This window comes from Gymnodraco acuticeps, unplaced genomic scaffold, assembly GCF_902827175.1.
Source record: "Gymnodraco acuticeps unplaced genomic scaffold, fGymAcu1.1, whole genome shotgun sequence".
Lineage (NCBI taxonomy): Eukaryota > Metazoa > Chordata > Actinopteri > Perciformes > Bathydraconidae > Gymnodraco > Gymnodraco acuticeps.
Window position 1 is genome coordinate 118,192 of NW_022991990.1, and position 70,653 is coordinate 188,844.

Here is a 70,653-nt window from a genome sequence, read left to right on the forward strand (position 1 = left end):
AGACACTTACGTCAAGAAACTTAACGCTTATGGCAAATGGCTATAGTTAGATTTGGTGGGAACAACCTTTCAGGTAGTTTTCTACCAAGAATGCTAATTTCCCCTAGAAAAAAGTTTTGGATATATTTAAGTGGAGTTGTATGAGGTACTTATTACCTAGAGTGGACCGTGGTCTGAATTGTAGTCTGGTGGCAAAAGCATAGATGGATATACTGAGAAATATCAGGTTATAATGGAAAAGCTGTACATCTGCATTAGTTATATGTATACGATGCCTACATATTGCTAAAGATTATGCACAATTATGGAACTAATTTGATTGATAAATTGATAGTTGATGTAAAAAATGTACAACCATCAATAGTGTAAACTAGAAGGGAACAAAAAATATTGCGTGTATCCGCCATGTCAACTCCTTGATTTTTGATAAACTTGTTCCACCAATTTACATGAAAATTAGGCCCGTAGTTTTTCCATAATCTTGCTGACAGACAAACAATCCAACAAATAATCCAGATGTTTCCACTGGAGAATGGAGAGTTGTAAAAAAAAGTGCCTGCAGTCTTTATAACTAAACAACAAAATAGGTAGTTTGTTCACTGTCTCAATTTTTGTATTTTCTGAAGGCAGCTAAAACTAATACGCTATGATCAAGAAAGTCTGGTGGTCATAGTTAAAACACCAAAATGTAGCTGTTGGTAGCAGATTGGATGTGAAATGTAGTCTCCAACATCAAAGCCATGCCCTCTATGCCCCCTACCATCTTCCCTGACCTCCTTCTTCAGAGGTTTTGTGGCACCGTAACAACATCAAGCTGCCTTCCAGGGCCCCAGATCCCGAGGGGCCTGGTTGGAAATCAAACCCCGGTTACTGTCGCCTTTGCTTCTGAGGGGGATGAGTCATTACTCGTACGACCACAAGACGCTGCTTGTCACGAAACATAAGCAATGGTCGTTTCAAGTGTTTGATCAAATGATTAATGTTATTGTTTTTACTGGTGAGGACAGCCTGAAATGCCATCAAAAGAAGACACACAAGAGCAACATTAGTTTTTCTAACCCCATTAGAACCAATTAGACAAGCCCACGCTGAGTGATAGCTCTTTGGGTGGAGACAGATGCCACGGACAGATGAACGAACTTTAAACACACCAGTGTTTTACAGATGGGGGGGATCCCAGTCCCAGCAGAGTCTTTTATACCCGATGTAAGACACGGTGGTGTCAAAGAGCCCCTTGTGATCCCCCTCAGGACCAGTAGGAGGTATTTTAATAGCTGTCTGACCCGTGGCGGCTCTTGCCTCCTGCCATCTCCCTCACAGTGAAACTATTGTGCTGAGTTAGAAACACAGAGAGCAGAGGAGAGACTAAAAAGACGTCAGAGTTGTTTTTCTGCTGTTGGCTGCGTGTCACTCATCTTGGCGAGTTATCAGCTTCCCTGAGGCTGAGATAAGCATCTTCAGTGAAATCCCAAACACTGCAAAGTTGACTCTGGTTTTACGCTTTCTTTACCACTGATTTTCAAAAACACATAGTTAACTTGAGCTTCAACTTTGGTGAACTCTAACGTGCATATTTGGGCCATTGACAACGCCATCGTGACAGCTGTTGAACATTAGGAATCTAGCATAGCTTTATAGCTGTTTTGCACCATTAACTTTTACTTAAACCTCTTCTGCCAAATGTAAACCATGTAACAAAAGAGGAATGAGTTGGTGACAGCAAAGAGAGAGAAGTTGGTGAAACATATACATCTTTGAAATACGAGTAAAGAGAGAGAAGTTGGTGAAGCATATACATCTTTGAAATACGAGAAGTCATTGTCCCATTAGCAACCAAGCTAACACGCTTCCCAAGCTAGCTAGCTCATACAGTATATTTTGATTTCCTTTGTTCAACTCTTTATTGTTATACAATCATGAGAAGAGGGGGAGTTGAGTCAAAAGTACTAGAGTGACGCATGGGCTGCATAATTATTTCCGAACCAGACCTGAGACCAAGAGTAACCGAACCCAACACTGTAAATGTTAGCTGAAGCATTTTGTATTTCCCTGTCACACCACTGTTGCTATCTCGGTTACAATCAAGCCCCAAACCTGAACAAGAAGTACTCCAACACTGAAAAAGGATGTCCATTTCCTGCTGTGAAGCGGATTTTGGTCCAAAGAACATACAGTATTTTACATTTGGCCGAAAAATCACAGACCCAGCCAAAACTTAACTTAATATTTTGTACAGTCTTAATGCACTTTCTGTCATAACATCATAACCAAAATTCCAGACAAGTAGGCCAAATATGACCCAAACATCATTTGTAAATATCAGGGTAGGCCTATCCACTTTTCATGCAGTAGCCTACAGTCAGACTAAATAGAAAAATGCTAGGTGAGTTGTCGTTAGCTCACAGTCTAAGTTCACCAACCAGCCATGCAGGTAGTCCCTATATAAACAAGCCTTTAACACTGCCAATTATTGCAAGGACACATGGAAACAAGTAACTTATTAACCTATTATATTGTGTGGAACATCACAGCAGGTTATATAGAGATTGTTGACACACACACACACACACACACACACACACACACACACACACACACACACCCACACACACACACACACACACACACACACACACACACACACACACACACACACACACACACACACACACACACACGCACACACACTTTACCTTATATTCTTGAACTTTGCAGCTTTAAAACTTCCCAAATTAACTTTTTGTTTGACCACAGGCTTCTTTAGTGGATATATCTTGCAGTTTAGGTTTCATAGTGCTCTGTCCTTGCTGCAAAAAAACAACAACCCGTAAGCACTTCATCTACAAAACTGCATGTCTCTCGTTGGCTGTTTGCTCCGAGGCGTCACCATCTGTCCTCCAGCAGCACAGCTCCAGTCCTCCCCTCTTTCCCCCCATTGTAGAAACAGCTGTGGACCGTGAACCGTGGAGTGCGGGTCTGACACGGATTACCTGGATACCGGCTCTAAATCTGGGTGGGCATCAAGCTGAAAGGCAGCTCTTCTTTTCCCACAGTTTCTCTTTTTAATGGATTCATTTCCTACAACTTCCACCATGGCGAGCAGGCTTCTTCACACTCTGCATGTGTTACTCATTTTGGAGTCGAGCTGGGGTAAAATCGCGTCTGAGGATTTTGTGGACGCCGTGCGTAAAGGTGATGATGTTCCACTGGCTGAAGAGCAGCGCGTCTTTGCGCACGAAGGCACCAAACGGGACATGGTCTCCATCAACATGTTCAAAGTGTACGAGAAGTACAGCAAAGAGCCGCTGAGCCAGAGGGAGGCAAACACCGTGAGGAGTTTTAAAGCTGTCCCGAGTGAGTGAGCACAGAGTGTATTAATGCCATGAACTATGTTAATAATGAAATGTGTACCACGTGTCGTACTTTTTATGTTAGAAGGGAATATAACTTATAAACTGTCAAAACTGATTTACATTCTCAGTCTCTGCTAAATTACACCAAATCTGGTGTTTTCAAGTTTATGGTATTATTTAACACTAAATAATAAAAGATAAATGTGTTAAAACATCTAATTGAACTTTTAAAAATGTATGTTGATTGGAGAATGTTTTAGTTTCATGAAAAATGACTTTAGACCCGATGGAGGTTGGATTATAATACATTACATTTTCTAGAAAACCAACAAACTGTTTATTTCCTGGAGCAATTTAAAAATAGTAAAAGTTAAATCAAGCATAAAAGCATATTCTTATATACAAAATAATGTTTAATGTATTATATAACAGTATTATGCTACTTACAGTATCATTGAATGAAATTCAACATTTCAAGGAGGGCCTATTTCATTTGTGTTTCCTCACTTTTATTTGACTTATTTTTGTTGCACATTTCATGACAGAATACAGTCTCAAAGTGCAAAAAAAGGCATAAAGTTCACATTCAACTTGAATAATTCAATGTTATGCACAAAGGAATATCTTGGGAAAGCATCTGATCCTAATGATTTCATCAGTGCATCATCCTAAACGCAGGTGTTTAGCCAATCACACAGCAGCCCTCGCTCCCATTTGGGCTTAAACATCTTCACCTCTGTTGTGATTTAGTGATCTGGGGGACTCTGAGCCTGGAGCTCTGTTAGTTCTCCGGTAGCTGCAACAGCCTAGGTGTTAGACAAGAGCCTATTATCACACCCAGACACCGGCTGCACAGCGAAAAGCCTCAGAGGAGCTCTTTCTGCTATAATCATTTCCATATGGCTGCGACAGACCTACTGGACCGATCCAATGTTTGTCTTTCAGGCTGCGGTGGAAGTGTGCGAGACGAGGGTGAACTTCAAGAGTATAGCCGTCGAAGGATGAGGCTTTTATGGTCATGCGTGAGGCAGGCACTTAAGCGTGCCGTGCTTAATACTTTCCATGCTGCATGCTTATGTCAGTCAGATGTGTTGAGCGACATTCTGCAGAAGACGTATTGGATGTTGTTATTCGTGTCAGTCAAACAATGCAGATGATAGGCGAGGGGGAAGGTTTAAAGCTGAAACTTGATCGCTTTAATCGTCATTTTTGTTAGTTTCAGGCGGAGATACTTCATCGGGGATTTAGCATTTTTTGACAAAACATCTGTTAGGTTGAAAAAGTGTTAAAGTTACCTTGGTTACTGATTGGCTAATGGTTACACAAGCCAAAACATCACAAAGTGTCCAAAATCTGATCAGCTCATTTTCAGAGGTTTTTATAGAAATGGATCAAAAAGAGAGAGAATCTTTGTTCCTGAAACTTTCAGAGTCTCTTTCCACAGAGGGGACACATGTTGATGTAGAAGAGACATGAAGAAGAGGGGACACATGTTGATGTAGAAGAGACATGAAGAAGAGGGGACACATGTTGATGTAGAAGAGACATGGAGAAGAGGGGACACATGTTGATGTAGAAGAGACATGAAGAAGAGGGGACACATGTTGATGTAGAAGAGACATGAAGAAGAGGGGACACATGTTGATGTAGAAGAGACATGAAGAAGAGGGGACACATGTTGATGTAGAAGAGACATGGAGAAGAGGGGACACATGTTGATGTAGAAGAGACATGAAGAAGAGGGGACACATGTTGATGTAGAAGAGACATGAAGAAGAGGGGACACATGTTGATGTAGAAGAGACATGAAGAAGAGAGGACACATGTTGATGTAGAAGAGACATGAAGAAGAGGGGACACATGTTGATGTAGAAGAGACATGGAGAAGAGGGGACACATGTTGATGTAGAAGAGACATGAAGAAGAGGGGACACATGTTGATGAAGAAGAGACATGGAGAAGAGGGGACACATGTTGATGTAGAAGAGACATGAAGAAGAGGGGACACATGTTGATGTAGAAGAGACATGAAGAAGAGAGGACACATGTTGATGTAGAAGAGACATGAAGAAGAGGGGACACATGTTGATGTAGAAGAGACATGAAGAAGAGGGGACACATGTTGATGTAGAAGAGACATGAAGAAGAGGGGACACATGTTGATGTAGAAGAGACATGAAGAAGAGGGGACACATGTTGATGTAGAAGAGACATGAAGAAGAGTGGACACATGTTGATGTAGAAGAGACACGAAGAAGAGGGGACACATGTTGATGTAGAAGAGACACGAAGAAGAGGGGACACATGTTGATGTAGAAGAGACATGAAGAAGAGGGGACACATGTTGATGTAGAAGAGACATGAAGAAGAGGGGACACATGTTGATGTAGAAGAGACATGGAGAAGAGGGGACACATGTTTATGTAGAAGAGACATGAAGAAGAGGGGACACATGTTGATGTAGAAGAGACATGAAGAAGAGGGGACACATGTTGATGTAGAAGAGACATGAAGAAGAGGGGACACATGTTGATGTAGAAGAGACATGAAGAAGAGGGGACACATGTTGATGTAGAAGAGACATGAAGAAGAGGGGACACATGTTGATGTAGAAGAGACATGAGGAAGAGGGGACACATGTTGATGTAGAAGAGACATGAAGAATAGGGGACACATGTTGATGTAGAAGAGACATGAAGAAGATGGGACACATGTTGATGTAGAAGAGACATGAAGAAGAGGGGACACATGTTGATGTAGAAGAGACATGAAGAAGAGGGGACACATGTTGATGTAGAAGACACATGGAGAAGAGGGGACACATGTTGATGTAGAAGAGACATGAAGAAGAGGGGACACATGTTGATGTAGAAGAGACATGAAGAAGAGGGGACACATGTTGATGTAGAAGAGACATGAAGAAGAGGGGACACATGTTGATGTAGAAGACACATGGAGAAGAGGGGACACATGTTGATGTAGAAGAGACATGAAGAAGAGGGGACACATGTTGATGTAGAAGAGACATGAAGAAGAGGGGACACATGTTGATGTAGAAGACACATGGAGAAGAGGGGACACATGTTGATGTAGAAGAGACATGGAGAAGAGGGGACACATGTTGATGTAGAAGAGACATGGAGAAGAGGGGACACATGTTGATGTAGAAGAGACATGAAGAAGAGTGGACACATGTTGATGTAGAAGAGACATGAAGAAGAGGGGACACATGTTGATGTAGAAGAGACATGAAGAAGAGGGGGGGACATGTTGATGTAGAAGAGACATGAAGAAGAGGGGACACATGTTGATGTAGAAGAGACATGAAGAAGAGGGGACACATGTTGATGTAGAAGAGACATGAAGAAGAGGGGACACATGTTGATGTAGAAGAGACATGAAGAAGAGGGGACACATGTTGATGTAGAAGAGACATGAAGAAGAGGGGACACATGTTGATGTAGAAGAGACATGAAGAAGAGGGGACATATGTTGATGTAGAAGAGACATAAAGAAGAGGGGACACATGTTGATGTAGAAGAGACATGAAGAAGAGGGGACACATGTTGATGTAGAAGAGACATGAAGAAGAGGGGACACATGTTGATGTAGAAGAGACATGAAGAAGAGGGGACACATGTTGATGTAGAAGAGACATGAAGAATAGGGGACACATGTTGATGTAGAAGAGACATGAAGAAGAGGGGACACATGTTGATGTAGAAGAGACATGAAGAAGAGGGGACACATGTTGATGTAGAAGAGACATGAAGAAGAGGGGACACATGTTGATGTAGAAGAGACATGAAGAAGAGGGGACACATGTTGATGTAGAAGAGACATGAAGAAGAGGGGACACATGTTGATGTAGAAGAGACATGAAGAAGAGGGGACATATGTTGATGTAGAAGAGACATGAAGAAGAGGGGACATATGTTGATGTAGAAGAGACATGAAGAAGAGGGGACATATGTTGATGTAGAAGAGACATGAAGAAGAGGGGACACATGTTGATGTAGAAGAGACATGAAGAAGAGGGGACACATGTTGATGGAGAAGAGACATGAAGAAGAGAGGACACATGTTGATGTAGAAGAGACATGAAGAAGAGGGGACATATGTTGATGTAGAAGAGACATGAAGAAGAGGGGACACATGTTGATGTAGAAGAGACATGAAGAAGAGAGGGACACATGTTGATGTAGAAGAGACATGAAGAAGAGGGGACACATGTTGATGTAGAAGAGACATGAAGAAGATAGGACACATGTTGATGTAGAAGAGACATGAAGAAGAGGGGACACATGTTGATGTAGAAGAGACATGAAGAAGAGGGGACACATGTTGATGTAGAAGAGACATGAAGAAGAGGGGACACATGTTGATGTAGAAGAGACATGAAGAAGAGGGGACACATGTTGATGTAGAAGAGACATGAAGAATAGGGGACACATGTTGATGTAGAAGAGACATGAAGAAGAGGGGACACATGTTGATGTAGAAGAGACATGAAGAAGAGGGGACACATGTTGATGTAGAAGAGACATGGAGAAGAGGGGACACATGTTGATGTAGAAGAGACATGAAGAAGAGGGGACCCATGTTGATGTAGAAGAGACATGAAGAAGAGGGGACACATGTTGATGTAGAAGAGACATGAGGAAGAGGGGACACATGTTGATGTAGAAGAGACATGAAGAAGAGGGGACACATGTTGATGGAGAAGAAACATGAAGAAGAGGGGACACATGTTGATGTAGAAGAGACATGAAGAAGAGGGGACACATGTTGATGGAGAAGAGACATGAAGAAGAGGGGACACATGTTGATGTAGAAGAGATATGGAGAAGAGGGGACACATGTTGATGTAGAAGAGACATGAAGAAGAGGGGACACATGTTGATGTAGAAGAGACATGAGGAAGAGGGGACACATGTTGATGTAGAAGAGACATGAAGAAGAGGGGACACATGTTGATGTAGAAGAGACATGAAGAAGAGGGGACACATGTTGATGTAGAAGAGACATGAAGAAGAGGGGACACATGTTGATGTAGAAGAGACATGAAGAAGAGGGGACACATGTTGATGTAGAAGAGACATGAAGAAGAGGGGACACATGTTGATTATTTTAACCTAAAATACCCTTTTCTTTTTCCAGGAGTCGTGCATGGCAAAGACGTGTTCCAGTTCAACCTGTCCTCCATCCAAGAATCAGAGCTCGTTCTCCGCGCCTCTTTCCACTTCCTTCACAAGCGTCCACGCCAACACCAGCGACAGTGGCATCTCCGAAAGCCTCGCCATCCGTCCTCCGGCCCCCAACACTCCCCCTCACCGAATATCCTCTTCCGCGGATCATCCCCAAACTCAGCTTCTTCCACACCGCTGGGAAACATAACTCTGGCTGCTTTCAAGAAGGGCTCTTGGCAATCGGGGGATGTAACAACGGTGCTGAAACACGCCAAGGATGTGAAAGAGCTTGTGGTTACGGTGGAGTTAGACGCGGAGTTTGGGGCACCTCCGAGGCAACAGAAAAGCCCTCAAAGCCAAGAGCGCCTCTCTTCGGCCAACATGCCGTATATTTTGATATACGCTGATGATAGAGCGATAGATGAGCCTAACAGTGTGGCCTTGTCACTCCAACGATACGGTCCTTTCCCCGTAGCGGAGGATGCATCTTCCTCAGCTTCTTCAGCCTCCAGGATTCGGCGAGACCTTCATCACCAGCTCCAAACCAACAACCTCCCCAAGGTGCAGTACAACACCTTGAAGAACCACGAACTTTGGCAGAACACGTATTTCCCGGCGAAAGCCAAAGCGGCAGTGAAACCAGGGAGGAAGCAGGGTCAGGAGAGCAGCGAGGGCCTGGGAAAGCCTCAGGTGCTGAGCTTCGATGAGAGGACGATGAAAAAGGCCCGAAGGAGGCAGTGGAGCGAGCCCAGGGTTTGCTCCAGACGATACCTCAGGGTGGATTTCGCCGACATCGGATGGAGCGAGTGGGTTCTGGCGCCGAAGTCGTTTGATGCGTACTACTGCGCCGGGGCCTGTGGATTCCCCATCTCTAAAGTGAGCCACAGAAGCTTTGTTACTACAATACATTTAGAACGATTTGCCTTTTTATCAAGCTGTCCCTAATTCATAAACACAAGAGAGGAAAGGTTGTTGGTCTGACTTGAAAGAAATGTATCAACAGAATTTCTGTAGAAAACATAAATAGCAATTGATTTCATGCATCCGTTGGCATATCAGAATCAGAATCAGGTTTATTACCAGGTGGGTTGACACGTACAAGGAATTTGACTTGATGTCATGGTGCATACATAAAAGTAAAACAAAAATGTAAAAACACAGATAGAGAACTATTTTATGAACACTATAATAATAATAAGGAAAAATGTAGTAAAATAAAATAAAGCAGTATTTACATTGAAATATGTATGGATGTTTGCCTTTACTATTACATGTTTAAGAGTTACTTCCTCTAGCATTAATCCCTCCTTCTCCCACTCATTTCCTCAGGTGGTGCGTCCTTCCAACCACGCCACCATCCAGAGCATCGTGCGAGCGGTGGGGATCGTCCCCGGTGTTCCCGAGCCATGCTGCGTTCCCGACAAGATGAGTCCCCTCAGCGTCCTCTTCCTGGACACCAGCAGGAATATGGTGCTGAAGGTTTACCCCGGCATGTCTGTGGATACCTGCGCCTGCCGGTGAAAACCAATGGAAACTCTGCATTAAAGAGGACAGCAGTGAGGATAAACTGATACGACTTGGAGGACTCAGGATTTCTGGAGTCTCTGTTCGAGAACTCTTTTGTGAATTTTGTCCTAGTCTGTCAAGATTCGACTTTGAACCAAGTTTTTCCTGCTTATCTAATTATTTCTAAAGACTTGTTTCCCTCAACGAGGGCCACCTTTATTTCTTCTTCTCCCTTCATCCAAAAGCAGTTGAATAAGTGCACTTAGTAAAAACTTTAATACTTCTTCTCCACGTCCCAAACACATGAGTTGTCACTTAAAGGTGGGGTAGGTAATTTTGGAGAAACCAGCTCGAGTGCGCTAGAATTTGAAAATACACAGCCGGAAGAAATCTGCCACTTCCTTACAGAGCCCCGCCTCCAACACACACGAACGCGCACATGACCAATGAGGGCACGAGATAAGTTTGTGCCCAGATGGAAGGCTGACAGGCAGGTAGGCCATCCAGTTACTTTAGCCGGGCCGGCTCAGAGGATTGGTCGTGCTTTTTACAGCGCCACGGCTTCCACTGATGATATTTTTTAATGGATTTTTTGTCAAAGCACTTCAGATATTCATTGCTATCGGGATGTTAAGAGCATTCCATGGAATATAACAACAAGTGTATCTCGAGCCGGTTTCTCAAACTTACCTACCCCACCTTTAAACATTACTTTTTTAAAACAGTTTTTATTTTTTTTTAAGCATCTCTCATCTCTATGTCCTTAATAAGTCAGGTTTTAATGTAAATGCATGTGTTTGTGATGTATGAAACATACAACTGGATAAATGAGACTTGGATTGTACTGCAGGATTTGTGTGAATGTTTGTAAAAGGAGTTAAATCCCATCTACGGCAATTCATCAAGTCTTTTGGAAAGGATTATTTCCCTCATAAATTCAAGGTAACATAGGAGTGACACATGAATATACAATGGTCTTTTATGGGTAACATTTTTCATTTCTTCCACACACTTTCACTTTTATGAAGTGATCTTGACTGTTTTAATATCATTCAAGATAAGACTCCATTATCTCTGGCCTACACCTGGACTCTGCTGTCTTTTTGGAAATGTTTCCAAGTTGAGTAAGCTCTCGTTTGTTGTTTCAAAAGTTCCTGAAACCTTTTCTCATCAGTTCCTCTGCTGCTTGGCCCTGTCTGGATTTGGACTCCCTGATGAACTGCTCACTGACTCAGGACGGACACACGGACTGATTTACACCTACATTATTCAACCCTCATCATGTAAATACTGTAGTTACTAATGCAAACTAAATTGTACCTATTCTATTGTTGCCGTTGAACCTCCCATATATTAGAAATAACTATTTGTGCATGATAGGTAATAACATCTTCTTTAAACTATATTTTAATAGCCATTTGTTTATATCTTGTATATATTTATGACACCTACTGACACCTGTGCTCCAAGCATTGGAAGGTCACTTGCTTCTGTTTCAGCTGAGGGTAAAAACAGCGCTCTGCTGCCCCCTGCTGTGCATTTTGGGAACGTCGAAGAGACTTAAACATTTTAAAGGAACACGTTTCCTGTTGTTATTCAGCATTTGACTTTAAACACATGAATACTGTTATTCAAAGATGACTTGTACAGTTTGTAATAATGGTAGATTTCCATGGTAATTAAAAAGGGATACATGTATCTGTCCTTATAACTGTATTATATGGCTTAAAGTGTATTTGAATAGTGATGTGTGCTCACAGACTAATGTATGGCTCGTAAGGAAATAAATTGAATTGTACATATTGTTAAAGACATTTGCAAACTTTTATTAAAAGTGTTTAAAGCTTAGGCTTTGTGCACATTATATACCTTACAGTAACTCAATGTGTCAATAGTATAAACCCTGCTGTTTAAAGAGGAACCGCCCGCCCACAAGAGCTCTATTGGGTACGTTCTGATTTCTGAGAGGACTACTTTTATTTTGAAAGTCATCTTGGAAAATATATCTTAGTTTATTACATATTATTATAGTGTTGTGCAACTTATAATTGAAACAAGACGTGTGTAATGGTGTCCAATCAAAAGTCAAAGTCAGCTTTATTGTCAAAATTACTACATGTGTTATACATCCAGAAATCTCGAGATACCGTTTCCCGCAGTCCCACAGTGTGACATATACATAAAACAAAACAAAAAAGGCTAGACTCAGTGCTTCTCAAAGTGTGGTCCGCGGACCACTGGTGGTCCGTGAGTGCCCCCTAGTGGTCCGTGAGTATATTGGTAACATTTCACATTTTAAATAAATAAGTTTTCCGCACTCTCGCGGGAATATCTCTGCAATGGAGTGAGCTTAAGTTTAACTTTCGATTGCATAATATAGCCCAGCGCAACACCTTCGTCACACATGTTGCCAACTGTTTGTACAATTTCCAGGTGATTTGTAATCTGTTCTAGAAAAACGATGTGTTTTTGGATATTTGTGGAGTTAGGTGGTCCGCGAGTGTTTTTTTATTGGTTAAGTGGAACTTGGTATGAAAAAGTTTGAGAAACACTGGCCTAGATAATCGGGGTATACAATTTAAAATGTTAATAATATATTTAAAAGGTTCAAAGTACAGTTTCAGTACAGTAGCAGCGGAGATGGGCAGAAAAGTGACTGGTTGCTGGATGAGGGAAGGTTGTGTGTGTGTGTGGGGGGGGGGGGTTAAAGTCCAGGACCATTTGGGGCAGGGGGGAAAGGTGGAAGGCAGGGTGGAGAGTTCAGGGGATCAGATTTACCCTTTTAAATTTGACTTATTTTTGTTACACATTAAATAAAATAATAATATTATTAACATCAACCATCAAAGACCAACGTTCATTGGCCAAACTAAAGTTTTTACTGCATGTTTTCCAATTCATTTTGACCTATAGTGACCAGTTTTCTCAACAGCCCTTCCTCAGTGCAGTTTTTTTCCTCCCGCATGCAGAGATTATTAACTGTATCCGTGCCAGTAGACTTTTCATCACTGATTGACTCCATAGAGAGGAATGCTTCAACATTTGAAAAGGCCACATTGAAAGCATTTTTATGAAACACGGCATGAGTGACTGCATGACTAAAAGACAGACATTCCCAGATATGCCGGACTCTGGCCAACGTCCCCGGAAACATTGGCTTGTGGTTTTGGGCTCAGACCCCCCACAGAGACCCATCATCATCTTGGACATACAGGAAGTAGTGATGAAAACCACCATGTCCATCATGTCTTTGTTTCATGTGCCAGTGGTGAGAAAAAAAACTCTGTTCTCATGCCTATCATATTTTATAAATCCTCGCGTATATACAGTATATCAGTTCAAACATTTTCCATGTGTTCTTCCAGATGTCTGGTTATTCTCTGCCTGGAAGAATTAAGGGGCAAACTGCACAAAACACCTTAAGTTTCTCCTTAAATATGACACCTAATTAGTTGGAAACACCTATTTTTACAACATTTTAGTCCACCATCTATTTTATATGAATACTTCCATTTAAATTCTGCTCTTTTAAATGTACTTTCTTTAATAGCTGCCATGCTATGTGACCCTGTGACTCCAAATCCATGCAGCATTGTATTGCTACTCTGGAGAAGTATAGGAAATACCTCTTTTTATTGGACTTTTTCTACTTTATATTAAAGGTCCCATGTCATGGCCATTTCTACTGATCATAATTCCATTGTTGAGGTCTACTAGAATAGATTTAAATTGTGCAATTTTCCAAAATCACATTGGTTTCTCATACAGCATCTCTGTATAGTATGTGTATTCACTCTCTGTCCTAAACGGCTTGTTGGAGCTCCTGCCCCCCCCCTCGCTGTGAGCCCAGTGTGCTCTGATTGGTCGGGACGTTGCGAGGCTCGTTGTGAGGCTCGTTGCTGCGAGGAGCGGACAGGTTTCCGGGTTGGCGATACAGCGAGAACAAGCTAAACTCATCCTGAGCACACACAAACACTCACAGGCGAAGTAAAAACAATAAGTGTGGCTTGATATTGAGAAAGAAAAAGGTTTATAACGCTGTGAGAATGGGTCTGCGGAGAGCATTTCTCCGCCATCCCAACTCGTCTATTACCAGCGTTCAGGGAGCTCTATGCAAGTCAATTAGCGCATTCACACCGCAGTACTTTTCCCACAAAGGTTCATGAGAACTTAGTTCATGAGAACTCTTTTGTCGCGTTCACACCAAAAAGAGCCGGTACTAAAATTAGTTAATGAGAACCTTTTTACCCCCTATTCAGTCCCTGCTAGAGAGCAGGGACTTTCGTGGGAGAAAAAGGTTCCTATGTCTGATTGGCTGGGCGGATTGCAAACCACGCCCCGTAAAACTCCCAAAAAGTTTTGTGAAGCCGCCATTTTATTATCCTCGCATTAGCATTATTAACATTAGCATTAGCCCAGTGCAGAAACGCAGAGAGACTAACTTATGGTAACACAAAATAAAACATGGGAGCGGTGGAGATGAGGAGGTGTCGGCGTTCTGGCGATTTACTCGGAAGGCTTCAGTAGAAGCTGCTGGGACTCCCAGCAGCTTCTACTGAAGCCAGTCCCCAACTCCGGGGACTTCCGGCCGGGGACTTTGGGCGGCAGTATACGCCGTGAAGTGGTTTGCGGCCTGCCAGTAAACCCAAAGCAGAAGAAGAAGAAGTGACGTCAGCGGCTTCATTTGCCTAATCCACCCCCAGGGATTTATTCCGGTGTGAACGCGATCTGTACTTAGTTCATGAGAACTAAAGAGTTCTCATGAACTAAGTTCTCATGAACCTTTGTGGGAAAAGTACTGCGGTGTGAATGCGCCCAATGGGACTCCCTGTTAGTTAGCCAAGGGATCCTGGTGTGTGAGGTGCTCCCCGGATTGGTCCATTTGGGCCAATCCGGTCATTTGTTGTTGATCTGGGTGTTCACACGTCACAGAACCCAGGAAGCAAACAATGGAGAATGAGAAATGTCCAACGAGGCGTTCTGGGGCAGCATAGACAGGTATTTTCTGTGTTAGAGTTGTACTCGCTACAGGGTGTACTTTGAGGGTTTGTGACTGCAGACCGTTTACATGCAGACAAACCTTCATACACACAAGGGGACGGGTAAGAACCAGAAAAGCATGACATGGGCCCTTTAATATTTGTATGATAATTCAGTTGTTGTTTTTTCTGTGATCGTCACTTCTGATCTCATTATGGTATCATGACCTCTTATGTACAGGAGTATGATACAACACGAACTCTTAAGACATATTTTACAATGATGGCGGTAAAGAATGTTTTGTTTCTGTTGGCCTCAACACTTTCACCCTCAAGCTGGGAAAAGGCATTTTGTGGAAGCGTCTGCTTTTCAGTAACCTCACAGTTTCCAGTGCCTCCCTCATTATCGCTGTTGAGTGTTTACAGTGTCTTCATTAGCAGCCAGCCCTCTAATGATAACAACGCTTTAAAGAAGGCATCACTGGTGGTGATAAGCCTGGCCAAGCTACTATTTTGGTTGACACGAGTCCCCGTGTTTACTCTGGGAGCATGGGAGCGGACGTCAGGACTGTGGTCCTTGCATTGGGGATCTCCATTTTCAAACCTTGCCGTCGCGAAGTCTCTTTTCAGGCTGGGAAGAAGGTAAAGTTTCTGCCAGTGGAGTGTGTTACAGAGGATCTAATTTCAAAATGCAGAGGTTCAGGTCATTCCTGTTCCAGGTGTGTGTGTGTCTGGTGGTTTATATCAGCTCTTGCATCTGTAAACCTCTCAATAACGACATTCAGAGTGAGGAAGCTGAGGGACTCTACGCTCTGATGTCAGAGGAGGACCTTCTGGAGGAGGAAGACTCCAGGATGGAGAACCTCCTGGGAACCATGAAGGAGGGATTTCTGAGGAAACTCAACCTGTCGGACGTTCCTCAGGAGAACAGCAAGATCTACCCTCCTCAGTTCATGATGGAGCTCTACAACAAGTACGCCTCGGACAGCTCGGCAAACCCTCAGTCTGATGTCATACGAAGCTTCACTGTGCAAGGTACGCCAATATATCTGGATATGAAAGAAGTATGATGTGCAATAATCCTTACATTTTAGGAGGGAGACGCTACCTTCAAAATAAATAACTCCCATTGTGGTTTTCTACCCATTTAATCCATGTAGTGCCAGAGTTGATAGGAATATTTTAAATGTCCTACTTGCCAAACGTTTCATTTTGGTTGTTATCCATATTTGACATTCTAAAGGTTTCTTTCTCTCATTACAGCTACAGAGAAACAGGCTGGAAATCTGTATAAGCATTTTCTTGGCAAGTTAAATGAGTTTTGGGGGGGGATTAACTTTAAATAAAAAGCTTTAATCCAATGGTGGTCAACCTTTGACCCCTTGTGAACGTGTAATCTCTGTGTTCAAAACATTTTTGATTTGCAGAATTGTGCCTCTGTAGGTTATCCCTTGTGTGGGCCCCAATGGCTACATTTGGAACCATTGCCCTAAAGTTACCCAGACAATTTCCATTATTTAGTTGCAACACAGTTATTTATAGTGATGATAACCCATGTGCTGCTGCCAAAAAATGACCAAATACAAATATATTAAATAGTAATTCACACCTGCTTTATTAAGATGTACTGACATTTGAATTCTTTAAACTTTTTTGTTAGAAGATATTGCCTATAAATATGTAGGATTTAGTCTGTGACTAAATTCAAATTTTACTCAACAAATTGAAGTTCTTGGTCCATTGTTACAAGTCATACAACACCCAAATATAAATTAAAAAAGGCAGTGATACCAATGTTTCCACAGAGGTGCCTGGTATCGTACAGCACTGGAACACGGATTTGAAAGCAGCTAATGACAGAGTTATGAGAAACATTCAATCGACAGATGAATCAGATTTCTCAAGAGAGCATGGAACGTGTTGACTCGTGCGTTACAGTACATTTCACTTGCACTGCACCACCTTGGTTTTCTAAGCAGTATACGCAAACAGTCATTATATGCAACCTGGAGCTTCCGGAGGCTCGCCTTCTTATACTTGACCCACAAGGGGGCAGTATAGAGACGAGTGCAATACACTCTAAAGAGGTTCACCTTAACCTTATCTGAACACCAAGTGCATTTTCTAGCCAACATGTTGGCTTGTATATATAAGACACGCCGCTGTCTATACATGTCATCATCAACAGCCATTTCATCTGTGATGATATTATGTACACGTGTGTACAACAGTTGTGTAATGGAAAATTAACAAACCCCTCTGACTTCTTTGTTTTTTCTCAAACAGATATCCCTTTCTCTGTGACGAACGGCACAAAGTCAAAGCACAGGCTGCAGTTTAACGTCAGCATCCCCAAGCATGAAAATATCACTTCTGCCGAACTGCAGCTGTTCTTCTACCCGGACTCCAGTTCAAAGGTCAACTCCCCAAATTTCAAAGCCACCGTCAAAGTCTATGAAGTGGATTACAACGATTTCACCTCCACCACCCAACTGCTGGCGGGCAAAGAGGTGACGGGTTTGGAGAGCACGTGGGAGACGTTTGATGTGACCACAGCCATTCAGAGATGGATCAAATGTGGCCACCATGCAATTGTTTTTGATGTAGTGGTGGACAGGAAGGACTGTGGAGCCTCCTCTAACGATGGAGAAGAAGGAGAAGGATGTCTGAATATGAGCGTGTCTGTTGGAGATAACACTTCAGCAGCTTTGATCGTCTTCTCAGATGATCTTGGTAGCAGGAGAAGGGAAACAAAGAAGGAATTAAAAGAGATGATTCTCCACGAAGAAGAATCCATCTTGCACTCGGGCGCCGATTGGTACAATGGAAATGAGCTTCCCAACGAAATCCCGGAGGCTCAGCACCCACGGAGAAGGAAAAGAAAGGCAGAGAGGGAACACTGCCAGCGGACCTCTCTCAAGGTCAACTTTAGAGACATCGGATGGGACAGTTGGATCGTGGCACCTCCAGAATACGACGCCTTCGAATGTCGGGGCCTGTGTTACCAACCGCTGACGGGTGAAATGAAGCCATCAAAACACGCCCTCATCCAGGCGCTGATGAACATAAGGAACCCGAAGATAGCCAACATGGCGTGCTGCGTCCCCATCAAACTGGACCCCATCACGGTCATGTATCAAGAGAACGGACGCCTCACTATAAGATATCTGTACGAAGAGATGAAGGTGGCAGAGTGTGGCTGCAGGTAGTCAGGAGGGGTTGGTTTACTCTGTTGGTAGTACAGGAGATACTAATGGTTTCAAGACTGCATTTCATTGAAGTCAGTCTGATGGAGAATTGGGAGAAATGTACCCCAGATATAAGAAGAAGAAGTAAGAACAAATGTGTGCATCTTATTTCTTAATAAATAGGTAGATAGTAGATTAAAAATATCCAACTATTCCTCAACCCACATTTCAGTACAAGTTACATGAGTTACATTTTATAACATGACTGACCGCTAATAGTTGTTAAGATATTTCATATTTCAACACTGTACAAAGTGGTGGACAGATTTACTGACATGCCTAAATGCTAGCTTTGTTTTGTTTCAAGCATTTAACATGATTTAACACCACCAGGCAGAACAATGGAATCTATATTGTGTATTATTTAATAATGGTTATATGTACATAAATGATTAATCGTACACTGTCTTTGATTAATGTGTTTTAATAAAACTAATTAAATGTATTTTTATGCAGTGAGAAATCTAAAAGAGAACAAAAATAATATGAAAAAAGAAAGCAAACATCCGATTTTTAACGATTTTTTAAATATAGCTAAAACAGATCTATCAGTAATATACCAAAGGCCTGACAGACACGTGTGTTTTCTTCCATGAGAGTTTTAATTTCTCAATGCAGCCTGAACACATTATGCATTACCACATTGTTTGGTTTACTGCTCTGTCTTTCTCTTGGTTTTTATGTAAAACTGTTATTTACCATTGTAAACAACTGTAATTTGTTTAAATTAATATATATTCAGCAGTTGTCTGTGAATTACCAACATACAGTCTGACTCGTAAGGAGTTTTTATCTTGTATGCATGCTACATTGCTGAGTGGAGAGTTTTTATTGTACAGTGTGTCTCATGACATCTACATTTCGTTTTTGAGGCTTTTGTACCATGAAATTAATAAAAAATATTTGTCACAATATGACATTTAATTTCTGTTATTTTTCCTGTATGGTGTTAAAATAAAAAGATAGAAAGAGAGCAAAGTTAATATTTATTAACCATGTATATAAATATAAATATTTGGGCATACGTTTGAATTAGTATCACATTTCAAACACTAACTCCTCTGTTTTCTCAGCTGATTAAATGCAGCAGCAGTCACGATGGTTGATTCTCTGCAGCAGACACCGCACTGCTCATTAGAAGATATTGAAATCAGCTGTGTGCTTTAATAATAGCTTTATGTTAGTTCAATGTGAACAATTGCTTGGTGAGTGTCTCCTTATTTATCTACCAAGAAGAGCTATAAAGTCTGATGTTGTGCTGTATTACATTGTAATTGTTATTTATTTTTATCGTACAATGTTTCATTCTTTGAATTAAGATAGCCTATATTTTGTGTGAAAAGTTATGAGTAAGGTATGAATGAATTGTTTACCAACCATAACACACACACTAAATCCTAAATTACATAATTGTGCTTGTCTGTTAACAGGAACATGTATTATTTGAACTTTTGTTTATATATTTGTAATTATTTGTAGTCAGTGACACATCCTTATCAGGGCTTTTAACCTCTGTGACAAAACCAATGAGGGGGCAAGTTCATGTTTACACTTCCACATCTTTCTGGATAACCCAAAATAACTCATGTCTTAAAATAGCACCATAACAAGGCAGGCAATCCAAGAAAAATAAGTGGCTCCGTTGACACATACTCAGGGGCGGATCTACCGGGGTGGCATGGGGTGGCAACTGCCACCCTAAACAATAGCCTTGCCACCCCAGCTGCCACCCCAGTTGGCATCTTTGTTTTGAAAGAAAAGTTGTTGCTCATCGGACATTTATGAGAGAAAGTCTCTAATGTCCGAGTGCAAGTGAATGCAGCACAAGATGCACGTCATGTAACCCCTCCCCCGGTCCTGGCGCGAGAGTGGAAATATGATTGGTGGCGAATTCATTTGAACGGGACGGCGCAAAACGAGAAGCCATTCGGACCCAAGCACTAAAGGAATGAGGTATTTGCGGTCTACAATGACAGAGAAGAGAATGTCAATTTTGGCTGTACTCAGCATTGAATCAAAACGCACTACAGCTGTTGATCTTAATACATTTGTGAGACGTTTTGCTGAACAAGATAGTAATCGCCGCATTCAGCTGTAATAGACATGTCAACTTGATGCTCTGCTCATGGATGACTCGATGAGAATAACAAACTGTTAAGATGATGACCTTGTATGCGTGTATATATTTTTTTCTTCAATTTTAAGTCCTGAAAAAGTAAAATAAGACGGTGTGTAAAACTACACTGCCCAGCCAACAGAAAGTAACCACTTTGATTTAACTAGGCCAGTAGGTAAGGACCTTCCACTGGATAATAACTGCAGCGATGTTTTAGCTGAATACACGTTTAACCCTAACTGATGCAGTTAGTCACTTCTTTAATGTTTGTTCTTTCTGATGTAAAGTCAAGGTTGTAATTGTATATCAATAATGATATAATTACTTGTTTTTCAAATTTGAAGGAGGGAGCAAGTATCTTGATGAACATTCATCATTAACTCCTCCAAAAAATAAATATAGTTTATTCAATAATAAATGAATATGTGAATCATAACAGTTCTTCACTATATCTGTAAAGCGTCTTTGAGCACCTATAAAACGCTAACAAATTAAATCTATTATTATTATTATTATTTATTAACAGTGATTGACAGCTGATAGGAATAATATGATTGTTAATAGTATCATATTCATTCAGACAAACATCGATGAGACAGTTAATTAATGTACTTATTGCAGCAGTCTGCATAGATTTGGTTCCCCTGCTGGTCTAAGAGTGAGACAAACTCATTCAGTTATTGTTCAGTTAAAATTCATTAAATTACGTCTGCCACCTTATATGTAAGGCTTTACTGATGTGCCACAATAATATCACCTATGTGATTGAGTTAAAATATTAATATTGTGGCTTTCCAAGTTAACATTGATTGTAGGGGTGTAACGGTTCACAAACATTTCGGTTCGGTACGTTTTCGGTACAGCAGAAAAAATTATCACAAAACATTAAAAACATTTTTTTTATTATTATTAAACTGTGACTAATGTATTCAAATAAATACAAAATATAGTAAAATAAACATTAAGGTGCAGCATTTCGATGAACTGAAATAATCTGTATTTGAACTGTACTAGTACCTAAGCAGCCAGCTTGACATTAGGACTTGCTTGTCATTGTATTTTCATGTTTTCATGTTCAGATTAACTTGTCCACATTGCTTGCTGAAATGGCAGATCTGCTGGCACTAACAATGTCTCCTGCTGTGGAGAACACCCTCTCTAGGGACAGAGGTAGCAGATACAGCCAGGTAGCGCTTTGCTAACATGGCAACATAAGGATATTTGGCGTTTGTAATAGCTTTGGCTCGGTCTGAACTTTCTGCGAGTGGTGGAGGCTTACATGCTAGTGGGAGTTGGGTTTGCACTTCAGTCTTTTTTCTTTTGGTACCGGTGATATTCACGTTCGGGTGATGCCTTTTCAAATGAGTGTGATGTATTGCCAGCCGCGTAACCAATGTTAGTTGAACAATACCGACAAACAGCTTTGGTTCGGTCCACCTGTCTTTGTCCGTCATCCTTGTACGTAACTGCAAAACCAAAATGTTCCCAAACCGGAGACTTCAATGATGCTGTAGGATTTTCAGCTCAACTTTATCTGCGTTCGCCATTTCGACAGTTCCTCAAATTACTGACTACATTTGAACGCATCCCTGTGACCAGCTCTCATAGTATGCCTCTCATCCAATGAAATTACTTGGTCGCTCTATGATATATACCTGAGATTACTTCCAGAAAGTTGTTCATGTTCTAAATTGTTTAACGCTATATTCGTTCGGTACACACGTGTACCGAACCGAAGGGCCCGTACCGAATAATTTCAGTACGGGTACGTGTACCGTTACACCCCTAATTGATTGATATGATTGCGATTCAAATCAGCATATACTTCTGTCAGGGGATGCCACCCCTCAAAATCTCCTGCCACCCTCTTGCCACCCCATGAATATTTGTCTAGATCCGCCCCTGCACATACTGTAGGACCTAATGATATATTTCCCCAGTCAACAACAGCATGTGACAACAGAGCCAATTTAAAATACCTGGATTAGCAGTGTGTAGGGTGGCCATACGTCCGGTAGGTCGGACAGTCCGGTTTTCAATGTCTGTGTCCGTCTGCCGGCGCAGCCTTGAGCCGGACGCTCATTTGTCCGAGGTCATCCCTATTTTATACTTTTAGGGTATAAAAAAAAATAGACAATTATACATAGAAATACAAATAATAAGTTATGTGTAAGTATATACCCCCGTAAGACTTGTGGTCTTACAAATTATTGGCTGAATGCGATGTCGAATAAATATCTTGTATTTCATTGGTTCATAAACGTAAACAATTAGCATGTGCTTCTTGACGTCACGTTCACGGCAGGGCACTGTGGCACAGAGTGACGTTCGCGCTAGCCGACTAGCTCATGAGCCAACTCCACCTAGTTAGCGGTAGGGTTAAACCGCAGAAATGCCGAAACGAAAGACTTCATTTAATCCTGAATGGTCGAAAGAGCATGGATTGCTCACAAAAAGCCGAAAGGACGACTTGCGATGTGGACGTAAGCAGCAAAGGAAAAGGTGCTGTCGACAGACATGCTAACACAGATAAGCACAAAAGCAACGATCAAAGCGCAGGTGCCTCTTCACTTTTATCGTTTTTCCGTGAAGCTTCATCGCCTCAAGATGACAACATCTCTGCTGCAGAACTTTGTAAAGTGTATCATGCCGTCAAGCATCACCAGTCATACAGGAGTGTAGACTGTGGAATAAAAGTTGATCGCACAATCTACAACGACTCATCAATAGCAAAAGGGATGACCTGTGGAAAAACAAAGGCCAAAGCTTTGTGCGAAAATGTCCTAGCACCCTACTCTGTCCAGACGCATGTGGATTATATAAAAGAAAATGAACTGCATTATTCAGTGGCAAGTGATGCATCAAACAAAGGTACGATCAAGTGTTTCCCCATTGTACTGAGATATGTTCACTTTGAGGAGGGCGTGAAACATGCACTGTTGGATTTTTACAGTGATAGCAACGAAAAGTCAGAAGCTATAACAAATCAGCTGCTATCTAAACTGGAGATGTCTGGACTAGATGTGAAAAAAATGTCAGCATATAGCATAGCATAGCAGACAACGCCAGCGTTAACTATGGAAAACACAACAGTGTTTATCAGAAACTGAAACTGGCTCAAAAAGACGTGCTCGCTGCAAACTGTTTAGCCCATATTCTGCACAATGCAACAAGATATGCAGCAAGCAACTTGGATATTGACATTGAAAATGTTGTGCTTAAGGTGTATAGCCATTTTAGCATCTCAGCTAGCAGAACGGCGCAGTTGAAGGAATTCTGCGAGTTTGTGGAAGTGGAGGAATGCAATCTGCTGCGGCACGTTGTCACGAGATGGTCGTCTCTGCTGCCATCTATTGACAGAATTCTGAAGTGTTGGAGACCCCTGACCAGCTACTTTCAGAGTCTAGGTGAGGAGGAATGCTCCAAGATGTTGTGGAAATGCTTTGGAGAGGATGGTAACGAATTATCTGAGATGTATTTTCTCTTCCTCAGTCACATTCTGAAAGTGTTTTCAGACTGCATTGAAGCACTTGAGGCCAAATCATTCAGCATAACCTCTGTGTTTAAGGTAATGACTGAACTGAAAGGGAAACTTGAGAGAAGGTTTAATGACACATGTTTTGGCTTTGCTGTGAACAACAAACTCAAGCAGCTAACCCCTGATCTCGCAAAGAAATGTGAGGCTGATTTTGTTGTTTTCTATGAAAGAGCCAAGAAATACGTGAGTGAAAGGTATGACTTCTCTGAGAACAGCTTTCATAGTAAAGTGTCGAAGCTTGGCCTCACAACTGCTGTGTCCTATGGAGAATACAGTGATGCAGTCCAAGCCTGCAGCCTGAAAAACATTGACATGGATGGACTCTATGAGGAATATGGCATGGTGGAAGCTATTCTCAGCTCTTCAGCAATGGAAGGATGCCACAGTGAGGAGCGGTATCTCAAACTGTTTTCCAAAGCAGAAGTCCCACTTGTGAATCTGAGGAAGGTCAGCGCCTATATCTTCTCCATCCCATGTAGCAATGCCCATACAGAACGTGTCTTCTCAATGATGACCTCAGCATGGAGAAATTAGAGAAATCGTCTGGATGTGGACAGTGTCAAGGCAGAGCTGCAAATTTGTGTCAACTTCACATTTGAGTGCACAGACATGTACCAGAGTACCTCCTTACAAACAAAACACTCTTGGAAGCAGCCAGGAAAGGGCAAAAGTATCGAAAATAGACATTCAACTTGTGGTTAGTACACTAGTCTCATTGTGTTTTGAGTGTGAAGGATTCTGTGAAGCCAGGATAAAAACTAAAAGATAATCCCAAAGTGTCCTCCTTTTTGGTGTTATGGAAATGGCCACCCTAGCAGTGTGACATATTGAGCCTGGATGACTGGATGACCAGGATAAGGGTAACGTGTTAGCAAACAAAGGCTTATTTACACATTAAGTCGACACTGAAAAACAGTAGCATGTGTGTGTCTGTTCATCTGCCCAATGTGAGTCCAATATTCACTTTCCTTTTACCCCTGTTTGCTCTCCTCCAACTCTAAAGGGAAATATCTTGTGCTAAATGCCATGCTATATTCACAAGCTAATTTACAAGCTAGCTCTTAACCTTGGCAGGTGCCGGGCAGGTAGCATTTGTTGTTTGGGCTTTTTACCATGAAAACCCATTCCTGCTGTGTCTTGAAATACATGTTAGCGGCTAGCTAGCTGGTTTAGCTAGTGCTAGTTATAACAAAGAGATTATTTAATCTTTACATTCAGAGAATATTTCTTCAGTTTCAACCCAGTCTCACGGCATTTCGTGTTATAGTCATGAAATTAATCTTGATTCGTGTTCACCAACACGATTTCGCCATTTTTTTCGTGTCACACAGAACGATTTCAAAAGCAATGTAAATAATAACAAATTAGAAGGAAAAACAGATTTAAAAAAATACAGATTTCAGTATTCTGACACGGAACGATTTTAGAAGCAATGTATTTATATTGGTAGTATGTTTCGTGCCTGCACCAAATAATAACAGATTAGAAGGAAAAAAAGATGACAAAAAATACAGATGTCAGTATTCTGAGGCTCTGAGCCTAACGTGTTAGCAAACAAAGGCTTATTTACACATTAAGTCAACACTGACAAAACAGTAGCATGTGTGTGTGTCTGTTCATCTGTCCAATGTGAGTCCAATATTCACTTTCCTTTTACCCCTGTTTGCTCTACTCCAACTCTAAAGGGAAATATATTGTGCTAAATGCTATGCTATATTTACAAGCTAATTTACAAGCTAGCTGCTAACCTTGGCTATCTGGGGCTTGGTGCTCGGCAGGTAGCATTTGTTGTTTGGGCTTTTACCATGAAAACCCATTCCTGCTATGTCTGGAAATACATTTTAGCAGCTAGCTTGATATAGCTAGTGTGTAGCTGGTTTAGCTAGTGCTAGTTATCCAAAAAGATTATTTCAGCTAGTTAAAAGAGCGGTTTTACATTCAGAGAATATTTCTACAGTTTAGCATTTTTGGTAGCTGTGGTATTTCAAGCAAATTAGCAATTCAGGGATTTCAAAATCCAAACCATTAGTGAGGGAAAAGATTGTTGTCGTGGGAATCAGCAGGGATCATTTTATTATCTAAAGCGTGAGACGGAATTAAAATTAAGACGTTAAGATTAGCTGACTTCGTCTAGTATTTGTAATGAGATGTCGTCTGGGTGCATAACTCTGAGCTGCAATTCTTTCTGGATCATCGTGTCACAGGGTACTTATTGATGTCAGGTTCGATTCAGTGTACAGAATTAACACTTCATCAAATATAGATTACATTTGTCAACTTGGGACGTGCATTTATATGTTATTCATATGGACACAGTCTTTGTTTAATTTTAAACCAAATGATAAAATGTACTTTTTGATTAAAAAAACACAAAGACCTATCCACAGGAAACATAACAAAAGGATAAAAATGAGAATAATTCAGCATTCAGTTCAGATAAAGCCTTTTTAATCAACCTTTTGTCCTTTTATCCTGAGTGTGGATCTGTTTTTCCCCCCCAATTCTGATCCTGCATGTGTTTTAAGAAGGCTTTGCCACGTGTCTACCAACTGTGTAATCATGTCACCAGTGGAGCGACCCAGACATGACCTTTAAAGCCACAAACCACACCAACATTAAGCTTTTGTAACAGACAAGAGAGAGTGTGGTTGAGAAGGAGAGTTTCTGCTCAGGATTTTTGCATCAATCAGCCTGAAACAAATGTTGTACTTGTCTTTCCAACCTGATATGAATTTAAAGGAAAAGGATGAAAAGAAAGAAGTATTATATTGTGAATTTAGAGATGTGTGTCAAGTACATTAAGCCCCTTAGACAAAGACCAAGTAAAGACATTACTTGGCAAAAACAAGAAAGAATTAAAAAAAACTGTACAGCGTTTGTTTGGGAAAAGAGAAAATAAAGCACCATTTACCAATTTTAGATCCGTCTGATATTATCTGCTGGCTGAAGCGTCACAGATAAAGCGATTAAAGTGATTTATTGGGGACAAAAGCCTCTTATGTGGATGTTGTTGTTGTCCCAAAAACCCACAAACATGTCAATGTTCCCTCCTCCAAAAACTAATATCCCTCGGACATATAAACTAAATCATCCGGAGCAGATCTCTTTCCATCACTGATGATGAAGACATTAGTGATGGAGCACCACACTCCACCGCTGCTATTGATGCTACTCTTATCTACAGTCAGCTCATCATTCCAGCCTGCTCTGGTGATAGAAATGGCCAAGATCCTTTCGGAAAACTACTGCTTCCCTGAGAACCTGTTTGGGATGCAGGAGGCCATCCAACAAGCCATCAACAGAGGAGAAATCCAACAGATTTCAGACAGGAAGACTCTGGCATCTGTGCTAACAAACAGAGTACAAGGGGCACTGAACGATCCACGATTGACTGTTTCATACGAGCCTAATACCGTCCCAGTGATGCCACAGATACTGCCGTCTCTCCCCACAGAGCAGTTAATCAGGCTGGTGAGAAACTCTGTCAAGCTGGATATCCTGGACAATAACGTTGGATATTTGCGGATGGATCGGATCATTGGGGAGGAAACGGCAGCAAAGCTTGGATCTCTGCTGAGGGACGACATCTGGGACAAAGTTGCCAACACCTCTTCACTGATTTTGGACCTGAGGTATAGCACAGCTGGAGAAATGTCTGGAGTTTCTTATATAATCTCCTATTTCTCAGATCCTGAGCCTCTCATTCATGTTGATACTGTCTATGACAGGCAGTCAAACATAACTAAAGAGCTGTGGACCATGCCGTCAATAAAGGGGGAAAGGTATGGAAAGAAGAAAGACCTGATTGTTTTGACTAGTAAGCGTACCATGGGGGCGGCTGAAGCGGTGGCATATGCTTTAAAAAACCTAAAGAGGGCTATCACAGTTGGGGAAAGGTCTGCTGGTGGGTCAGTAAAAGTAGAAAAGATTAGGATCCCTCAGTCTGCTTTCTACATAACAGTTCCTGTGGCAAGATCTGTCAGTCCAATCACAGGCCATAGCTGGGAAGTAAGTGGCGTTCCCCCAACAATCAACGCCAACGCCAAGGAAGCTGTCGCAAAAGCCAAGTCCCTTTTGGCTGTAAGAGGTGCCATCCCAAAAGTTGTGCAGAGTATCGCAGATATAATCGAGAGGTTCTACGCTTTCACTGACAGAGTTCCAGCTCTACTTGAACATCTGAAGACTACAGACTTTTCCACTGTTGTATCTGAGGAGGACCTTGTAGTCACACTCAACCAGGACCTCCAGACTCTGTCCGAAGATCCTCGACTGATCATCAAATACATGCCAGATAATGCTGACACAGTAGAGGAGGTGGACCCTGCGCTTGACAACGTTCCAGAAGATTATGAATCACTCAAAGCACTGGTAGATACAACGATCAAAGTCGAAATACTCACAAACAATACTGGCTATCTCCGCGTTGACAAGTTTTTCAAGTTGTCGGAAGGGACTAAGCTAGAAACGATCATGGCTAAAAAAGTGTGGGAGCCCCTCAAAGATACTAAAAACCTGGTTGTTGATCTACGCTATAACACTGGTGGATCATCTACCTCTCTAGCTCTGATACTGTCCTATCTGCATGATTCTTCCCAGAAGCTTCACTTTTTCACAATATATGACCAAATTCAAAACATAACGACAATATATGACTCTTTGCCTCAAATGAAAGGCCATACCTACGGCTCAAGACGTGGGGTTTACGTGTTAACTAGCTACAACACAGCAAGCGTTGGCGAGGAGTTAGCCTACCTGATACAGTCACTACATCGCGGCACAGTCATTGGGGAAATTACTTCCGGGAACCTGATGCATTCAAAGACGTATGAAATAGAGGGGACAGATATTGCTATAACTGTCCCTGTCATTAACTTTTTAGACAACAATGGGGAATACTGGCTAGGAGGTGGTGTGGTACCAGATGCAATTGTGTTAGCCGAGGAAGCTGTGGAACACGTTCATGAGATTGCAGATTTACACCAAGGGCTCAAGTCCCTCATAGAGGGAACTGGGGAATTGTTAGAAAAACACTATGCAATCCATGAAGTTGCACTAAATGTCAGCAAAGTACTGATGAACAAATGGGACGACGGAATGTATTGGTCAGTGATCGACTTGGACTCTTTGGCATCTCTGTTGACTGCAGACCTCCAAGAGACTTCGGGCGATCACCGCCTCCATGTCTTCCACTGCGACATTGAACCAGACTCGCTTCATGACGTCCCAGATATCCCTACTGCTGAAGAAGTGGGACAAGTAATTAATTCTGTGTTTAAAATTGAGCTCCTGCACGACAATGTTGGCTATCTAAGGATGGACATGATGCCAGATGTAGAGGTGGTAAAAGCCATTTGGCCTCAGATGGTGAAACAAGTGTGGCGCAAGATAGTCAACACAGGCGCCCTCATTATTGACATGAGGTACAACACTGGTGGATATTCATCAGCAGTTCCCCTATTGTGTACCTATTTCTTTGAGGATAAGCCATTGCAGCATCTTTACACCGTCTTTGACCGCACCAAATCCACCATGACAGAAGTGATGACTTGGCCTAAAGTCAGAGGTCAAAGGTATGGATCCTCCAAAGGTGTCTACATCCTCACCAGTCACTTGACAGGATCAGCAGCTGAAGTGTTTATCCGCTCTTTGAAGGATCTGAACAAAGTCACAATCATCGGAGAGCCAACGATTGGAGGGTCTCTATCAAGTGGAACCTATCAGATCGGGAAAAGCGTTCTGTACGTTTCCATCCCTAACCAGGTTGTGTTTAGCGCCATCACTGGGAAAATGTGGAGTGTTTCTGGGGTTGAGCCGCATGTCGTAACTCAGGCAAATGGGGCTCTTTCTGTGGCACAGAGACTCATAGCAGCAAGGCAATTGAAGAAAGGAAAATAGCTCTATCTGTTGTATTCTAAATGCCTTTAAGAAATATGAATGGATTTGTATTCAATGTCCAGTTTCTAAGTGTGTCAAGTGTGTGATTTCTACATTATCTACCAGAACCCCATTCCCAATATACTTTTACATTCAAGCTGTTTTATACAAAAATACTTGAATTTCATGTATATCTGAAAAAATTAAAATTAATTCTAATAGTTTTCTATTTTTGGGCTTTACAGGGTTAAAGGAGTGAACAAATTAGCTAAGAAAAAACCTCAAATCTCCTCACCTACTATACCCTGACCCCTGAAAATAGTTATGAAAGTTACCCATTGACATTACAAAAGCCTAATTCAAGTGAAAAGTATTTTTAATAAATTTGCTTCTATGTGTTTCTTTAAGTACATTTATATGATATTGTTAGACTTCCCAATCTGCGTATTTCTTATCCATAGCATGTGAAGTTGTCTTTCTCTCGGTGTTTGTATTTGTATCTTATTCCTTTTTTGTTTTAACATGCAATGTATTCTGATATTAACCCATTACCATCTTTTTAATCATAATGCAATAACTTGTATGTCATTATAGCCGACATTTCACATGTCTTTGCTAAATGTTTGGGGTGTTTGCTTTATTCTCTTTGCATTGTGTTTTTTTTAGTATGCTGGGATGATGTTTCAGCTTTCCTTTTCCCTTACTACAAAACTACCAGCAGAGGGAGATAGTACCCAACAAAGCTCAAATGAATCTCCTGTTCACTTCAACACCACTGCAGAAAAAGAGACAACCACCACCAACTCAACAACTGTTATTCCTGTGTACCATTCCCAAGACAATAAAATAATAATCAGTGGTTATAAAAGCCGTGATTTTGAATTTAATTTACTTATCAGCAAATATTGACAACCCTTAAAGAACCATGAAGAAATAAATGAACAACTTTGTGTTGGTAATTGGGTTTTCGTATGATTTATGTCAACAATTGATTGTGATTTCTTCTTGATTAATGGCACAAAAAGTCACATATCAATGACTTCTACAATAAATACTGATGCCAAGCTTTATAGTGAACCTAACAACTGTAATCCATTTCCCAATGTGTCAGGTACAAAGGTTGCCTTATTTGACACAGGCAACTTTAAATAGGGGTTAAAATACCTTGTGTACATTTAAGACGTTTATCTTTGGCAGCACGTCCTTGTTACTACACCTACACTAAGTTATTATTGCCTTCCAGAAGCACTCAGGATAATGCGATTAGTGGTTTATTGTTGGGCAAATCCTCTTATGTGTCGGGTAACAGAAACCTTGCAGCCAAAACAGAGCCATTTGACAAAGAACCTTATCGGAGACGGAGGTTTCGGCTCGGCAACCTCCACTTCCCATCTCCACACTTTTGGTCTGGAACAACTCACGGAAATGGCAAAGGCTATCTTCCTCGTGGCCCCGTTGCTAGTTTTGGGGAATGTTTTCTTTATCAATGCCTCGTTTTCCCCCAGCATCATTCTAGATATGGCAAAAATCATTATGGACAATTACTGCTCACCAGAGAAGCTGGCAGGCATGAAGGAGGCACTCGCAGCAGCTGGCGGCAACACAGAGGTTCTCAACATCCCAGACGGTGAGTCTTTGGCTAGAGTCCTCAGTTCTGGAGTCCAGACCACCGTGAGTGACCCACGATTGGAAGTCTCCTATGAGCCAAACTACGTCCCTGTGGTTCCCCCGCAGATGCCTGCCTTACCCCCTGAGCAGCTCGTTGCCGTCCTCCAGACCTCGATCAAGCTCGACATCCTGGAGGGAAACATCGGCTACCTGAGGATCGATCACATCCTTGGAGAGGAGGTCGCTGAGAAGGTTGGACCTCTGCTTCTCGACCTGGTCTGGAATAAGATCCTTCCAACCTCAGCTCTCATCTTTGACTTGCGCTACACCGGCAGCGGCGACATCACGGGAGTCCCCTACCTTGTGTCTTACTTCACTGATGCTGAGTCTGTGATTCACATCGACAGCGTGTATGACCGTCTTTCAAACACCACGACGAAGCTGAATTCCCTGACAACGCTACTTGGGGCCAGATATGAGCTTAGCAAACCCCTCATTCTCCTCACAAGCAAAAACACCAAGGGAATCGCCGAGGATGTTGCCTACTGCCTCCAGAACCTGAAGAGGGCCACCATCGTGGGCGAGAAGACCGCTGGGGGCTCTGTAAAAGTAGATAAATTCAAAGTGGGCGACACTGACTTCTACGTTACAGTTCCTACCGCAAAGTCCATCAACCCCATCACCGGCTCATCATGGGAGGTTACAGGTGTGACCCCCGATGTGGAGGTCAACGCAGAGGACGCCCTCGCTACCGCCATCAAGATCCTCAACCTCCGTGCCAAAGTTCCAGCCATTATCGAGGGATCAGCGACTCTGATTGCCGACAACTACGCCTTTGAAGATATTGGGGCTCATGTTGCGGAAAAGCTGAAAGGTCTTCTGGCAAACGGCGAGTACAGCATGGTTATCTCCAAGGAAAGTCTGGAGACAAAGCTGTCCGCTGATCTGAAGACCCTGTCTGGGGACAAGAGCCTGAAGACCACCAGCAACATCCCAGCCCTGCCACCCATGGTGAGATCGTTGCACATGGAATTTAGTTCCTGGTTGTTATTGTCTTTCATTGTGAATGGTCAAAAAAACGTCACTAAATCTAAAATACTTTGGTGTTTGTGGCATTACTGTGCAGTAGTTTAACAATGACCAACACAAATGTATTAGTTTTAAAGCTTTTTAAGTTAATTTAACAGAGGATTTTGCTAGACGAGCATGTTTAGTCTAATGAAGATATGATATTAATATACATTTGGAAACGCAGGAATTCAAATGAATTTAATATGTGAAATGATTATGTGAAAATCTACTGAAAATCAGACTTTTGCATGAGACATATTGACATTGTCTATAATATTACAAATCCTTAGTTTATATATGTAATTGTTTCACAGGATTATTCTCCAGAGATGTTCATTGAGCTGATCAAAGTGTCCTTCCACTATGAAATATTGGAGAACAACATCGGCTACCTGCGCTTCGACATGTTCGGAGACTTTGAGGAGGTCAAGGCCATCGCCCAGATTATTGTTGAGCATGTCTGGAACAAAGTTGTCAACACTGACGCTATGATCCTCGACCTCAGGTGGGTAAAGCTTCTATTCAAAATACTGTCCGTCTCTTCTGGAAAATAAATAATCTGCTGCAGCTCCGTGACTTAATATAGAGGATTTAGCTTGCAAAAATAATTTCAAATCATCTCGTTTTACCATCACAAATTATTATATAATGCGGGATTACCGTTATCATGACCTCACAATCATTCAATTAATATGAATCCAGACTTTCTATGATTGTTCTATAACTGCTTGTGTTTTCAGGAACAACATTGGTGGCCCAACAACAGCCATTGCAGGCTTCTGCTCTTACTTCTTTGACGCTGACAAGCAGGTTCTGCTGGACAAGCTGTACGACAGAACAACCGGGAACACAACAGAGCTCCTGAGCCTGCCTGAACTCACTGGTAAAATATATTAGATTACGGTTAGCAACAAAGTAAGTGACTAAAAGGTGAACATAGTAGAGCATTCAGTGCCAGATATTCCCTCTGGAGTTGGTGGTGAAGGTTCTACATTTAAGCATGTGTGCTTTTTAAGATGCATCTTCAATTTGGCCATAATACAGCTCTTACAAATGAAATCAGCTCATTGGCCGTTATCAGTTGCCTTTCTGATGCTTCGGACGGAGAAAAATGTGTTTGTGGTGGTTATGAAACTTAAATTACTTATGTAGACTATATACATTACGTAACTTAAACAAGTCATTGTGTTGTGTTAAGATTTCTCCTGGCTGAAGGTCTTTGGTTAATTTGACTCATCAATACTTTATGACAACTCCCCACAACGACATTGTTGCTCATTTAACTGCGTCACCTAACTTCCCCCCTTTGTTCCAGTTAAAATGACAACAGCTACTTGAGTTTGGTGTCTTCTTCATTTATACAATTCCATCTAATTATATGAATTGCCTTTTTGAACTTGTAGGTACAGCAGGCCCCTTCTGACCCATATCTATTACATCCGATAACCCCCATTGAATCAGCTGATAACATTTAAAGTGGGTTCCAATAAGCTACAAAGCTGTTCATATGATACCTTCTTTGGTTAAGTGATCGGCTTTTAAAGTCGCCCTTCTAAAGGCGTCTTCGATTAGCACGAAGGCCTTCCTTTAATTCAACTCGCCTCCACATTCAAAGGTTTTAATGTCATATAAGCTACAGTATAGAAATGGCAATGACCTGAGCTCCTCCAACAATGCAACATATATAATAAAATACAAAAATAAATAGTGCAAGAAGTTTATATACATGTCAATAGAATATGGGATATGTACAAGAACAAAATATGACATTAAATAATGTAAATTAAGACTAAATTAAATGATTGCGGTGATAACTATTTATATAATTTAGTATATAGCAAGATGACAACAGGAATTTTTATCGGGGTTTATCTTCAATTAACCTTCTGCTTCCATCTTACCCTCTATTTTTTAGGCCCAAGATACGGCTCTAAGAAGAGTCTGATCATCCTCACCAGTGGAACGACTGCTGGCGCTGCAGAGGAGTTCGTTTACATCATGAAGAAGCACGGCCGCGCAATGATCGTTGGAGATACAACCGCCGGGTCTTCACACCCACCCAAGACCTTCAGTGTTGGTGAGACCAACATCTTCCTCAGCATCCCCACCGTCCACTCTGATACCTCCAACGGTCCAGCCTGGGAAGGGGCGGGCATCGCACCGCACATACCCGTCCCAGCTGCAGGTGCCCTCGAAGTGGCCAAGGGCATCTTCAACAAGCACTTCGGACCCCAGAAGTTAACCACATCCTGAAAAAAAACGGGATTTCAACACTCACTTTTGCTTTGGCGGCCAAAAGTGGGATCAATAAAGTACTTCTTCTTATCTTAAATTGGTTCAAGATTTATAAATTATACTCAAAATGAAGAATGTAGAGTTCAATCTGTTATTCATTACCTTAAAGCCTTTTTAGACAGTTCTTAATGTAGAGCAGATGTTCAACAGCAGGATTTACTTGTTTGTTATCTTGTTGAATGTTACTCTGGCTGCGGAAGGTTTTGAGAATGAAAGGTGCTGAAAAGCTGATTCTTTTGTGAAGCAAGTATGAATAATTGTGTGTCAGAATCAGTTGTAACATGAATATCATCTTAAGGAATACATGTTTGAGGAACCACATGCAAAGGAGAGGCAACAAAGGAAGTAAACACACACATTTAAATTATATTTGCTATCCGTGTATCATGTTGGATTGTGTTGAAATACTGTACGTCCATTATGCCATGTGGGAACACTTGGGTTGTATCAAATCCAGTGGTGAGACACAATAAAAAAGACAACTGAAAAGAGTGTATTGGTCGTGTTTTTAAATCAACATTTTAGGCATCAAAAAGACAGAAGGAAAAAAATGTCTTTCAATTATTTTATTTATTTGATCATGTTTATTCTAAAGTTAGTTTCAGGAAATTCCTTTTTATTATTTTATGCAGAGATACATTATTTTGCCATTACATACACATGATACATACACATAGGTCACGTGACATTGTGACTTTTGAGGGATTACATATGTGAATATAACAATAATCAAAGGGCTGCTTCCTTAAACACATGTTGCTAATATTTTCTTACATTTTAAATAATAATGTTATAATGCCATCCATTTATCTTCCCAAATTCAACCATGACAATTGATGAACAGTGGCAACAACAACAACAACAACAACAACAACAACAAACGTATTTTGCGTAAGTCTACGTCTGTTACACTATATGTTCCACACTCTTCTTGCAGCCTCGTGTTTATGATGGTGTAATTACAGAGAATGTTTCTGTTCATGGCCACTGCTAATTAACAAGTTGCAGAGGCACAGGGGAAGCAAACAAACTCGTGGTGATTAATGAGGACAAAATGCTGGGAAACGACTTAAATGCACACATCGGTTAAAGGTGGTAAGCTTAATGTATGACAATATGTTGACGCTTTCAAGAGTGACAGATGTATCGTCTCAAATGTCTTGATTCCTCGAGAAATGCGGCAGTGTGCCATGTGAGGGAGGCGCAAAATGAGATCTTGACCCACTTTTCCTCCTTCTCTCTCCTCCTCGGGTTGAAATATGAAACCTGGACCATTTCAGCCAAGTCTGTCCCCGCGCTCCCAGTTCCAACACTGCTCCGCATTACCCGGCTTCATTTGGCATTTTTAGTCCAGTTTTTCCGCTTTGACATTACATTTTTCATACTTTTTGATTTGTGCGCACCACCCATTTCACCTAAATTGAATCATTAACCCTCCTTGCACGAGTTTGGATGTGTTCGCGAATCTTGTAAACTTTTGTTCATGCATGTGGATTCAGAAATATCCGTAACTTCTCATTTTCAGTAATTCCCATTGAGTTAAAGCATCTCTCCGGGTGGCTTTTTTAAGGGACGCTGGTTGCCATGATTGCAAACTGAGCAATAGAGACGTGGAAGCATCGCATGCATCCTTTTCTTTTGTCTTTGTTGCATCTCTTAATTATATAACTGTCTCTGGGATGTAAGAAAACACTCGACAGTTAGTTTTTTTCTTTTTATCCACAAAGGAATTAACTTGTTTTGCACCGAGGAACAACTATGGCGAGGTTTCTGTTGACAATGCGTCTTTTTCTGGTTTTATTCGGATTATTTTTGCTCTCTTATCCATGTGCACGAGCCGAGCCGGAGCAGCAGGAGGAGGAGGAGGAGGAGGAGAGTTCCTGTCAGGGAGCTTTCGACCTGTACTTTGTGCTTGATAAGTAAGTGGAAACAGCTTTTAAAGGTTTCATATTAATTGAGACAAAATAGGAATATCATTGGCATGTTAATACAGGCGGTTTTTCCAGGTACAGGAAGCTGGCACCAAAAACAAGCCAACATCTGGATTTCTTTTTCGTGTTACTGTCTCTTTAAAAGCGGTACATTTACTTTATGCAGGTTTGTCTCATATTGAGGACAAGAACATAATGACGCTTATGTTCCCAACAGGAGAGGATGTATTACTATACCAACGTTTTAGCTTTTATTATGTGTAAAGAAGTACAAAAAAAACTAATGTTAAGAGCCAGTGGTGTAAAGTAATTAAGTACACCTACTCAAGTACTGTACTTAAGCACAATTTTGATATGCTAGTATTTATATTTTCTTCTACTTTCTACTTCTATACCACCACAATTGTAAATGGTGTAACTCCACTACATATAAGTCATTCAAACTAGCTGCACCTTTACCAGCTTTGACAACACTTTAATGATCAATAATTATAAAACATATCATATTTTTCTGACACGGACCAACCTGCATAACAAGTACTTCTACTTATACTCAAGTACAAGATCTGAGTACTTCTACTTTTACTCAAGTACAAGATCTGAGTATAAAAGCACCAAAAACCAGCTAACATCTGCATATGCCTTTCGTGTTACTGTCTCTTTTAATGCAGTTATTTTATCTAAGTCTGTTTCATGCAGGAGGTGAATTAGACCATACTTTTAGCGTTTTAATATGTGTGAGAAGTACTCAAAACTAATGTTCAGGGCTATGGAGGTAGCTGATTAGCACAGCAGCTCCAGCTGTGCGTGCGCGTGTGTGTGCCATGTGATGACGCTGGAAAGGAGGCTGACTCCCAGAGTACAGTTTGCTGAATAAGCAAAAAGAGGGGTGACGATTTGAGTGATATCTCTCTTTCCCTGCAGGTTAAAACACACTCAGTCTCTCTACAAATCATCTGTCACTCTCCCCTGAAAATGAAAAAAACCTCTGCAGCTATTTTTATTCCCAACCCATTTCTTTCTTGCTCTTTGCTCACCGTTCACTCTTTCATTTCCACTCTCCGTACGCCCACATAGGAAAAATGCTGTGGTTGTGTGACATCTTAGTGCTGGACTTCAGCCGGGGGGGAAATAAAATGTCAGAGAAAGCAGGGGAAACTTCTAGAGTCCCAGCCTTACTTTCAATGCCTTTACTGCACAAGATGCCATACATTCAAAGGCAGTACGCTTTATGGCACATATGGAATACAGGAGTTATCCTCTATTGCACACTGCACGTTAATGTTGGATACAACTCACAGATAAAAGATCTAAACCTTATTGTTATAGTTGTGAATCATCCTCATGTTAAATCACTGGGCCTAATAACTTTTGCAAACAATGAGAAAAAGGGAAGGTGTGCAAAGGGAAAATGTGTCTCTCAAATTTCACAATATCCCCAAAAAAGACATTGCCCCCAAGATCTAGATAATAAAAGTCACTGTCCTTCATTAAACCCTAATCCTGTATTCATTTTAGACCCCAACACTGTGTATGCAATAAAAGATGGGCTTATTTCACATTAAACAGCAACTGTATGCACTTAATTCTACATTTTAAAAGTGGCCCACTTTTTTCGGACAAAGGGTTCTCCAATTATGTGTGTTCCTACACTGAATTACAACTCTATATTCTACATACTATGGTGTAATATTTTGGATTGAAAGGATATTGCAGAATCAGCTCGTGTCCTTCCCCTTTACATTTACTAAGCATTACCAGGAATGGGGAGGGGAACAAAAAAGGACAGGAAGCAGTAACATTTATAGAAATCTGGTCCTAATTTGGAGAACATAATCCTGCACGCACCCACCTTCTTAAGTATTTTTAGGAGGGGATTTTGTCTGAGGACATATTACAGAGAAAAGGGAAGTGTCTTGAAGTTAAGCATCACTTGTTGTGACTGTAAAACATCCACTGGGTCACTGCACCTGACACATCGATGACTCCCAGTGGGAATCAGTGCACAGTGACAGTTTAGAAGTGGACACAAAACTGCTCCCCAGATGTGGAGTGCTTCATTTGGCCCCGTGGTAAACACTGACACATGGTGTAACTAATAATTTTTACCACATCAGATGCTATTGTTAGCTGGTCTGCATGCTTTACTGCCCACTCAGGGGGTGAATAACAAGGTTTAGACATCAGTTATGGACTTCAAATAAGAGGAAGCTCATTAGACACCTACCTCAAGCCCCCCTCAACAACATCCTTCAGGCATGAGTAGGTTTTATGAGACATGGTCTGAGTCTGAACTCCTGGTTTATATGGAAGGAGTCAAGTGGGTTAAAAGGGGTTTCATTATGCAGCGTAGGATAGAGGTTATTTACACCCTAATAGCACTTCCTTTATCATTGTAAATCATAACGGACTATGTTTGGACATCTAGACTACTGTGTTGCTCATTTTGTAAATCCCCAAAGGCTGTTACAATTATTATTTCAATTAATTGTAAACAGGACAGGAAGGAAGTTCATTTACAGTGAGTAACACAGCATAATAGATTGAGCAATTGGTTAAGCAGAGAGCATACTGTGTGTTGTTATACTTTGGCAACAGAGGATGCCATTTGTCTTCTATGTATCACTGGTTGAAGTGGTTTAAATCAGTAATAGCAGCTGTAGTGTTAGCCACATCTCTCAGGAACCAATACTGGACGATTGGGTTCAGTACAAAGTAAATCATAGATGTTTAGCACCCATGCAGGCAGTTGTGTTTCTTTTATGAGGCAAGCTGAATAGTTAAGCCTTAACCATACTGTAATGGTTATAAATGAATATGACTAAGAGTTTAAAGCCACACTGGCAGATCTAAGAGGCTGCACTTAAGCTAACGAAACCAACGTGCTAGTGTTTAGCAGGTCTAATGTTTACCATGTTCCTGATGTTGTTCATTCATTCATTCCAGATTTTTCGTGAGGATAGTGAGAGGATTTGACAGTAATTAGGAGAGACTGCTGCGACGGCTAATAAAATTGACTCTAAAGACATTTATTGCATTCTTGGGCAGATGATGTCACGCAACAGCATCTGCACTGAAGGGCAGAGCTGCAGTCTGAAGGGTAGAGGAGGCAGCTAGTGCCAGTCAGAACATCTGGGCCTAGGTTTGGAAAATGTTGGTTTAAGCAAGACGCATGGGAGGCTGTGGCTCAGTGGATAGCGTGCTGGACTTCGAATCAGGAGATAGCAAGTTCAAATCCCACTGCAGTCAGCATTTCGTTGTGTCCCTGAGACACTTCACCCCAAATTGCTCCTGTGGGGATTGCCCACAGTACTGAATGTATGTAAGTCGCTTTGGATAAAAGCGTCTAACAAATGACATGTAATGTAATGCATTATCCTCATCTGCTAAGTGACCTGTAGATACAGTATATGCTATCCTGCAGCTTTACAATACCCACGAGGCGTCAAATTACTTGTGAAGCGACCTTGGGTCCCCTGAAAGGCGCTATAGAAATCGAAGCTACTATTATTATTATTATTATTAAAGGGTTAGGGGCAGCAAAACAACAAGACTACGAGGTTGGCCCCAGCTGGTGTTAGACTGCAACGTTAATACACAGGCATTAATTAAAGCTATAAGAATACACATGTTGGGGTAAATGGAATAGTGTCTGTTCACACATATCAGATAGGTGGAATAACAGAGTGAAATGGCACATAATACAAAAATAATGCTTGTTTTCGCCTTGTGATTCATATCCGAGCCAACATTTTGTGAGTTCTTCCTTGGCCTATATGCTTCACTATTCCGGGCCTGTTCATTTCCTGTCACCTTGGTGGCAAACACACAAAGAAATCAACAACTCAAAACTGAATAACACACAGTAACCTCACTAATGGAGGTAACGATGCTGTTGATTGAAAAAACATGTTCCAAACAACTCCCTGCCACTTGCATTTAATAATGTGTGTTGTGGTTCATGGTAGTGAGACGTACAACACCCTTTCAATGATTTCTCCACTACTCTAACAAAATCTAAATAATGTCACACAGAAGCTTAAAATCTACAGCTAGTGGCTCTGTAAGGCTGCACATTGTTGAACTTTGAAGCCAATGTACAACTTTTGTCCATCATGTGAGGCCAACTGGCTTAAAAATACTTTTTCCAATAAACGTACATCATAAAAAAGTAGTCTATTCTCTTAACACATCAATGTTTAATCCATGTAAATGCTAACAGCATGCTAACACTGCAAGAATGCTAACATGCTGATGTTTAACACCACAACGTTAACATGTCAAACATTTTTGTTTAGTCTGTTAACATTAGCTAGTTAGCATTAAGCACAAAATACAATGGATGTTGATGGGAATGTCATAGGTTTTGCAAGTATGTGGTCATAAAGTTATTCTGGATTCATTGTATGGAAACCATTAACATCTGTAATGTAATAGCAATTCCCATACAATGGCCCTATTCTTCGACTTTTACTTCGATGAGACACTTGGTCCAAAGCAGTAGAACGACCGATCGACTGACCGAGAGATGGCAGTCTGTATAGCCATGCTGCTAAAAAAAAACATAGTATAATCTAACAGCTGATGGAAGTCTCCCACCTAAAACTCCAAAGGCATGATGTTGCAAAACTTGAGGACTTTGAGATGCTCTATTAGATGGTTTTCTCTAAGATTCTCATGTGGATGTGTGAAGTGGGACGGTCGGATAAGTCACTAGCACCTAGCGCCCCCCGTTTATAATTTACTAGCGGTACTGAAGCGGGCCGGTCGAGATGCCCGGGCTGATTTTTAGTCCCAGTCCGCCCCTGCCTTCATATAGTCACTGTGATCATGTGTTGCATTCCTTTATTCCCTATATTTCTGCATTGCAAAACTTGAGGACTTTGAGATGCTCTATTAGATGGTTTTCTCTGAGATTTGCATGCTGGTAAATTTAGATAAATGAAACTATAGCCTTCAAACAGTGGCGGACTGGCCATCGGGACGTTCATGACGAATGCCGATCGGCCGGTACCGAAGTGGTAAGTCAGAACCACCCCCCCCCCGTTGACATTGTACTAGTGGTACTGAAGCGGGCCGGTCGAGATGCCCGGGCTGATTTTTAGTCCCAGTCCGCCCCTGCTTTCATATAGTCACTGTGATCATGTGTGCATTCCTTTATTCCCTATATTTCTGCAAATTAACTAACAGGGTGTAAATCTGCTGATTCGGAGTGGGTGGGTCTCAGCTTGGTGTTTTATAGGGAACACAGAGGCAGAGGAATGGTTTATGAGTGTGTTAATATGGGAGATATAGGAATGCGCCTTTGGGCCAAATGTTATCGTTTACCTCTGGATGAAAACGGCATTTAACAATCTTGTTTATGTGGATTTAGGCTGATAATTGGGTACAAATCAGAAGCAGTTCTTGCACATTATTACTATCAAGGCCGACTCCAAGGAAGGTGAAAGTACTGTGAACCAATCAGTCTTGTAGGAGTTGTAGGATTTGATTATCAACCGGCATTCAAACAGACACATGTAGTATATTAAACAAGTTGTTCTCTGCACTTTAATTTAGTGTCATTTCCTTCCAAACAGGCTCTTTTCAGTCATGTCTTTTCAGTTTTGATCAGACTCCCATTCCATCCATACAAGTTGCCTTTCTTTGGTTCACAACACTAGTCCTGCTTTTAATAATCATTCAGTATTTTTCTGGCAGGCTTGTTGTTGTGTTGTAGTCAGTTAGCATTAGCGTAACATATTGGCGTTAAGTCATGCTGCCTGAATCCTGACAAGTCAGCGGAAAAACCAAACTGCAGCTGCAGTCCATAAATATTTTTAGATTTGTCCTCGGGGAGGAATACGTTCTAGCTTTGGAATGACACGAGCTCTGTGTTTTGTCATTTTGTCTTTCGCATCGTGCTTTCTCTTCGCCAAGTAATGTCTTGTTAAATTATATTGGGGGAGGCGTGTGGCGCAGTGGATAGAGCCTTGGTGTTGGGATCAGGGGGTCACAGGTTCAAACACCACTGCAGTCAGCATGTCGTTGTTTCCCTGAGACACTTCAGGGGACTGCCCACAGTATTGAGTATGTAAGTCGCTTTGGATAAAAGCGTCTGTAATGTAATAATTTGCTGTCTGAAGACCGTAGGGACTAAAGCAAAACAATAGGTTTTAATGAAATAAGTAAAAAATTCAAGCTCCGTTTTTTTTAAATGGGTAAATATCCCCTATTATAGTGTATATAAGTCTCTAATGAGTGACATATATCATTAGCTGAGGTTGTGCTGATTTCTGGGATGTGTAAAACTTGATTATACTGTAAAGAAATGACAATTTATAAGGCAAAACACAAGAATATACAAAAACGGAAATGTCCTATGTGGGTCTCAGTGGGTTAAAGGAGTGAATGCCACCTATCTCCTTTGATAATATCTGACACAGGACTCTGACTCGCGACTGAAAAAGTGCATGACAAAGAACATTTTAAAAGGTCTGGTCTTTTTTAAAATGTTTTTATTTCTTTATTAAGGAGTGCAGATTTAACAGACAATACAACCATGTTTCACATTTCCTGGTTTTGGGTTCTGCACTTCTTTTGTTACATATAATAAAACAAACAGAATCCCCCCTTCCTCACAGGAACTGGACAATCGGTCACAGCATTGTATCGCTCACACATCCTGATACATGTCACATGATAAAGAGCAAATAGAATAACTAGAGGGGGACAAATAGCCTTAGTCAGGGGGTATACTTTCAATGAACTAAAATATGATATAAAGGGCTGCCATTTCCCATAAGTCAGAAATCTTTTGCACACATCTCACATGCCTTTCCAGCAGCTATTTATCCAATTATTCCAAACAATTTCTCCTGGTTTTGGAATAGATGTGCAGCATTAGCTCAGGCAGTAAAGACTTTGACTTTGGCAAAAGCTGTAAAAGTAGGTTAGTGGTTTTAAACAAACAAATCCTTGTGCCCAGTCAGTTAAATTGCAGCAGCATCATTGGCTGCAGGACGGGGTGGTGTGGCTAGGCCCAGCTGGAATGGTAGACATAATCTTTAGTGGAGTTGGGACTTTTTTTTTTGTATTACATTTTTCCTTCTCCGACACTTTAAACCGTGAGAACGGAGCTTAGAGCCACTGAGACTTCAGACCGATTAAACATTTTCCCACATGCCGTCATGCCATTTCAGAGAAGTGCTTGCTGGGTAGTTACAATAGGACTAGGTTGATATATAAAGTTTGAAATTAAACAGCTGTGCAGTTCAGATAGAGTTACAGAAATAAAGGCATTGTTAACAACTCCCTGAACGTCAGCGTATTCTCATAAGGTACCTCTAAGACATATTAAATATAAGGCTTGGCTGTACCGTGGACTGCTTATCATGTTTAAAACTATTAAGCAGACTCTTAAAAAGTGGCTTACTTTTGTATTCAACTAAAGTAAACATCGAGTTTGTATTATTTCCATAAAGTACATGCAATGCAGTCTTCAAGTCAACTGTATTAATGTATTAATAGTGTGACAAACATTTATTCAGGCTTGGCGTTCACTGTGTCTTTTTGTAATCGCCTGTACTTTAAAAAGATCAAGACACACACACACAAAGACATACACACACAAAGAAAGACACACACAAAGACACACACAAAGACACACACCCACACACACCGTCTGATTCATTTTCTGCAGACCCAGACATTGTGAAATCAGCCATTCAGCAGAAAAAGGCATTATCAACAATGACTGATGAGGATATTTTTGTTCTTCAGGTCTTTCCAGCCCCGTGGGACACATTTAGAAAATGTCTATCTCCTCTGGTTATGCACCGTTGAACAGTAATGATGCGTATGACCTCCCTTTGTGCTGACAACACAAACTGCCCCGGATGTTACATGAACTGATGTAGCATTGAAACTATGTATAATTTTGTCCAAACCTAGCTTACATTGGAGCAAGATGCTCATTTGGGAAACACGCTGTGGGTGTCTGAGTTGATTAAGACATATGCAACATCACAGCTGAATGGTTTTCAATTAGGCAAACCCAACCTCAAGTACACCCCTCTGGGAGCCTTAATGCCTTAATAATGAAACCATTTTACCACAGAGTGTGGACGGTTTGACATCTTGTTTGGTTTATTACTTTATGGAATTAGGATACATCATTGACCAACCACCATTGAGCAGTGGTTTCATTGACATTAACACAAACATGGAAACACAACCTCAACTGAGTCAATGGAGGGCATTTGTTGCCCTTTATTATAGATGTAGCAGTAGTTAGAAAACATGGAAAAGGTGGATAAAAATGCAACATTTATCAACAATTGGACTTGCAGTTAAGTTAAAGAAACGAGATGGCAACTCAAGGCCAAAACCCCTATATCCGATGTAGCTAAAATACACATAATTTGAGTATTGGCCTAGTCGTGATTCGGATTTGCTCAAAATGTTATGGGTTCTTCCTTTGCCAATGCTTAACACTTCCACCAAGTTTCATGACTTTTGGGTGACTGTGGCTGCGAGGGAGTGTGGTCGTCTTTCAACCAGAAGGTTGTGGGTTCGATCCCAGCCCATGCAGTCAACATGTCGATGTATCCTTGGGCAAGATACTTAACCCTGAGTTGCTCCCGATGGCCAACGGTGTGTGAATGTGTGTGAATGTTAGGTCCTAGAGTAAGGTACACTGCTCTGTATGAATGGGTGAATGACATGTAGTATGTATAGCGCTTTGAGGGGTCTTAAAGACTGGATAAAGCGCTATATAAGTACAGTCCATTTACCATTTGGACAGGTAGTTGTTTAATAATCCTCCTGACCAAAACACAACTACATCATCAGATGTTCAAACCTTCCTTTGATAGTGCGTTGGTGTCAGTGCTTCATGCTGTTTTGTATGGAAGCATGTGTTGGTGGAAGCAGGCCGGGAAGAAAGTTGGACTTACAGTTTCATCAAATCATGTTTCCTTTGGCAGAAACATTTGACACTAGAGCCAACAGATGTCTCACAGTATCTCACTCCCAGTCGTTGAGTTTTACTGTAATCTGGCTGGTGAAGCTCTTCATCTTCCCTTTGCTCTTCCCTTCCCTTCCTTTCCTTTTCCTTTGTGTCTCTTTCTCTCAGCCCCTTTAGATGGCACACAGCCAGACACATGCTCTTCATCTTGTTCCCAAAATCTGTCCGATCAAGAAAACACTGTCGCTCGGCTTTTGATGATTTGCCATGACATAACGTCAAACTTCTATTGGGGCTTTGTCAGTCATTTGCGACGGCCCTCACATCTCGAAACCTTTGATTTTCTGAGCCCAAACCCCAAACCACTGAACTCAGAACATTAAAATTAGATCAAAGGATTGAGAAGGAGGAGAGACACCACATTTAATAGTTTCATCAAGATTCATAGAACGAAATGGCCCACTTCCTTTCCCAACACTGTTTGCACAGGTGAGTGAAACTGCAAGCTAGGCCTCGGTCCCACGACTTGAGCCACCTCAGACAATTGAGCCGTTCCAATGCAAACAAGACACATTGTGGTACAGAAACAAAGATAAGCAGCTGAAAACCAAAGGTGGGAGTCCTCAAATTCACCTTGGTGTTAAGTAAATACTAGTAATGGAACACTTTACATAAGAAATTGGCCCCTGACGTTTCTTCAGGTCAGCGGCTGTGTGTGTGTTTGCAATCCTTGTGCAACTATTTCTGTTTGCGCGGCACATTTTATTAAACATCCAAGCCAAACATCTCCTCCTCCTTGAACTTTTATATTTTTGGAGGATTTGTTGAGCTTGTAAGGTCTTGTCCTCTTGCTTTGCTCACTCAGCTTTAAGTGGGGGAATCACATCAAGTGAGAAAATGTTTTGGTAGGATGTTTAGATAACCCGCATTTGTATCTTTTCAACAAGACGAGGGAAATCACCGAAACCTACAAAACAAGAATATGTTATTTTCTATGCTTTTATTATATTTGGAGCAATAGTCTAGATCAGGGGTGTCAAACTCAATTTCATCGCGGGCCACAAATATATAATATATATATGTATATATATACAATAATGTATTATATTACATTATTGCCTCTGAATTGGATTATTATCGGATTGGATAATAACTTAGTAATTAACTAGGTCTGAAAGCAGAAGTCCAGGGCAAATAATTGCATGTCTCTTCAGTGCGCATGTCACAAAACAAGATGCATTGTGGGACATGTAGTTTATGGGCAACCTGCTTCTGTAAAGTGGCATGTAACCGTATAATAAACGTATTATATTCTTTGCAAGCTCTTGCGGGGCCACATAAAATGAAGTCGCGGGCCGGATTTGAGACCCCTGGTCTAGATGTTGCCAGCTTGGGTGGCCCTAATGAACCCAAACCTAAACCTCTAGCTTTGACAGTTTCTTGGTGTTTTTTACTCAGAAAGCGGCTTTCCTTTTAGCCACTGAGCAATCCATTTGTTTGCTTTTGTTGGATTTTAAGACGATGAAGATTGACTATGAGCTGGCTCTCATTTCAGCTACTGTTACTGAAATGTTTGTAGCTGCAGAGTGTTTGTTTTAGGTTTGAAATGCCAATAGTTTCGACATCTGCAAAGTAATTGATCGTCAACAACTCTATCAACCTCTTGTATATTTAAATGAGCCTGAGAAAAGTTGTTGGTTCTTTAAAGTGAAAAAGAAGATTACAACACTCAGTATTCTTCTAACATTATCCAGTATACCACACGGATCATTCAAGGTCCTGTTTGGCAGGATAAATAGCCTTGAATGACTTAGGCATGATGGGAAAGTCCCTGGTATTCCCAGGCTGTGTCTACCCCCAAAAGCCCGGCCAAATAATTACCCCTCCGCTGCCCAGAAATAACACAAAAACACCATAGGGTATAACCTCCAAGAATCGCAATTGAAAGGCAAATCACATTAGTAAAAATGAGTTTCCATTTAAAGTTTTGGCCACGAAGCAGTTTCTGATTTCCAAGGAAACTCCTGACTTTGGTTCTGGTTGTTCCTGTATCCTCCAATAACCCAATGATCAAAATACATTGAACGGAAAATGGCTAATTTACTGAACAAATGTTTTCTCATTGACCCAAGGCAAGTGAAGCGGATAAGTTAGAAATACTTCATTTTGTTTATTATGTCTAGACATGATTCTCGAATAGTTATATTTTCTGTAAGTGCTGGGAACTGATACAACCAAAAAGGTAAGCTAAGATAACAAGTCAGTGTTTAGTCTGGTTCCCATTACACGATGTTTCAAACTGACCATTTTTTGCAGTCAACAATGAGGTAAAAACCCCCCAAAAAAATCACATGCATATGTTTGGATTTTACAGAAGTAGAGACTCCTTAGTGGACTCAGTGAGCTGGGGATGAAATGCAGCAATAAGCTAGTTAATTCCCTTCAATTTCAACCTAGCCTACCGTTTTTAGTACAATCAAATATGGTAAGCAAGGCATTCTTTCTTACCATTGCGGTACATGCAGTTTAAAATACTAGAATGGTTTTTGAGATTTGTTTTCAAACCCTGTGGTCCACCAACAAGTAGTGAGAAGTGTAGCCATGATGTACCCATCAACCAACAAGTTTGTCAATATGTTTGAACATGCAGTAAACTAGCAAAGACAAATGCAATCCATAATTAAACATTGGATGACAGAGCACTTGAAGATTGGATGAAGGTCCAACATGAACAACACCAAAGGCTTAGAAATTGACACCATTGACACTTTGAATTGCCGTGTGCTGAAAGGTGCTATATAAATAAACTTGCCTTGCCTTGCCTTACCAGTATTCAATAACCTTAATACCATGCTAAGATTGACCATTTTATTAACATAACACCTCAGAAGACTGGGAAATAAATTCTTATCCAGCCTGTTCCGACCCCTTTGAGTGGACGACATGTCAATGGAAACTCCAATAAATTGAATTTGAGCTAATCCCTGTGATGGGTGTTGACCTTCTGTCCTCTTTAGAGTAAAAGCAGGCCAGTTCCAGTACAGTATAATGCTGTAACATCAGTTAGTCCACACCTAGAATAACATTCAGTCATCTTGGGACTTTATTGTAATTAAGCATCATCCTCTAAACAGGCCTCTAGCTTTACCACAGTCAATTAGCTCATTTCCCATGTGTCATCTCTCCGTTAAACTCGTTAGCTAACAGATGACCTGCTGACTGGTCACATCATGCCGGAAGCCGTCTCCCCCTTAACGCTCACACTTAATAAAATTGCCTTACATAAACAGTCTGCTAAGAAGAAATGAAGGTAGCTACATAAGGAGTTCTTTTCGTCCAGTTTTATGGAGGTGTCCCTGGGGAAACTAGGACCTTTTCCCCCAGCCTTCAGGGCCTCATTCAGGATACAGGAGGGTGCTAAATTACACACCAGACCACGCCACCTGCCTCTTTTATCTCAACAGGCCCCTTATGTGTAGTAGAGGCTAATCAGGTTAATGGATTTGGCTCACTGCCCCAGTGTTGTTTGTGAAGAAATCAATGCATTTGGAAATGAGCTATATGAGCTCAAATCTGCCATAATTCATCTCTTCTCTTTTCTGAGATTAATGTATTTGTATGCATAGTCCTTGTTGAAATACATACATAATAATTAATGATTTGACACAAAGTTAAGAGACTGGGCCCCACCAAAAGGGTTTTATTTTTTCAGCATTTTATGTTTCATGAAGTCAAGTGTTTCAATCAGCCTACATCTTATAGCCTACTGATGTTTTACTCCTTGAACCCTACTGCTTTACATTTGGGGACAGATTTTAAACTGCATTCGAAACTGATATTGTTGTATTGTTTTTCTATTTGACCTGCCTTTAACGATCTCTTCAAATGTTAGTTTAAACGCAAAGGAACCTGGGAACATAGGGATTACCCTGTATGTGACACAAATGGGATGTTCAATATTCTTTATGAAAAGTTGGCTTAAATTTCCCTCAAAGTTTTAGTGACAGTGGGAGCATGTACAAGCTAGTTATCTGTGGCTATCACGAGCTAAATAGCCTTCTAGCCTTCACGTTATATTTCTTCTATTAAATAAACAAAACATTACTTGTTTTAGAAATAGTTGCAGCAGAAAGTCACTGTAACGTTGTGTTACAAAATACAGCTTGTTCTTGCTGTGGGGCTAATGTCTTTACCCCCTGTCGTTTTTGGCTAACAATGCTGTATTTTTCTTGTTTGACTGCTCTACCATATGGAGGTCAGTGTGTGTCTGATAGACAGCTTAAGGCTTGACAATTGGATTTAAACTCTAGCTGAACAAATTGTTTTTGATCTAATACACACAAAGAAATAACATATACAAATGCTAGTAATTTAAGCTCCCTGCTAACTTAGACTAAAGGTGCATTAGCTTCTTAGCTCTTATGCTAGCTTTATTTTGGTTAGCATTGAGCCACTGAAAGGGTATTTTTTGCCTATTATTGTTCTATTTGTTGTGTTTTAACCATAGGGTTTTAACCAATTCATGTGCACTTATGACAGTTGAACTCATAATTATGTAATTTTTTCTTAGGTCTGGGAGTGTGAAGAATCACTGGGAGGAAATCTACTACTTTGTGGAGATGTTAGCTGAGAAATTCAAAAGGTAAGATACTCTTCATTATCCCATTGATGTTATTACACTGAAGCCATCAAATATGACCGAAACACTGTGGATTTACGTACGTGAAATGTATAATTTAGCATTTTAAAGGACATCCAAAAGTCTCTCAACACTTAAAAGCCCCTCTGTGCTCGGCTTCCTGTAGCTCTGAGATGTATATCACTAAAGAGAAACACACACTTTACGCAGCAGTTAGCCCGGCGGAATAAAATAAATATATGTCCCTACAGCTACAGTACAGTCGGCCATATGCTAAGTCACTTACTGTAGCATGCAGGCTGATGTTTAACTGTGTGTGTGTGTGTGTGTGTGTGTGTGTGTGTGTGTGTGTGTGTGTGTGTGTGTGTGTGTGTGTGTGTGTGTGTGTGTGTGTGTGTGTGTGTGTGACAGCTACAGTTGGCCATATGCTAAGTCACTTACTGTAGCATGCAGGCTGATGTTTAACTGTGTGTGTGTGTGTGTGTGTGTGTGTGTGTGTGTGTGTGGGTGTGTGTGTGTGTGTGTGTGTGTGTGTGTGTGTGTGTGTGTGTGTGTGTGTGTGTGTGTGTGTGTGTGTGTGTGTGTGTGTGTGTGTGTTGTGTGTCAGCTGCAGAGACTACAGGCAGGAAGGTGTATGTGAGCAGCTTTAGTTTCACAGCCTTTAGAGGACTGCATGCTTTCAATGGACAAAGCCTTAAGTGTGTCAACTTACATCGTTTCCCCTAAATGTGACTCAGATTTGACATATAATAGGGATTGAACAATAGGAAGCACTGTTGGATCATTGTACACGTCTTGAAATGGGTCTTGAAATGGATAGATAGATAGATAGATAGATAGATAGATAGATAGATAGATAGATAGATAGATAGATAGATAGATAGATAGATAGATAGATAGATAGATATGTAGCTGTCCCTTTTGACTCTGACAATATATTTCAATTATCCTGTACCACAATCAGCAATTAGAGATACTAGATTTTCTCCTCTCATGGCTACATTTTAGGGATATTTCAAAACAATTCAAGATTGAGAAATAGAATACCAACATTTCTGCAGATGTCTTTCAGCTCGAGGGTGGTTTTGTTTTGTCCGTGCCACTCAAAGGCCACAACAACACCTGGAGCTCTGTGTTGCAGAAACACTATAGACCCAACACTTTTTGCAACTCCAAAAAATCTGCATTCATTTACTTTCTCTCACAAACACTGCAACACATTTCCAAAAAGACTTGTTTACATTCATGTAATGCCTTCCATTTTCACCGTTAAACAATAATACCAACTTTTGTCCACATCTGAGGGTGCAGAGAGTTTGTGAATACTTTTAGTCACGCACAGAAACCGGCACAACACAAAAAGACATGTTGCGACTCTTCTGTCTTTGTTTGTTGTGATGCATTCAACAAGCAATTCGTACACATGTTGGAGTGAGCTCAGAGGCAGTAAAGTCCACAATGAGATATGTATTGTTTTAACGGAACCCAACTTTAAATCAGTTTTTTTTCAAAGGAAAACATTGAGTCGCTTTCGCATGATTCCTGTAACTCAATGTTTCTGATTAATAACAGATGTAGAAATGATATTACAACATTGTGGAATGAGAGAAATCACCTACCAGCCGTTCAATTCTGTTGCATTTGGTCTAGCATGTATCATCGTCAATAATTAGATCTGCTGGGACTTTCTCATGCACAAAGTGGGCTGTTGACGTGTGATAATTGTTCTTCTGTTCCAGTCCCATGCTGAGGATGTCCTTCATTACATTCTCCTCCAGAGCCTCAACCATCATGAAACTGACTGAAAACAGGTATATTAATCATCACTGAAATGTGTTGTGGTAATTTGTGTTATGAATAAATGTTATTATTCTTGCGCAAATTGCTCTTACACAAGAGGAACAATCAGCTGTAAAGTAAACTCTCTGTTAAAACCAGAGTGAAAGCAGATGCTCTCCGAACTGACATGAAGCAGAAAGTTGGCCCCCGTAATAGTGTTGTTCCACAAAGATAAATGTTATTATGTGAGAAGTAATATCGTCCAAACTGTGTGTACACTTCCAGCAGAATAGTCTTCATCTTGCTTTAGTGCTGTTAAGTTAACAGAATCAGGTGGAAGCTGTTGCAAAGCAGAGGTATTGAATTCATTCATCTAAAAATAAAGCCTTATCTGGTATTCAAATGTCTTAAACCATCTTTCAAAAGTCTAAGAACTTATGATTTAGGATTTAATTCATCATTTTTTCTGAAGTGCTTTGTAAAAGTTTGACATGTATAAAATGTTCTTTTCGATTTCTTCAATTAATGTCAAAAGAGCGGAAAATAGTCTTCAATTTCATTCCGAGTGACAATAAAAAGGTCTTAAATCTAACTTTCCTTAAAATGTAGGAACCCTTTTTAAGGATGGAGACATAAAGTACATACTGTAACTACACTCTTGACAAGTATCATAATACAAATGCAGATAATAATAATACAATTGTGTCTTCACAAAAACTTCTTGAGCAGCTTGAATGGTTTCTGATTGAAACCAACTCTTGTGTTTTCTTGTGTGCAGAGTGGAAATCAAAAAGGGTCTGAACAATCTGGAAAAAGAGAGACCTGGTGGAGACACATTCATGAACCTTGGCCTGCAGAGGGTGAGCTTTGTCTTAATGTCTTGTTGTGTCATTTTACACAGAGAATCTTGCATTCAAACTGGCCAATGAACTAGTTTAAATGTGTAACCTTTGTATGAAAATGTCTTCTTCTTTAAAGGCAAACGAGCAGATAACCCAAGAGAACTTTGGTATGCAACAAAATAGTTCTTTCAATACTTTCTTTAAGCTAAATTGTGCATTATGTTGAGGTTAAAGCATGTTTTTATGCTTTTCCCAGGCACGGCCAGTGTGATTATTGCTCTGACAGACGGAGAGCTGCAGGAACATCAGCTCATCACCGCGCAGCAAGAGGTATCAAAGCCAGACCTGCAGCTCCTGAAAAATAAAGATTTAAAAGCGTATAAATGCCAGTTTTCTGGAACTAATTCAGTTTATTGCTTGTGTTTCTCAACAGGCAGAAAGAGCCAGGTCTCTTGGAGCGATTGTGTACTGTGTCGGTGTGAAGGACTTCAATGAGACTCAGGTAATGCCAATAAATGTAATGTGTGACGCCACTTATACACTTATATCTCCTAAAAGTTAAGGTTTAAAATAAAGCAAAAATTTCCCAAATTGGGGTCAATAAAGTACTTATCTCTCTATCTATCTATCTATCCATCTATCCATCCTCCCTCCGTCCATCCGTCTATCTATCTATCCATCTATCTATCCATCTATCTATCCATCTATCTATCCATCTATCTATCTATCCATCTATCCATCCATCCGTCCATCCGTCCATCCGTCCATCTATCCATCTATCTATCCATCCATCCATCCATCTATCCATCCATCCATCTATCTATCCATCTATCCATCCATCCATCCATCCATCTATCCATCTATCTATCCATTCATCCATCCATCTATCTATCTATCTATCTATCTATCAAGACAATACCATACAAGTGCTCAGGAATCCAGACGTGTGGAAATGTTGTTATGTCGTGTCTTCAGTGGCCCCTGTGCAATCTGTCTAACCCATAATTTAAAGTTTCCTGAAAACCAATCCAAGAGATATTTTGTTCTAACCTTGAGCTTCCTCTCAGGATGCCAACACACAAAGTTGGAGTGGAGAAATGTCTGTAACTTGAATAATACTCAACAATTAGCTTCAACATTTCAACATGATGAGGAAAGGATGATTCAGTGTCCTGGAAGTTAAAGATATTTGAGAGGATATGAGGCCCGGTCAACCTTCAGTAACCAGACGTGGTCTCACTAAAGTTTATACAAGATGCATTTGATTGATTGTAAATGATTGTAGATAATGTGTGGTCATTCCTGGTTTTACAAAGTGTGGGTGCAGTTCTTCATTGTGATTTTCCTGTTTATTATATATGAAATTGTGTCACACTTGTACATTTTGGGCCAATTTTTGCTTGTTAGGAAATGTCAAATTGTAGCTGTTGGTTTTCTGGATCATTTTACAAACGATCGGGAATAAAAAATAGCAAATCGGTGTATTTCCATGAACTACTTTGTACTTTGGAGCTAAGAAACCAGGCAGCCTACAATCGTTTTGTTAGAAGTTGGTAGTATATGCTTCACTATATGCATGGCTGTAATCTGCCCACAATAAAAGAGTAGAAGAAGAAGTGGAGGTTTTGAACTGGGAAAAAAACAAGAGATCTTCAGGATTTAGTTTTAATTGGGAAAATGTTAATTGTTCCTTTATGTCAGCTAGTATTGGCAATATTTCATGCTGTCCTAAGACAAAGATAATAAATATATATATATATATATATATATATATATATATATATATATATATATCTGGGAATACACCAACAACTCGTTTGGTTACTTTGAAAGATCTGTCCAGGGACGACGGATAAAAAAAAGCCTCTTGACTCACTCCAATGTTAAATAACTTTTTAAATAACATAACAAATACTTTTAAAAACTGTCACTTTAGTTTAAAGATTGCTACGTCACAACTGATTCAGCAAAGTTGTTTCCGTAACCAATTCTGAGCATTTTGTTAAAGAAGCAAAAACATCTCAAGTGAGCGTAGAGTCGTCTTTGCACAACGGAGGAAGTAGTTCTAATTTAATGTTACTTCAAAATATGCATAACATGTGTTAATGGAAACATATCAACCACCTGTGAATACTGGAAGTGAAATCCTGTCTTAACACACTTTCATTTCATTTTTATTTGTTCCATGAAAATGAAATGATAGCGTGTTAAGATAGGATTTCACTTCCAGTATTCACAGGTGGAAGACATTAGCCGTGTTTCCATTAACACATGTTCATGGTAGCACAACTTAATGTATAACAATTATTTACAAACATGTCTCTATAAACACACCGTAACCGAAAGGAGCATGGAGAAGAAAATAATCTTATGTTACCTGACCCTTTCTCGAAAAAGTAAATAAATAGAAATAGATAGTCTATCATTCATATGTTCTTATTCACAGCCAATCACAACAGTATCGTAGGAAAATAACAACACCGAAACATCACATGTACAATGAACTTATTCAGTCAATTGATTCCTACCTAATGTGGTTACTTACCTCTCTTTCCTCACCTCTCCCTCTGAAGCTGGCCACCATTGCGGACACCATCGAGCACGTGTTTCCTGTGATGGGCGGCTTCCACGCTCTCCGAGGAGTCATCGATTCGGTAAATAAACTCTTCTTTGTGCCGGAGAGACTTCCTGTAGCTTCGGTCCACGTCCGTGTATTTATCCATGAGTCTGTCCTGCGTTTGGACAATTATCTTTTATGAGTCCCTCGGTGAAAACTGACTTAAGTTTGAGTACACAGAGCACTTTGTTCTTCATCAGGCACCTCGTTGTTTTGCATAGTGTAAGAGTTTAAAAGCAGAAATACTGATTTATAGTAAACGGACACAGTTATAATCAAAAGTAGTTGTTCTTACTTTTGAACTGGAAGTCTTTGTATACACTGAAACACATATCTACAGAGCAAAGTAAGCCGACTGCAACATGTGTTTCTCATGAAATAAGACAATATTTTCACCAGATTCTCGTTGAGTCTAATATAAAATAATATATACTATATAAAGCATAAGCCCTACCACATTTAGTTACTGTTCCTAACACGGCACCACACATGCGTAAGTGCTATAAACTCAAATGTAAATGAAATATCAAAGAATATAACACTATTTAATAGACATTTTCATAAAGGAACTAAGAAAAGCTTGGAGCCATGTTGTTTATTCAAATGAACTGATATGTAGGAAATAACTTGTGTCATAAAATCAGATGGAAAATCTACATTTTATATTTCCCTCTAATGTTTTTGTGTGTTCAAAACAAGCATTGCAAGTTTTACAAAGTGGGACACACAATAAAACATGAAACGGAAAGCCTTAGAATTTTTTTTATTGTACTGTTGATGACCAAGTCTAATTTGTTAAGTTGTACTAAAGAGTTTCATTGTAGAAAATAACTTTCTCCTCAATTATTCCTCCAGATCATCAAGAAATCCTGCATTGAGATTTTGGCGGCCGAGCCCCTCCAGCGTGTGTGCAGGAGGTGGGGAAACACACACACACACACGCACACACGCTCACACACACGCTCACACACACTAGTGCCATCCTTCCATCATTTCTTGATCTGTGTGTGTGTCTCTCTTTTTCTCACGTCCGTAATGACAATCCCAGACACGTCCTTATATGGGCGTCCAGGTCACTTACAGGAAATGATTGGCAGTGGGAAAATATTAAAGGGTCTCATTAAAAGGATTAACCCTGAGAGAGAGGCAGTGGTGATATTGAATGTTCTCCAAGAATATTAAAGTTATTTACTAAGAAAACCACATTGCTTCGCTCCTGCATTTTGTAGCTCTGTCATTTACTTTCTGCCATTTGCACTAATATGGTTAACTTTAGCTATTTAGATATCTTGTTTTAAGCTGTTTTGTTTTGGTGACACAGTTACATGTTATGTAACCCAAACCTAAAAGAGAAAGCCATTCAGAGTTTGGATACTGCACTTCTAACAATGCTAGAGTTGGAGAGATGGCAAAAGTACATCACACATCCTTTACTCAAGGAGAAGTACAGATACTCGTGTTTAAAAATACTCTGGTAAAAGTAGAAGTACTGACTAAACTTCTTTACTCAAGTCAAAGTAAAGAGGCTTTGAAGTGTACTTCAGTAAAAAGTACCCATAGCTAGCAGCTGTTTTAAAGAGTACCTGACCTCCCTTTATATTAATAGAACAATAATGTCATTGTTAGCTAATGAATGTTTCCATGCTGAACAACGGCAACATGACAACGTTTCCATTGGTCCCTCTTCTTTAGAGAAGACCAGGAAATGATGGATACACGGATCGTGTTCAAATCAATAGGCACGCAATGACTCTAAAGAATAATGATCACGCATCAAACACACATTCAGACTAAAGGAACCAGCTGTTTGGAAAATGAGAGAAGTAGAAAGTACAGGTATTTGAGTTCAACATGTAAGAAGTAGAAAGTACAGGTATTTGGGTTCAACATGTAAGAAGTAGAAAGTACAGGTATTTGAGTTCAACATGTAAGAAGTAGAAAGTACAGGTATTTGAGTTCAACATGTAAGAAGTAGAAAGTACAGGTATTTGAGTTCAACATGTGAGAAGTAGAAAGTACAGGTATTTGGGTTCAACATGTAAGAAGTAGAAAGTACAGGTATTTGTGTTCAACATGTAAGAAGTAGAAAGTACAGGTATTTGTGTTCAACATGTAAGAAGTAGAAAGTACAGATATTTGGGTTCAAAATATAAGAAGTAGAAAGTACAGGTATTTGAGTTCAACATGTAAGAAGTAGAAAGTACAGGTATTTGTGTTCAACATGTAAGAAGTAGAAAGTACAGGTATTTGTGTTCAACATGTAAGAAGTAGAAAGTACAGGTATTTGGGTTCAACATGTAAGAAGTAGAAAGTACAGGTATTTGAGTTCAACATGTAAGAAGTAGAAAGTACAGGTATTTGAGTTCAACATGTAAGAAGTAGAAAGTACAGGTATTTGGAGTTCAACATGTAAGAAGTAGAAAGTACAGGTATTTGGGTTCAACATGTAAGAAGTAGAAAGTACAGGTATTTGGGTTCAACATGTAAGAAGTAGAAAGTACAGGTATTTGAGTTCAACATGTAAGAAGTAGAAAGTACAGGTATTTGAGTTCAACATGTAAGAAGTAGAAAGTACAGGTATTTGAGTTCAACATGTAAGAAGTAGAAAGTACAGGTATTTGAGTTCAACATGTAAGAAGTAGAAAGTACAGGTATTTGGGTTCAACATGTAAGAAGTAGAAAGTACAGGTATTTGGGTTCAACATGTAAGAAGTAGAAAGTACAGGTATTTGGGTTCAACATGTAAGAAGTAGAAAGTACAGGTATTTGGGTTCAACATGTAAGAAGTAGAAAGTACAGGTATTTGTGTTCAACATGTAAGAAGTAGAAAGTACAGGTATTTGTGTTCAACATGTAAGAAGTAGAAAGTACAGGTATTTGTGTTCAACATGTGAGAAGTAGAAAGTACAGGTATTTGAGTTCAACATGTAAGAAGTCAAAGTAAAAAGTCGTCAGAAAAACAAGTAGTGGAGTAAAGTACTGATACCAGAAACATGTACTTAAGTACAGTAACGAAGTATTTGTACTCCACTACTTCCCACCTCTGCTGAGTTGAACACATGCTGTATAAAATGTAATGTTGTTTGCCTAAGAGTATAAAAACGATCAATGTGTTGGCCTGTGTCTCCAGAGTCTTTCCAAGTGGTGGTGAGAGGGAACGGATTCCTCCACGCCAGGAACATCAACCAGGTGCTCTGCAGCTTCAAAATCAACGACACCGTCACAGTCAGTGAGTACACACACACACACACACACACACACACACACACACACACACACACACACACACACACACACACACACACACACACACACACACACACACACACACACTGGGCTTGTAACTGTCTAATATGTCTCAGATCAGCCTCGGTTTGGGTCATTTTCAGTCTTTTATTCACTGTATTCATTGTATTTCTCGTAGGCAAACGTTGTCAGATCAGAATAGCACCCTCAAAACACTGTATTTTTACAATGTGAATCCTAAAAAATTGATAAAAAATACAGTGAATGGGTTACTTAGATTAGATTATGAACAAAAAAACTGTTCCTACTATTTGAATAATCAGTTAAGCCTTTTTCTTCTTGCAAAAATGTCAGAACATTTTATTTCCAGCCTCTCTAATAAGGAGATGTGCTGCTTGTTTCAGTTTTATAACCTAATTAAACTTGGGTTTTAGATAAAACACATTTAAAGACATCATGTTGGACTTTGAGAAAAGCAAATCTACTTGTTTTTCCTATTTCCTGACATTTTAGACACCTCAGACTTAATGACATAATCAATAAAGAATTGGCAGATTAATCAAATATGAAAATAACCATTAGTTTTAGCTCTTAAGTGGATCCTCAGAGGAAGAAACCTCATCATTCTTCTAGTTTCATGAGGGAAAATGGTCAAATTCAAATAAAATATCAGCTTTGTCAACATTCATTCAGAAATATATGTGTCTGTCTTTTGAAGCACATATACAGAGATCAAAGTGTAGCTCTTTCACCTCTAAAAGCACATGTCTAATGATTATGTTTAGTTCACTATAATACACAGACTGAGGAGTGCTTATTTATGTATTGAAATGTTGTATTTCCTCCTAGCGGAAAAGCGGCTAGTGTACAAGACAACATTCCTACTGTGCCCAGCTCCTGTCATCGAAGAAACTTGGAAAGTAGGTGCCTCTTATTTATGATTTCTTATTCATCTCTAATTCTTTCACTTTAAACAGAGAGAAAACATCTGTACACACACACACCACACACACACACACACACACACACACACCACACACACACACACACACACACACACACACACACACACACACACGAGCACACCAACACACACACACACACACAACACACACACACACACACACACACACACACACACACACACACACACACGGCAAGTTTATTTATATAGCACTTTTCAACACAAGGCAATTCAAAGTGCTTTACAAAAAATGAAAGACATTAAGAAAATGGCATTTAAAATCAGTCATTAAAAAGAAAAGCTAATCAAATAAACATTAAAAGAAAAAATACATGGATAAAGTTACAGTGCAGTTTAAGATGTGAATAGTTCAATTAAAAGCAGCGACAAAAAGAAAAGTCTTCTTGCTGGATTTAAAAGTAGTCAGAGTTGCAGCGGACCTGCAGGTTTCTGGGAGTTTGTTCCAGATATTTGGAGCATAATAACTGAACGCTGCTTCTCCATGTTTAGTTCTGACCTCTGGGGACAGAAAGCTGACCAGTCCCTGAAGACCTGAGAGATCTGGATGGTTCATAATTTAGCAGGAGGTCAGAAATGTTATTTTGGGCCTAACCATTCAAAGCTTTATAAACCCGCAGCAGTATTTTGAAATCTATTCTTTGACACACAGGAAGCCAGTGTAAAGACTTCAGAACTGGAGTGATGTGATCCACTTTCTTAGTGTTAGTGAGGACTCGAGCAGCAGCGTTCTGAATTAGCTGCAGCTTCCTAATAGATTTTTTAGTGAGACCTGTGAAGACACCATTACAGTAGTCGAGTCTACTGAAGATAAAAGCATGGACAAGTTTTTCCAAATCCTGCTGTGACATTAGTCTTTTAATCCTAGATATATTCTTTAGGTGATAGTAGGCTGATTTAGTAACTGTTTTAATGTGACTGTTGAAACTCAGGTCAGAGTCCATGACTACACCTAGATTTCTGGCTCTATCTGTTGTTTTGAACATTGCAGACTGAAGCTCAGCGCTAACTTTTATACGTTCTGCCTTGGCTCCAAAAACCATTACCTCAGTTTTATCTTTGTTTAATTGGAGAAAGTTCTGACACATCCAGTCATTGATTTGTTCAATGCACTTACTCAGTGTTTGAATTGGAGCATAGTCTCCTGGTGAAATTGTTATGTAAATGTGTGTGTCATCCGCATAGCTATGGTAACTTATTTTGTTGTTCTTCATGATCTGAGCCAGTGGTAGCATGTAGACGTTAAAGAGAAGAGGCCCCAAGATGGAGCCTTGAAGTACCCCACATGTCATATTTGTCAACTCAGATGTGTATTTACCTATAGAAACAAAGTTGTTTCTGTCCTTTAAGTAGGATTCAAACCAATTCAGAACTGTTTCCGAAAGTCCCACCCAGTTTTCCAGTCGGTCTAGTAATATGCTGTGGTCAACAGTGTCAAACGCAGCACTGAGATCTAATAATACTAACACTGAAGTTCTGCCACTATCTGTGTTTAAGTGGATGTCATTAAAGACCTTTACAAGAGCAGTCTCAGTGCTGTGGTTTGGACGAAAGCCTGACTGGAACACATCGAAACAGTTATTTAAATGCAAGAAATTACTCAACTGTTGAAAAACAACTTTTTCAATGATTTTACCTAGAAATGGCAGGTTTGATATGGGCCTGTAATTGTTCATTACTGAAGCATCTAGATTATTCTTTTTTAAGAGCGGTTTAATGACTGCAGTTTTCAGGGCCTGTGGAAAAATACCTGAGTGAAGAGATTTGTTTACTATATGAAGTAGATCTGAGGCCATGCAAGGCAAAACATCTTTGAAAAATCCTGTTGGAATAATATCAAGGCAGCAGGAGGAGGATTTCAGAAGTTGAATAATGTCCTCTGGGTTTTTATCATTAATCTGATGGAATTGTGTCATGATGTCTGAATTGATGTTAGGTGGACATAGGGACAACACATTTGCTGTTCCTGATGCAGAGGCACTGACTGCTTGTCTGATTTTCTGAATGTTGTCAGTGAAGAAGGCAAAATCATTGCACGCCCTGGTGGATAGAAATTCAGAGGCTACTGACACTGGGGGGTTAGTTAGTCTGTCGACGGTAGCAAACAAGGCACGTGCGTTGTTTTTGTTTTTGGTAATGATGTCAGAGAAGAACGATTGTCGTGCGTTTTTCAATTCCAAATTATAAAGGCCAAGTCTCTCTTTATAGATTTCAAAGTGAACCTGGAGTTTTGTTTTTCGCCACCTGCGTTCAGCTTTTCGACATTCTCTTTTTTCTGTTTTCACGCTCATGGCCTTTCTCCATGGAGATATTTTCTTGCCAGAAACTTCCTTTACCTTAGTTGGAGCAATGGCATCTATAACATTTTTAATTTTTGAATTAAAATGATCTACTAGCTAATTTACTGAGATGTTAGCAGGGGCAAGTGTGGAAGAAAAATTCTGAGTAAACATTTCCCTATTGTTTTCAGTTAAATATTGCTTTGTGGTTACCTCTTTTTGAACATTTTTGTGAACAGAAATAGAGCTCTCAAAGAAAACACAGGAATGGTCAGAGAGTGCAACATCAGTCACCACAACCTTAGAGATATCCAGACCCTTTGAGATAATTAAGTCCAGAGTGTGCCCCTTATTGTGCGTGGGCTCCGTCACATGCTGAGTCAGTCCATAGCTATCAAGAACACAAAACAGTTCTTTAGCCCCTCTGTCCTGGGGGTTGTCAACATGGATGTTAAAATCACCAACAATGACTAGACGGTCAAAGTCAATACACACTATAGACAGCAGTTCAGTAAAGTCATCAAAAAAGCTTGCACAGTATTTGGGTGGTCTATAGATATTTAGGAACAGAGCTCGAGAGGAGCATTTCAGCTGAAGGGCCACATATTCAAAAGAAGCAAAGTTTCCATACGATGTCTTCCTGCATCGAAAGGAATCATTGAACAGAATAGCAACTCCACCTCCTTTCTTATGCATTCTTTCCTGACTCATAAAACTAAAGTTTGGAGGGGTTGATTCGATAAGAACAGCTGCACTGTTATTCTGTTCAATCCAAGTTTCTGTTAAAAACATAAAATCGAGATTGTGCTCTGTGATAAAATCATTGATTAAAAATGTTTTTCCTGCCAAAGACCTGACATTCAATAAAGATAGTTTAAGTTTGTTAAACACACTATCAGTCATGTTTTTTGTAACAAGCTGTGGCTGACATGGAATCAATGCTAAATTAGATAAACTCACACAAACGTTTGAGCACTTCCTGTATCTAAGATGATTCACCGCTCTTAATCTATTACCTATCAACACAGATATCGGCAAAGCTATAGGCAGGCAGGGCCCTGACACACACACACACACACACACACACACACACACACACACACACACCATGTACACATCACTTCATTGTCTTACATGCATTTCCTGGAGACTTATCCTAACCTTAACCAACACCCTAACCAAGTCTTCACCCTAAAATTAATGATTCACACACACACACACACACACACACACACACACACACACACACACACACACACACACACACACACTGGATTTAGCAGGCACTTCACTAGAGTGCATCTGCTGCTCATTAGTTTGCGAGGGTCACTCCAGCTTAAAAGACAAATCTACATTAACGAGCGGACATGCTGTATCCTGCTTTTTATTTAAGTGGCAAACATAAATGACATTATTCAACATCCAGAGACAAAAAGAGACCAATTAATAAAGCTGAACTTTCAACAATGTGATTAAAGTGACACACTCACACACACACACACACACACACACACACACACACACACAACACACACACACACACAGTAACACACGGACACACACACACACGGACACAGACCATAAGAAGCCTGCCATACATTAAGTCTTTTTTATGATACCCATCCGTGGCTGCATTCCTCTTTTCAACATCTCTGTGCTAAAAATATAAAGAGGCTCTGAAGATATGCCAGAACATGCCGTGGTAAACCTCCATGCTGTCCTGAATTACAGAGAAAAAAAAGTCTTTAATGCACACACTGGTCTACCATGACACATATATCTATAGGGTATCTCTAGAATACACTATACAATATCAAGAATGAAGTTATACCACAAACTAATAATAATAATATGTACTATTGTGCTGATGTTCAGGTGTATATCAGTATGTAGTGTCTCTAGTTTAAAGAGTCCTCTCCTGCTGATGTTCAGGTGTATATCAGTATGTAGTGTCTCTACTTTAAAGAGTCCTCTCCTGCTGATGTTCAGGGTGTAATATCAGTATGTAGTGTCTCTAGTTTAAAGAGTCCTCTCCTGCTGATGTTCAGGTGTATATCAGTATGTAGTGGTCTCTACTTTAACGAGTCCTCTCCTGCTGATGTTCAGGTGTATATCAGTGTGTAGTGTCTCTACTTTAAAGAGTCCTCTCCTGCTGATGTTCAGGTGTATATCAGTATGTAGTGTCTCTACTTTAAAGAGTCCTCTCCTGCTGATGTTCAGGTGTATATCAGTGTGTAGTGTCTCTACTTTAAAGAGTCCTCTCCTGCTGATGTTCAGGTGTATATCAGTATGTAGTGTCTCTACTTTAAAGAGTCCTCTCCTGCTGATGTTCAGGTGCATATCAGTGTGTAGTGTCTCTACTTTAAAGAGTCCTCTCCTGCTGATGTGCAGGTGTAATCAGTGTGTAGTGTCTCTACTTTAAAGAGTCCTTCCTGCTGATGTTCAGGTGTATATCAGTATGTAGTGTCTCTACTTTAAAGAGTCCTCTCCTGCTGATGTTCAGGTGTATATCAGTATGTAGTGTCTCTACTTTAAAGAGTCCTCTCCTGCTGATGTTCAGGTGTATATCAGTATGTAGTGTCTCACTTTAAAGAGTCCTCTCCTGCTGATGTTCAGGTGATATATCAGTATGTAGTGTCTCTACTTTAAGAGTCCTCTCCTGCTGCTGTTCAGGTGTATATCAGTATGTAGTGTCTCTACTTAAAGAGTCCTCTCCTGCTGAGTTCAGGTGATATCAGTATGTAGTGTCTCTACTTTAAAGAGTCCTCTCCTGCTGATGTTCAGGTGTATATCAGTATGTAGTGTCTCTACTTTAAAGAGTCCTCTCCTGCTGATGTCAGGTGTATATCAGTATGTAGTGTCTCTATTTAAAGAGTCCTCTCCTGCTGATGTTCAGGTGTATATCAGTATGTGTGTCTCTACTTTAAAGAGTCCTCTCCTGCTGATGTTCAGGTGTATATCAGTATGTAGGTCTCTACTTTAAAGAGTCTTCTGCTGAGGTTCAGGTGTATATCAGATGTAGTGTCTCTACTTTAAAGAGTCTCTCCTGCTGATGTCCAGGTGTATCAGTATGTAGTGTCTCTACTTAAAGAGTCCTCTCCTGCTGATGTTCAGGTGTATATCGTATGTAGTGTCTCTACTTTAAAGAGTCCTCTCCTGCTGATGTTCAGGTGTATATCATGTGTAGTGTCTCTACTTTAAAGAGTCCTCTCCTGCTGATGTTCAGGTGTATATCAGTATGTAGTGTCTCTACTTTAAAGAGTCCTCTCCTGCTGATGTTCAGGTGTATATCAGTATGTAGTGTCTCTACTTTAAAGAGTCCTCTCCTGCTGATGTTCAGGTGTATATCAGTATGTAGTGTCTCTACTTTAAAGAGTCCTCTCCTGCTGATGTCCAGGTGTATATCAGTATGTAGTGTCTCTACTTTAAAGAGTCCTCTCCTGCTGATGTTCAGGTGTATATCAGTATGTAGTGTCTCTACTTTAAAGAGTCCTCTCCTGCTGATGTCCGGTGTATATCAGTATGTAGTGTCTCTACTTTAAAGAGTCCTCTCCTGCTGATGTTCAGGTGTATATCAGTATGTAGTGTCTCTACTTTAAAGAGTCCTCTCCTGCTGATGTTCAGGTGTATATCAGTATGTAGTGTCCTACTTTAAAGAGTCCTCTCCTGCTGATGTTCAGGTGTATATCAGTATGTAGTGTCTCTACTTTAAAGAGTCCTCTCCTGCTGATGTTCAGGTGTATATCAGTATGTAGTGTCCCTACTTTAAAGAGTTCTCTCCTGCTGATGTTCAGGTGTATATCAGTAGTAGTGTGCTCTACTTTAAAGAGTCCTCTCCTGCTGATGTTCAGGTGTATATCAGTATGTAGTGTCTCTACTTTAAAGAGTCCTCTCCTGCTGATGTTCAGGTGTATATCAGTATGTAGTGTCTCTACTTTAAAGAGTCCTCTCCTGCTGATGTTCAGGTGTATATCAGTATGTAGTGTCTCTACTTTAAAGAGTCCTCTCCTGCTGATGTTCAGGTGTATATCAGTATGTAGTGTCTCTACTTTAAAGAGTCCTCTCCTGCTGATGTTCAGGTGTATATCAGTATGGTGTCCCTACTTTAAAGAGTTCTCTCCTGCTGTTGTTCAGGTGTATATCAGTATGTAGTGTCTCTACTTTAAAGAGTCCTCTCCTGCTGATGTTCAGGTGTATATCAGTATGTAGTGTCTCTACTTTAAAGAGTCCTCTCCTGCTGATGTTCAGGTGTATATCAGTATGTAGTGTCTCTACTTTAAAAGTCCTCTCCTGCTGATGTTCAGGTGTTATCAGTATGTAGTGTCTCTACTTTAAAGAGTCCTCTCCTGCTGATGTTCAGGTGTATATCAGTATGTAGTGTCCCTACTTTAAAGAGTTCTCTCCTGCTGATGTTCAGGTGTATATCAGTATGTAGTGTCTCTACTTTAAAGAGTCCTCTCCTGCTGATGTTCAGGTGTATATCAGTATGTAGTGTCTCTACTTTAAAGAGTCCTCTCCTGCTGATGTTCAGGTGTATATCAGTATGTAGTGTCTCTACTTTAAAGAGTCCTCTCCTGCTGATGTTCAGGTGTATATCATATGTAGTGTCTCTACTTTTAGTCTACTTTTAATCGAACCCTCAGCAGAAGGGTCGTAAATCTGAGGGTACATCGTGTTCCTTTGCCTCCTTTAAACTTTGTATATCTTCCGCTGTATTTACTTTAAATGTTCCATTAGACGCCATAAAACTGAACCTCCTGACTCTCAGATCCTACTCATATCTTCTCCCCCCCCGTCTTTACTCTCTCGGTGCCACCGTGGCTCTTTCTTCACCCTCTTGTTTTCCCCGTCTGGTCATTTTTCTCTCAGTATCTGTGTTTTCTTTGCCTCTGTCACACACCCCCCCCCCCCCCTCCTGTCAGCCTCCCTCTCTTTCAACACAGTCTGCGTGTGTCCAGGTCTGAATGATCAAAGCCTTATAGCAGCTAGTCAGGCCTTTCAACTGTGTGGACATGTGTTTGTATGCAGCGTGATTCTCTGCAGGGAGGAAAAACTGCTCCGGTTAGGCTTTCAAGAATTGGAAGAAATAACAGATTGAGATTATTTTGACTGATATAGGACTTGCTGAAGAGTTTGGAATATTAAAGGGGTCCTATTATGCTTTTGGGGGATTTCCTGTAGTGAGGTATATAGGTTTGTGTGCATGTTAATGGTCTGCAAAGCCTAAAATGCCACTTCCCCTCTTTGTTTACCTCCTTAACATAGTGACATCACTATGTAACACTCACGCTTCTATTGGTTAGCGCTCCAACACCTTGTATGTGATAGGCTAAGGGGCGGGACATCTCTAAGTGGTCGACCAATGACAACAGAGCCGGCCAGCTAACCAATCAGAGCAGAATGGGCTCTGGTTTCAGACAGAGGGTGAAAAGAGGTGGTGAAGCACAGACAGTATGAGAAGAATAAAGAGCTTTTTGAACATTAAAACATGGAGACATGAAGTAGAGACACTACATACTGATATGAACCTGAAATAAGTACAATAGGACGTCTTAAATATAAATAATGCACTAAAAGGATAAAAAGAACGATGTTTGCCACTTGTACAAAGGAAGATGAAATAGTAAATAAAAAGCAGGATACAGCATGTCCGCTCGTTAATGTAGATTTCTCTTCTAAGCTGGAGTGACCCTCGCAAACTAATGAGCAGCAGATGGACTCTAGTGAAGTGCCTGCTAAGTCCAGTGTGTGTGTGTGTGTGTGTGTGTGTGTGTGTGTGTGTGTGTGTGTGTGTGTGTGTGTGTTGTGTGTGTGTGTGTGTGTGTGTGTGTGTGGTGTGTGTGTGTGTGTGGTGTGTGTGTGTTGTGTGTGTGTGTGTGTGTGTGTGTGTGTGTCCTGTCTGTTGTACTTCCTTGTCTAACAGCTGTGAGACAGGGCGCTCTACAAACTAACATTTCCTCTCAAATACTTTATTTCCTCCACTTCCTCAAGTCCACACTTGTGAGTTTTCTCTGGCTCCTTCTTCTCTTTTCAACATTGTGTTTCTAGGCTTTCTTCTGTCAGAAACACATCCAATAAAAGATTACATTATAACACTGGCACTATGTTAGAGTTTCTCGAAAACTAAAACTAACTTTGATTTTATTTTACTGCAGCCAAAGTGTCTTAATGTCAAAGAGCTTCACTTTCCAAAAACTAATAAGACATGTTTGATGTTTTATAACAGAGAACACTTTATTTTTACTCAATCCCACATTCCATACATTCTTACTCCAGAACCAAATCTGTATATATTATTCTGAAATGGACCAATCTGCACAATCACTACTTTTACTGTCGCTACTTTCACTATATTTTGATGAGAATACTTTTCTACTTTTACTTGAGGAACATTTTGAATGCAGGACTTTTACTGTAACAGAGTATTCCTACACTCTGGTACTTCTACTTGTACTCAAGGACAAGATCTGAGTACTTCTACTTTTACTCAAGACCTGAGTACTTCTACTTTTACTCAAGTACCAGATCTGAGTACTTCTACTTTTACTCAAGACCAGATCTGAGTACTTCTACTTTTACTCAAGACCTGAGTACTTCTACTTTTACTCAAGTACAAGATCTGAGTACTTCTACTTTGACTCAAGTACAAGATCTGAGTACTTCTACTTTTATTCAAGTACAAGATCTGAGTACTTCTACTTTTACTCAAGTACAAGATCTGAGTACATCTACTTTAGTGAAGTATAAGATCTGAGTACTTCTACTTTTACTCAAGGACAAGATCTGAGTACTTCTACTTTTACTCAAGGACAAGATCTGAGTACTTCTACTTTTACTCAAGACCTGAGTACTTCTACTTTTACTCAAGGACAAGATCTGAGTACTTCTGCTTTTACTCAATACCTGAGTACTTCTACTTTTACTCAAGTACAAGATCTGAGTACTTCTACTTTTACTCAAGGACAAGATCTGAGTACTTCTACTTTTACTCAATACCTGAGTACTTCTACTTTTACTCAAGTACAAGATCTGAGTACTTCTACTTTTACTCAAGTATAAGATCTGAGTACTTCTACTTTTACTCAATACCTGAGTACTTCTACTTTTACTCAAGTACAAGATCTGAGTACTTCTACTTTACTCAAGTACAAGATCTGAGTACTTCTACTTTTACTCAAATACAAGATCTGAGTACTTCTACTTTTACTCAAGTACAAGATCTGAGTACTTCTACTTTTACTCAAGTACAAGATCTGAGTACTTCTACTTTTAGTCAAGTACAAGATCTGAGTACTTCTACTTTTACTCAAGTGAAGATCTGAGTACTTCTACTTTTACTCAAGTAGAAGATCTGAGTACTTCTACTTTTACTCAAGTAGAAGATCTGAGTACTTATACTTGTAGTCAAGTACAAGATCTGAGTACTTCTACTTTGACTCAAGTACAAGATCTGAGTACTTCTACTTTTACTCAAGTACAAGATCTGAGTACTTCTACTTTTACTCAAATACAAGATCTGAGTACTTCTACTTTTACTCAAGTACAAGATCTGAGTACTTCTACTTTTACTCAAGTACAAGATCTGAGTACTTCTACTTTTACTCAAATACAAGATCTGAGTACTTCTACTTTTAGTCAAGTACAAGATCTGAGTACTTCTACTTTTAGTCAAGTAGAAGATCTGAGTACTTCTACTTTTACTCAAGTAGAAGATCTGAGTACTTCTACTTTTACTCAAGTAGAAGATCTGAGTACTTATACTTGTAGTCAAGTACAAGATCTGAGTACTTCTACTTTTACTCAAATACAAGATCTGAGTACTTATACTTTGACTCAAGTACAAGATCTGAGTACTTCTACTTTTACTCAAGTACAAGATCTGAGTACTTCTACTTTTACTCAATACCTGAGTACTTCTACTTTGACTCAAGTACATGATCTGAGTACTTCTACTTTTACTCAAGTACAAGATCTGAGTACTTCTACTTTTACTCAAATACAAGATCTGAGTACTTCTACTTTTACTCAAGTACAAGATCTGAGTACTTCTACTTTTACTCAAGTACAAGATCTGAGTACTTCTACTTTTACTCAAATACAAGATCTGAGTACTTCTACTTCCTTTTAGTCAAGTACAAGATCTGAGTACTTCTACTTTTAGTCAAGTACAAGATCTGAGTACTTCTACTTTTACTCAAGTAGAAGATCTGAGTACTTCTACTTTTACTCAAGTAGAAGATCTGAGTACTTCCACTTTTACTCAAGCACAAGATCTGAGTACTTCTGTTTTACTCAAGTAGAAGATCTGAGTACTTCTCCCCCCTCTGTCCTTCAGTCTAAACTCCCCTCCTCTCGTTCTAAGTTTCTGTTTTGTCTTGATTGTCCTCACGATCCCCTCCTCTCCTCCGAGTTTGGGAAAAACAATTCTGGGAATTTCACGTGACCTCCTTTTGGAGCCTGTTCCCGTCCAGATCTTCAAAACATCCCCCCCCACCCACACACCTCTCACTGTGTGGATGTCCAGGTGGATGTAATCGAGGTCTGGCAGATGGAAAGAAGCCGTTTGAGATAAAACCCGTCTAACACTCAGCTGTCGGCTAGTTCTTAGAAGTGG

The 70,653-nt window shown here is 40.3% G+C and overlaps 4 protein-coding genes and 1 pseudogene across 4 annotated transcripts; all 5 read left to right on the plus strand.

Moving 5' to 3' along the window:
* Window positions 1-2,953: 2,953 nt before the first annotated feature.
* Window positions 2,954-10,482, plus strand: LOC117536320 (growth/differentiation factor 10-like). Its single transcript, XM_034201098.1, has 3 exons — window positions 2,954-3,354; window positions 8,514-9,418; window positions 9,872-10,482. The coding sequence occupies exons 1-3, from the start codon at window positions 3,066-3,068 to the stop codon at window positions 10,061-10,063; spliced, it is 1,386 nt and encodes a 461-aa protein (XP_034056989.1). The 5' UTR covers window positions 2,954-3,065; the 3' UTR covers window positions 10,064-10,482.
* A 5,186-nt stretch (window positions 10,483-15,668) lies between these two features.
* gdf2 (growth differentiation factor 2) lies at window positions 15,669-18,676 on the plus strand. The gene is made up of 2 exons (XM_034201099.1): window positions 15,669-16,062; window positions 17,314-18,676. Exons 1-2 carry the CDS (start codon window positions 15,717-15,719, stop codon window positions 18,234-18,236), a joined length of 1,269 nt encoding a protein of 422 aa, XP_034056990.1. The 5' UTR covers window positions 15,669-15,716; the 3' UTR covers window positions 18,237-18,676.
* Window positions 18,677-27,064: 8,388 nt separating this feature from the next.
* LOC117536316 (retinol-binding protein 3-like) lies at window positions 27,065-29,824 on the plus strand. The gene has a single exon (XM_034201096.1). The coding sequence runs from the start codon at window positions 27,065-27,067 to the stop codon at window positions 29,822-29,824; it is 2,760 nt and encodes a 919-aa protein (XP_034056987.1).
* A 1,395-nt stretch (window positions 29,825-31,219) lies between these two features.
* On the plus strand, window positions 31,220-34,735 carry LOC117536317 (retinol-binding protein 3-like). Its single transcript, XM_034201097.1, has 4 exons — window positions 31,220-32,422; window positions 32,797-32,987; window positions 33,223-33,365; window positions 34,398-34,735. Exons 1-4 carry the CDS (start codon window positions 31,229-31,231, stop codon window positions 34,733-34,735), a joined length of 1,866 nt encoding a protein of 621 aa, XP_034056988.1. The 5' UTR covers window positions 31,220-31,228.
* Window positions 34,736-36,066: 1,331 nt separating this feature from the next.
* On the plus strand, window positions 36,067-59,698 carry LOC117536319 (annotated as a pseudogene).
* The last annotated feature ends 10,955 nt before the right edge of the window (window positions 59,699-70,653 follow it).

Excerpts from the sequence above, each read along its gene's own strand:
- LOC117536317 (XM_034201097.1), top strand. The coding sequence starts at position 31,229 with ATGGCAAAGGCTATCTTCCTCGTGGCCCCGTTGCTAGTTTTGGGGAAT. Across the intron at positions 32,423-32,796 it reads TCCCAGCCCTGCCACCCATG|GATTATTCTCCAGAGATGTT; the intron begins GTGAGATCGTTG and ends ATTGTTTCACAG. Across the intron at positions 33,366-34,397 it reads GAGCCTGCCTGAACTCACTG|GCCCAAGATACGGCTCTAAG; the intron begins GTAAAATATATT and ends TCTATTTTTTAG.
- LOC117536320 (XM_034201098.1), top strand. The coding sequence starts at position 3,066 with ATGGATTCATTTCCTACAACTTCCACCATGGCGAGCAGGCTTCTTCAC. Across the intron at positions 3,355-8,513 it reads GAGTTTTAAAGCTGTCCCGA|GAGTCGTGCATGGCAAAGAC; the intron begins GTGAGTGAGCAC and ends TTCTTTTTCCAG. Across the intron at positions 9,419-9,871 it reads GTGGATTCCCCATCTCTAAA|GTGGTGCGTCCTTCCAACCA; the intron begins GTGAGCCACAGA and ends TCATTTCCTCAG.
- LOC117536316 (XM_034201096.1), top strand. The coding sequence starts at position 27,065 with ATGGAGCACCACACTCCACCGCTGCTATTGATGCTACTCTTATCTACA.
- gdf2 (XM_034201099.1), top strand. The coding sequence starts at position 15,717 with ATGCAGAGGTTCAGGTCATTCCTGTTCCAGGTGTGTGTGTGTCTGGTG. Across the intron at positions 16,063-17,313 it reads ACGAAGCTTCACTGTGCAAG|ATATCCCTTTCTCTGTGACG; the intron begins GTACGCCAATAT and ends TTTCTCAAACAG.